Source organism: Oncorhynchus masou, chromosome 2 (assembly GCF_036934945.1).
Source record: "Oncorhynchus masou masou isolate Uvic2021 chromosome 2, UVic_Omas_1.1, whole genome shotgun sequence".
In the NCBI taxonomy this organism is placed as follows: domain Eukaryota; kingdom Metazoa; phylum Chordata; class Actinopteri; order Salmoniformes; family Salmonidae; genus Oncorhynchus; species Oncorhynchus masou.
In genome coordinates this window covers 31,820,678-31,885,993 of record NC_088213.1, presented here as the reverse complement: position 1 = coordinate 31,885,993, position 65,316 = coordinate 31,820,678, and the positions used below count along the sequence as shown (strand labels likewise).

The window sequence follows — 65,316 nt, the reverse complement described above, 5'->3', positions numbered from 1 at the left end:
AAAAATCGTCTGTTCTCGGTTGCAATACTCACTACCGAGTTCCAAACTGCCTCTGGAAGCAAAGTCAACACAATAACTGTTTGTCAGGAGCTTAATGAAATGGGTTTCCATAGCCGAACAGCCACACAAAAGCCTAAGATCACCATGTGCAATGCCAAGTGTCAGTTGGAGTGGTGTAAAGTTTGCCATCAAATGGACTCTGGAGAGGTGGAAACACGTTCTCTGGGGTGATTAATTATATTTCACCAAAGCTACCTGCTTGAATGTATAGTGCCAACTGTAAAGTTTGGTGGAGGAGTAATAATGTTCTGGGGCTGTTTTTCATGGTTCGGGCTCCTTAGTCCCAGTGAAGTTAAATCTTAACGCTACAGCATACAATTACATTCTAGACGATTCTGTGCTTCCAACTTTGTGGCAACAGTTTGGGAAAGGCTCTTTCCTGTTTCAGCATGACAATGCCCCTATGCACAAAGCGTGGTCCATACATTAATGGTTTATCGAGATCGGTGTGAAAGAACTTTACTGGCCTGCACAGAGTCCTGACCTCAACCCCATCGAACACCTTTGGGATGAATTGAAATGCCCACTGTGAGCCAGGCCTAATCGCCCAACATCCGTGCCCGACCTCACAAATGCTTTTGTGGCTGAATGGAAGCAATTTCCAATAGCAATGTTCCATCATCTAATGGAAAGTCTTCCCAGAAGAGTGGAGGCTGTTATAGCAGCGAGGGGGGGACCAACTCCATTTTAATGCCCATGACTTTGGAATGAGATGTTCAACGAGCAGGTGTCCACATACTTTTGGTCATGTAGTGTATAGTTGTATGATGGTATCAAAAGTTCCGCCCTGTTTCCAGCATTCAGCAGCAGTGTCTCTGTTCTCGTGTGTTACAGTTCCAACACACTGCTCCCTCTAACACACACACACACATACACACACAATGATAGTGACATCATGAAGAGACATTGATATCATTGACATAGACAACTGCAAACGAGGGAAACACAATAAAGTAAGAAAAATAGAAAGTGGCAGACAAATACAGTTTGAGTCGGAAGTTTTCATACACCTTAGCCAAATACATTTAAACTCAGTTTTTCCACAATCCCTGACATTTAATCGTAGTAAAAATTCCCTGTCTTAGGTCAGTTAGGATCACCACTTTATTTTAAGAATGTGAAATGTCAGAATAATAGTAGAGAATTATTTTTTTCAGCTTTAATTTCTTTCATCACATTCCCAGTGGGTCAGGAGTTTACATACACTCAATTAGTATTTGGTTGCATTGCCTTTAAATTGTTTCACTTGGGTCAAACGTTTCAGGTAGCTTTCCACAAGTTTCCCACAATAAGTTGGGTGAATTCTGCATCATTCCTCCTGACAGAGCTGGTGTAACTGAGTCAGGTTTGTAGGCCTCCTTGCTCATACACGCTTTTTCAGTTTTGCCCACAAATTTTCTATAGGATTTACGTCAGGGCTTTGTGATGGCCACTCCAATACCTTGACTTTGTTGTCCTTAAGCCATTCTGCCACAACTTTATAAGTATGCTTGGGGTCATTGTCCATTTGGAAGACCCATTTGCTGTCACGACTTCCGCCGAAGTCGGTCCCTATCCTTGTTCGGGCGGTGTTCGGCAGGCGACGTCACCGGCCTTCTAGCCATCACCGATCCACTTTTCATTTTCCATTTGTTTTGTCTTTGTTTTCTACACACCTGGTTTCAATTCCTTCCCTTTACATGTTCATTATTTAACCCTCTGGTTTCCCTCATGTTTGTGTGCGTGTTTGTTTTATTGTTAGGCTGTATCTGATGGCTGGTATTATTATTGCTGGGTTTTGTTGTTACGCACGTTTAATTTGTGGTACCAGTATCTTTCCAGCACCATAGTATTGTATTTGTACTGGTGTTTTCTTGAATTAAATACCTTGTCCACGCATCTCAGCTCTCCTGTGCCTGACTCCTTTCATCAGTTACCCACAGCCTTGACATTTGTGACCAAGCTTTAACTTCCTGACTGATGTCTTGAGATGTTGCTTCAATATATCCACAGAATTTTCCTACCTCATGATGCCATCTATTTTGTGAAGTGCCCCAGTCCCTCCAGCATCTTCACAAGGTCCTTTGCTGTTGTTCTGCGATTGATTTACACTTTTCGCACCAAAGTACATTCATCTCTAGGAGACAGAACACATCTCCTTCCTGAGCGATATGACAGCTGCGTGGTCCCATGGTATTTATACTTGTGTACTATTGTTTGTACAGATGAACGTGGTACCTTCAGGCATTTGGAAATTGCTCCCAAGGATGAACCAGACTTGTGGGGGTCTACAATTTTCCAAGGTGTTTAAAAGGCACTGTCAACTTGGTGTATGTAAACTGCTGACCCACTGGAATTGTGATACAGTGAATTATAAGTGAAATAATCTGTCTGTAAGCAATTGTTGGAAAAATTACTTGTGTCATGCACAAAGTAGATATCCTAACCGACTTGACAAAATTATAGTTCTGTTAACAAGAAATGTGTGGAGTGGTTGAAAAATGAGTTTTAATGACTCCAACCTCAGTGTATGCAAACTTCCGAATTCAACTGTAACTTGTTAGCAGGTCTACTTTGGTAATAAAATAATTTTAAACAAATACTTTTCTAAAATGGTCTGAATAGGACAATGGCATCCTCAAGTGTGGAGAAAAGGCTGAGACTTCCTCAAGCTAAAGCATGTCACAAATAAACAATATATTTTTGGTTAGTGAATAACATTTTTTAAATGTACAATAATTCCAACTCTTTCGACCCCATTCTGTCATTACTGGCATGTGTCTCTAAAGGGAGTAATTTCTAAGATGTCTAACTCTTATCACAGTTACAGCAGTAGTAATTTGGGAACATACTGTGAGACAGAGCACAGATGTACGCGCCTCAAGGCAGTATGGGTAGAGTGCACACAGTCCTTATGTTGTTCTCTCAGACTAATAAACGAACCATTATCATGTCAAATTAAGGCCATTACATCACCCGCAGCTCCACTCGACAGGCTGAGACATTGGGTGATGGGGGTGAAGTTGTGGATTGCTGGTTTCCCAATGGTTCGGTGCAGTCAGAGAAGGACTTATGTCAGACTTCACTTCATTTGTTCTGGATCAGTTCTATTTAGTGTGGGATTTCCCTAATGGCCCCATTGCCAGTGCTTGACTCGGGCCCCAGCTCACAAGAACTGTACTGGCACCTCAAATGTTCTACAGCTTGAGTTCCAACACCTTAAATATTGGCTTAAAGTTCCAGCACCTAAATACAAACAGTACCGGGACCCAAAAATAGTACCGACACCTATTTCAGAACAAGTCAAGCACTGCCCATTGCCAACCAGGCAGCTTAAGGTCGTTGTCATCCAATCTTTTCAAAATGTTATGTTGCAAACATGGATTAAAACTATGGGTTTTGTGTGGGTGTTTGTCTGGATGAGGTTCACAGACTGGATTTATTGGTTATAAAATGCACAAAATACAGATGGATCTGGTGGAAAAGCAAAAGAGTGATAAAATGTAAACTTAGATATAGCCTAATAATGGGGGGATGACTGGGACTGGGAAAGAAGAGCCCTAAAATGGGAAGTGGTCGTTTAGGAGGAAGACGGTGGAAGTGAATGCCGGGGTTGAATCGAGCAGTGCGTTGAGCAAAGTTGGTGAAGATGAATGGACAACAGTAGTGTCAAAGAATGAAACAAAAAGGAAATGATCTAAAGTGTGAATGGAGGATAGATATTTGTGTATGTGAAGGATGCATACATGGGAGACCCATTTGAGGTGTCGTAGATGGTGAAACATACTCTGGGAAAAGTGGAATCTATCAAAGTGACCAGAAGTGCTATTATTCTGATTAATTAGGTTTCTGTAGAACAGAGGAAGGTTGCAGTATGCCTCAAAAGAATCAATACAACAGAAGTATCATGCTTTGAACTTCAGAGCAGAGCGCCCCGAGTCATTTCAGGGGTGACGATGGATGTTAACATTAAATACATGAAGAGAATTCCTGGTGTAGTTGGTGTCCGGCGCCTTACCTGCTGGGTGAACGGAGAAAAATAAGAAAGTCTGTCGTCTTGTTTTATTTATTAATAAAGAGCATCTACCTACAAATGTGAAACTTAGTTATGTAAGATTCGCTGTAAGAGCTTTCTTCACCAAACCATTGCATTGTAAAAAATTACAAAGGATTTGGCCATGTTTCAAGTTTGTGCAGACGGATGGAGTATACGGAAGAACGGTGTGTAGAAGGACAACGGTGTTGCAATTGTGGTGGGGATCATGATCCCAAGTTCCTGGAGTGCCCTGCAAGGGTGAAAGAGATTGAGGTGGCAAAAGTTAGAGCGGTCAATCAAATCTCCTATGTGAAGGCAATTAAAAGAGTTGACAAAACAAGTGAAGCTAATGAAGATATGGTAGTGGATGCACCACAGCTTGTCGTAAATGTTTGCTGCCATTCAAAAGATACCCTGTTTGTTATAAGGTGGAGTTTGTGGCGTTCATCGCCACAGTTCTAAACTTTATGGCTCAAGTGTCAAAGAAGTTAAAGAAACTTGTGGCTGCAGCAGAAATGTTTTTGAGACTTCAGGTGTTTACATCAGAAGACTTGAAGGAGTACTGGCGCCGGGAGACGGCCCGCCCTCCCAGTTCACCTGGAGCCTGTGTAGGGATCAGATCTGTTTTATTTTGAACAGAAAAGATTCTGGCCCAGTGAGACTTCTAAAGAGAATGTTTCCTTGCCTTCTGGAAGATCCATATGTGGTGTCAGGTTGGGTGGAGAAAAGGTTGGAGACTGTTGTTGGTGAAAGTAACTCGAAGTGGACTCGTGATGATTTTTTACATTTCTACCACCCAGAGGAAACGGGTGCTTCTTCCCAAGCACCAAGGGACAAGTACTGGGACTTTTTTTGCTCCCTGGAGCAGGGCGCTGTTGAAAGGAGTGATAACTGGGGTGGCGTTAATGGGTATAAGGTAAGTTGGTATTGCAATTTTTCTACGAAGTGTAATGAATTCACACTCCAGAATAGTAGGTGGAAACACAGAGCAAGATAAGAGGGATTGATGAATAGGGAGGCCTTGACTCCAGTACAGTAGGTGGCGGTGTATGCACATCACGGTTTCGATCCGCCAATACACATTTAAATAATAATAAGAACAACGTTAGCGCATTCAAGCAGTTAACTGATTATGTGTCAGTGTATGCGGCCGAGTTGATGTGCTTGATAATAGGTTTAAAATTGGTTGAGGAGATGAAACATTCAGAGTGATGATCAGCTCTGATTCGGCTGCAGTGTTGAGTAGTGTTGAGTAATGGAGTGGGATGCTAGTAGTCAAGGGAGCCAATTTTCTCACATGCAATGATCAGTAAAGGAAGAGGTGGGGAGTATGGGATGTAGGTGAGAGGAAGTTGTGTGGCGTAGACTACGGTTTGGGCACATAGGTTTGAATGCCACATTGTGATAGGGAGACATGAAACAGGTCAGTGTGATGACTGTTTAGTGGAGGAAACGGTGGAGTATGTGTTGATATTTTGGGAATTATATAGCGTAGATAAGGAGAGATTGTGTAAAAGGGTTAGAGAGGCTGGACAGGGTTGGGGTTTTGGTGGTGCAGTGGGGGGGGGGGGTGGTGTTTAAGGCTCTATTTCACTTTCTTAGAGGAACAGGACTAAGGACATAATTTTATGTAGTTTGGCTGTGCCTGGCCTCACACTCCAGTACAGTAGGTGGCGGTGTATTCACCTTAAGTCAGATGCGATCCACCAACCCAATCCCAAAGAATCTTAAATCAATTAAAGGTAACCTGTCGTGGACTTGTGATATTTGTTTGTGTTACTTATGACCAGAGGGAGAAGGCACTTTGTGTCATGCAACGTGGGTAAAGATCTTTTTCTTGCTTTGCTCTTAGCTGTCTGTGGTAGCGTAAAGTGTGGAGGTGTAGCAATTGAAGTTGAACATTCCTGGTGTTTGTGATGCCTACCATTTGGTGTGACCCAGACCCAGTGGGGAGCATGGTGAAACAGAAGAGTCATCGTCAGTCTCTACCAGACAAAGTCATGTTAGGATATATCAGTTATCTGGTTAGAGCTTTTGTGCAGAATCCACTGCTCTGTTTCAGGTGCAATGTTTATGTTCATGTTGCAGCAGTGTGTAAGAGGGAGATTCTAAGATGTGGGAAGTGTGCCTGGGGGCATGTGACAGAGGATTGGGAAGTTTCGGTGGATAAAGTTGTTTGTCAATTGTAAGGGTGCTTATGTTGCTGGGGATCGGAAGTCTATGGGCCTAGAGAGGCAGGTTGAGGTGGCCAGGGTAAGAGTAGTGCAGAAGGTGTCATATGCTGAGGCAGTGAAGATAGTGGACGAGGATGGGTCAAGGGTGAGGATCCCAGTGAGTGTTAGATTTGTGCCAGTACAGAGGGATAGGCCAATCAGTGAGTTATGCTTCAGTAAGGTTGGCTTCTTAGTGTTCATAGTAATAGATGTCAACTGTATTGCAGAAATGGGAAGTAAATCACAGAAAATATATGCTGTGGTGGCAACTGCAGAGAAGTATTTAGGTATACAAGATTTAACTTCAGAAGAGTTACAGGTTGTGTTGAGCGGTGGTGCCCCATCTTCTCGGGCTGTTGGCCTAGGGTAGGATAAGAGAGGGTTAAAGTCGTGGAATAAGGTGATGGGTTTTAATGAGTATAGGGTTAGTTGATAGGGTAATAATAAATGTTTTTTCTTCTTTTTTTTCTGATTCCCATTTAGTATTTTAGGTGTAATGGATCTATACTTCAGTTGGGGGCGGTAATGCAACATATTGGATGCCAACCGCCATTAAACCTCACCGAAGAAGTCTATTTTTTTCGGGGGCGCACATCTGTCTCATTAAAAAAAAATGTCTGCTGAGAAGCTAGCTGTGCTGAGATAAAGAGGATGTTAGCTGGCCTAGCATTAGCTAGGTATGAACCTTTAAGTTAGCATTATGACCGGCGGGAAGCTTAAGTTACAAACAAAAATTAACGACCGTAAGCGTTGTAAACGTGTGTCTAATATGGAAGTGTTTGTACAGTAAACAAGCAAGGTATAGTAGATGTAATGTTATTCATTAGGATATGTTCCTTAACGCTAGAGAAACTAGCTTAGTTAGCTAACGAAATGAGTTTAGCCTTAAAAGTCGACCCCGTAGTTTCTTGTTTAGCAACACAGACGTAGCCGCTGCACCTGCAAGGAGAAGGGGACAAATGCTGTTAGCAACTCACAGAATCATTTCATAGCCCGTGTGATGTGTGGCCATTTAAACAACTAGTTAAGTTATGTATGCCTTAAATATGTATTATAGCCAGCAATAAAATGTAAATAAATGATTTCGCTTACTTGTTTCGCCTTTAGGCACATTGTATGAAATGCCTAACGTTTGGCTAGCTTTATTTAGTAGGAGGTTAGCTAGCTCGTCAGAGGTGTAGTAAGCTGTCCTGCCTGCTTGCTGTGAGTGCGTTCCTAAATTCATTCTGTCTATCTACTCCGATTTCAGAGCACTCTCGTCTGAGTATGCAAGAGCGCAGAATAACGTTATGAAGTTACGAACACTCAACACCCGTTCAATATGGCCGGAATCAGTAAACGTCTGCAAAAAAACGTGATTAACTTGTTGCCAGCACCCCATTTAGTCACCAAAGCTCTGAATTACATGAAAACAGCCTAACCTGCTCTGCTAGGGTGAGTAATGGTCAGAGTGAGGTGTTCTCTCATTTGTGTCTGGAAGTAGTTAGCCAGTTCGCTTGGGTGATTGACTGCGGTGTGAGGTCAAAACGCTCGGATCAACCCTACTCTTCTTTGGCCGGAGCGTCCAGTGTGCGCTCTGAATGCTCCAAGAGTGAAACGCTCTGAATTTACAAACGCCCAGAGCACACTGTCACTCCAGGTTGAATTTACAAACCCACCCTGTTGATTCAGATGCAGAAAATGATTAATGTACACTGCCAAATGTCCATTTAACATAAGGCAATTCCTACTATTCCATCGTAGTTAAATCACGATGGCAACAATGTAGCTGGACTTAAAGAATGATTGCTGGCATGGTTGTGTTTAGAAAGGTTTATTCAGTTAGGCCTATTTTATTAGTGTGTTCAGACTCCGAGACCATAACCTGGTAGAACTCGTTATGGTACCAGCCATATAAATCAGTAATCAACAACTGCCCATGCATAGATAGTGACGGCAGTAGCTACACAGACCTGGGACTAGGCATTAATGCATATAAACTAAAAAGTCAACAAATATGAGTGTAAATAAAATACAGTTTCCTGATATAATCTACATTATGCAGGGCATGCATTGTATAGCGTTGTGGACGTCATCAAATCACATCGGTTGTTTTTTTTTTGCTGCAGGGCGTCTGGTGGAGAGGATGAGTTGGGGCCGGGGAGAGAGAAGGAAAGCTGGCAGGCAGCAGCCCACTGATGTGGAAGCCTTTGACCCGGAAGTAGTTGCAGAGGTCAGAGAACTCTTCAATAAAGTCAGGACATACGTCAAACCGGCCAATGGGGAGTGGTGTATCCCTGACCCCAGAGAAGCACTGAGACACCCGGCCCAGGACCACGTCCTCCTGCAGACCCTGAAGACGTCACTAAATGAGGTGAAGAACCAACTTAGCGATAAGGATCTGGATGTCTGGCATCAGCATACCAATTCCACCAACCGTGCCGGGAAGGTTATTGGTACTGTGCGAGCCGCCTCCAATGCCGAAATCTGCACTCAGGCCTGGTGCAAGTTCTATGAGATACTGGGCACCTTCAACCTTCTGCCAGAGGAGGCATTGCAGAGCGGGGAGCTGAACACTGTTCACCTGTGTGAGGCTCCAGGGGCCTTCATCGCCGCTCTGAACCACTATCTCAAAACCAGCAAGCACATGTGCTACTGTGACTGGAGTTGGGCAGCCAACACACTCAACCCTTATCACGAGGCCAATGGAGGGGGAACCACCATCGCAGACGACCGCCTCATCGTCAACACTCTACCCTGGTGGTTCTTTGGCTCGGACAACACAGGAGACATCATGAGCCAGAAGCACCTGTTGGAGCTGCAGAACTTTGTGGGTAACATGCGCAGTATTGACGTGGTGACGGCAGACGGGAGCTTTGACTGTCAGGGGAACCCTGATGAGCAGGAGGCCCTGGTGTCATCGCTGCACTACTGCGAGGCTGCGGCAGCACTCCTCCTTCTGGGCCCAGGCGGCTCGTTTGTACTGAAGATGTTCACTCTGTACGAGCACTCCTCAGTCTGCCTGCTCTACCTGTTAAACTGCTGCTTCCGCTCCGTCAGCGTCTTCAAACCGGCAACCAGCAAAGCAGGGAACTCTGAGGTGTATGTCGTCTGTCTTCACTACGATGGTAAGAAGGCTGTTAGGCCCCTGCTGTCCAAGCTGATCCGTCACTTCGGGCCGGACCTGGCTACCCGTGAGGCCCTATTCCCCAGCCAGCTCCTCCCACAGTCGTTCCTGGCGCAACATGAGCAGGCGTGCTCCTACTTCCATGACCTACAGACGGGGACGATTTGTGAAAACCTGAGAATGTTTGAGGGCCTGAATGAGAAGCAGAGGCAACGACTGGAAAACATCAGGGACTGCACTGCTCAGGAGTATCTGCAGCGCTTCCAGGTAAGAGTGGCAAATATGCAAAGTTAAAGTAGATAGCGAAGCCTATAGCTCGATAAAAGTTTGCTGATGCCCTTTGACTATTAGTTAGACATTATGAAGTGCTAGGATAATAATTATCTACAATTTAAGAATAATGTTTGAGTATAATATGAGATATTCAGTGACCGATGGAAACCTCCTGAATTTATTTTTGGTGGATCTGTCATTTATTATCAGTGACTTGTTTAATACAAAGTTCTGCATAAAAATGTTCAAGCCAGGCTTGAGCTGTTCTTCCTATTCCTGTGTGTAGGTGAGTTCTCTGCCGCGGGCCCGCTGGTTGTCTCGTAACACAGTGGCCCCAGCGTGTTGCAGCGTAACGGGTCGGAGGCCCCTGGGCCAGAAGAATCAGATGGGCTCCTTTAACCAGCGGAGGGAGCTGCAGGCCCTGGGCTGGAAGGAGCGTGTTGGGAAGGGCCGCTACGCTGCCTGTGTGGAAGGCCACAGCCCCGACGGCACTGGGGCAGGCTGTGTGCTGGCAGGGCCGCTGGCAGAATGCCATATGGACACCTGGTTTGTGATAGTGGGGGCAGCCCTCACTGTAGTCAGGAACTCACCATTCTGTGATGGCGTTCTGTTGAACCACCTCAATGAAGCCTTGGAGCAGGCTGCCCTAGGCTCAGGCATGGACAGGTCAGCTGCCTGGACTCTGGTCCCTCCCTGTAGCTCCTGCCCAATAATTAGTACCACCTCCATCCTCTCAGAGGTGGCAGCCCAATGTGACATCACTCCCTGCAATGGCAAGGGAAACAGAAAGTGCCTTGTCTTTGGCAGAGCATCGTGTTGGGGGGATTGTGAGGAGCAGGCTGGGGGTTGGTGCTGGAGTTCTGTTCGGAGCCCTCGTTACCACCTACGGCCCGCTCCACTCTGCATGACGGGGAGCCACAGTATCAGAGAGACCTGCTGGACTGTGTCTTGCTCTCCCTGCGCCGCATGGGACCCGGCGATGCCCTCCTCTTGCCCATTCTCTCCGCCTTTACCCGCGTAACCGCGGCAACCGTCCTTTGCCTCCACCTGTCCTTCCGCTCTGTCACCTTCAGGTGTCCTTCTCGTCCAGGTGCTGCAGGGGCGGTGCTGGTATGTGTGGGGTACTGTCCAGAGGCTGCTGCTCGACTCCTTCCCCACCTCGGTGACCTGCAGGAGCGTATGGGCTGCCTGGCCAGTGGGGAGGAGGACGCTGATATTCTGCCTCCTGTTGGCCAGAGACAGGTACTGCAGTTTGTTCCCATGGAGGAGCTGCTCAAAGGAGAGCTGATAGAGTTCCTGTGGACCATGAACTCAGCCATCGCCCGTCAACTGCTGCACCTGCTCATGCAGGCTTAGCTGGGGTCAACAGAGCTCTGTGTGTCTCAGGTGGATTGTACCATAGCCTGGCCCGAAAACAAGCACTGACTAGATCATTTCTCTAGCCCCTACCCCATTAGTGTTGACAGATGTAAAGGAATTGGATGGGTGGAAGCTCCCCCTTAACTTAATCCCATCTGGTCCCTTCAGATCTGTATCACAGAAGTGGGATGGGGTTGTTTTTGGACCTTGCAACTTTCAATATTTAGTAAGGGCACATTTGGTCCCTGTTTTGATGAAAATTAGAGGCAAGCAATGCTGTGAAATAGATCTATTTGATATAATTTGATTGATGCTGTGGTGATAAGACATTGAAGACCAAACTGACTTTTTTTTTTTTTTAATGATTGTAAATATCAACATTTAATCTGTTTCAATTAAGACAACATTTGGTCACATTTCCCTGGGTCTCTGATCTAATGTATTTTTAGGACAGCACAATAACTCATGTACTGCTAATTAAAGTTATTTAAAGTAAAAAATACTTTTCATATTAGTTTCACTATTAAAATAAAAATATTACCATGCAGTTTGTTAGGTGTTAAAAAGCCTTTTTGTATAATTTTTCTGACTGTCTAACCAGAAGTGACTAAATACAGTAGATTGTGTGACTGTGTTTTTACCTGGGGACTGCTGTGAAGGCTAGCCGTGCATGCACTGTTTCACTCTGCAGGGGTTTGAAGAAAATGTCATCTTGCCTTTACGGCATCTATACTTAGACCCCATTTACACCTGGTGTTAAACTGCAAATGAATACCTGATTTTGTAGGATCTGATAATATCCACAGCTGGCCTTGAAATGTCTCATATCAGTCTAACCTGCATTTTTATGTTTTCTTTGGAATGATGTATCCAGTAGAACAACTCGTCTATGTGGTCAGATACTTTATTGAAAAAAATGGTTGGACTGAAATGTTGTGTTTTGGGAACATGCTGTGCAAGCCAATGTGTCCAAAATGTTTTATATATACTTTTGTATTGGTTTTGTTTGCTTTTGAAAAAACTTTTTTATATTTATGTGCTGTTGAATATTTGATTATTTCTTTTGGTGCAGGTTGTATTCCTTTAATAATAAAAAATATTGACTTCACTGAATTATTACCTCATTTTGCCTTTTAGTCTTCTTTAGTGAACAGAAACAGAGGAGAGCTTATTTATTTTCAAGATATTCACAATAAAGAGTCTGGAACACAGCCAAGAAAAAACCAAGAAAAGTCTTCATTAGCAGAAGCTGTCAGGACAATCCTGGTGTCTACTTCAGCAAGAGCCTCCACTTCAGGAAGAGGGTTTAAGGTTTACCAAAGCGAATGAGAACCCCCAGGGGTGCCCTGTAATATTCACAAGCTGCTGAAATCAGGGTAAATAAAGATACTGAGAGATGATTCTTCTTTCTCTTTGTAATGCTATAAATTTGTTTTTATAAAACCATTCAAAAGCACAAAGTAAACTTCTGAGCTACAGCCCTGAGCCTTGTTTATACAGTACCAATGTACTATCAGTACATGTTATAGGTAGATGAGGTATAAGATGAGCAAATCTTTGTCCATTTGGAGAAAGGGAGTATTTGAGAAGCTGTATTTGTCCCAGTGTACTAGCCATTCCCTAATTTGCTGATTAATCATTTTCCTGTCTGTGTGTGTTAATTAGGTAGCAGTCAGGAGGGAAACAACCAAAGGACAGTGTAATGGAGATGACAGTGAGGTTTAAAATTCCTCAACAGCCAAGGGGTCCCTGTCAGCTCAGAAGGAGTAGATTCAGATTTAATTTTTAGACATCTCATTGTTTCGCTGCTGACCTCTTCTTCCTATCCCTGTGACTGCTGTTGAACACAGTTAGTCATTTTCACATTCTTCCTCTCTCACGCTCTCTGTTCCTCTTTCTCAGCCCACTCCTCCACTACCAACTAATCTCTGATTTCCATAGCTGTGGAGGGCTTCGGTGATGGGAGTGCGATCTAATGATTAGTTTTAATGGAACCATTGAATGATTCCAAGTAGAATCCCTGCTTTTGCTTCGATTAACCAAATCCACTCACCATCTGTGAGTGAGGGTAGAGATGGGGTTTGGAGGGGGGGTGTAGCCGAGTCGGCAGCTTTATGTGATATCTGAACAACTAGCATCTCCCCTGGCAAAATTCACATGCCAGAGACTACTAATGAAGGACTGAGCAGATGTCTGGATGAACAGAAAATGATAAAAGGAGAAGGTAACAAGCCACCCCTCTGCAGGTTCATTCAGATCAGAATGTTTGTGCGAGTGAGAGAGTGTTTGAGGCAACAGCAGAACAGAGAATAGTGTGTCTTTTTCTATGTCTGGTTTATCAGAATCTTGCTGTGTGGATGAGGCTAAATGGTGAACCCTATGATGGATGGCTAATGTTCTACAGGGTCACACACACACATTCTCACACTTTAAGCACTGACCTGGTATAAGGTCATTACCCACACATTGCCTTTGCTGAATAAATCACAGTTTGAATCACACAAATGTGTACATACATGCACACAGACATGCTAACAATAGCTTTGAGAGTTTCAGAGGAATCAACTGAACATGGAAAAGCAATATCCATTTGATTACATTATGTCTGTGTGACAGTGTGAGTTTACTGATTAACTTCTGTCTGTGCAATATACTATAGATTAATTTATGTCACAGAGTGTGAAATAGAGAGTGTGTGTGGGTAAGCGAGGTAGATGACAATGAGTTATGATAGGCTTAAGTTGGTGAGAAAGATATCAATTGGTCAGGTGATTGGGTGACATTTTACTGTGAACGTAATCCCTTTTCAGTGCTCCCAATTTGTTCCTCTGTCACTGCTCTGTCCAATCCCAATCTGTACACACACACACACACACACACACACACACACACACACACACACACACACACACACACACACACACACACACACACACACACACACACACACACACATATCACAACTACTACTACCAGACTTTTAATTACTATTGTTAATAATGCACAATTTAAAAACTTGCCTCCCAATCCCCCCTTCCCTGATACGCACATGTGTACATATTGGACTATAAATTGTGCTTTACTGTATTATACTTATACTGTATTATACTGCTAAAAAGTTGATTCTATTCTACTGAGCCATTTACTTTATGTTCGTATTCTTATCTTTGTTGCATTGTCGGGAAGGAACCTGCAAGGAAGCATTTTGTTGAACGGTGTATACAATGTGCATCCTGTACATACGACTAATAAAACGCTAAACTTGAAACACACACACACACACACACACACACACACACACACACACACACACACACACACACACACACACACACACACACACACACACACACACACACACACACACACACACACACACACACACACACACACACACACACACACACTGGATGTTCTCTATGAACCCTGCCTCTTACACACTGAATGGATGAACCCATTCCCCTGCCCCCTCTTCTGTGGATGGATGGTCTACACTGGTGGCATGATTCCAGCTACATCACAATCTGAGGAAAGCTTATCCTTCCATATGTCCCTCCATCCATCCAGGAGTGAATCAAAATATAGACCAGGGATGTAACACTTAATTAACACCAGAGAGAAATGCCAAAGGTGAAGTGAATGGAGTGGAAAGGCCGTCCTCTTATAATAATAATAATTCATAATTATGGGGGGAGCGTGTTGCATTGAAGATGTAGGGGCTTGTGTGTGAAATTACACTGCAAATCCCACCCTACGTCCCAGTGATGTTGTCCACCATTGACATGTCATATTGACAGTGTCAGACATAAATGGTTTACAGTGTCAGGGTTTTCAAATGATAACAGTATCGGCATGTTTGGGTTTTTGGAATGAAACGTGTCAGAGTGTGTTTCTGTTTGGAAATGATGGATTGGTGAAGTTCTGCATTTTGGGAATGATGGAGTGTGGGGATGACAGCTCTGTTCTGTGGCTGGTATCTCCTGAGACAAACTATCACACTGAGACACATTGGGATGCAGAGATTTGATATAAACACCAAAGAGAAGCACAGTGAAAAGCTGTTTTCTGTTGCAGCAACACATCAACAGGACAGAGAGGCAGTCACCCTCCTTGTTCCTACACTTTCTCAGTTAAGAGATAGAATAGATTCTAAGGAAGCAGGTAGAAAAAGTGAGAGAGAGAAGAGTGAAGAGACATAGGAAGGGAGCGAAGACAGGAAAGAGAGAGGGAGTACAGAGAAAGAGGAAAATGAAGGATGATGAAAGTAGGGGAGATGCAGGAAGAGAGGAAGGGAGAGAGAGAGTTTAAAGAAAGGGAGACGCGTGGAGAGGTTTGTGAGACACAGTTGTTCTCCCCAGATGCTTGTTACAGGCAGAGCCTTCTGAAAGAGAACTGTGAGAGCAGCTGTGAGAGGAGCTGGGACACTGTACTGTTCGCTCCACAATAAACATGCAAATAGGAATAAATGTAGAATAGAATAAAAAATAATAGAAATCATCAATGGCAAAGACTGGTAATCAGGTCAGGCCACAAACAGCAGTAATTAAAAAGCCAATGCTCAAGGGAGGCTTTAGTCCTTAATGAGGTGCTATACGGTATGTGATTAACCAAGAGGAGCTTGTTGGGTAAATGAGAAGTAGGTTCCCCTGTCATGTCATTGATTATCGAAGGAGTCTTGTCCAGCCTCATAAAGTTGCGATGGTAATAAACATAAAGGGGGTGATTGGAAGAAGGGGGGGGGGGGTCTCCAGCCAAATCAAAGACTGAACAATCAGATGAGAAGGGGAAGGGGTGTGAGGATATGGAGGGGTCACAAATCTCTGGATGGCACGTGTTTTCCATCAATAAACAACAACAACAAATTAACCACTGACAATTAGTCTGGATTGGAATATCCATCTTTGTCGTTACTTGAAAATATTTAATTCTGCCCCCAGTTGAACGGCTGGTTTTCTGGACTGAGTATGTACATCATGCTAGACTGTCTATGTATTGCTGACTCCAGGTGGTCTATGCCTTTGTCTCTTTAAAGTGTTCTTCATCAATGCTGTCATTCTTCATGGAAAGGATGAAAGGAGGGAAACTGAAAACATTTTAATGTATTTTACAATGTTTTTGATGCAGTATATAAAACAAACTATTCTTAAACACACTACACCATACAGTACATACAAATGAACAAGTGATTTGCCCTTCAAGCTCAAATCTGCTTCAAAATAATACCAAATGTTTTAAAACTCCTTTTTTATTTGCCGTATGGAACAAATGAGGCCTGTGTGCGTTTGTGTTTCCTAAAGATTTGAATTAAGCGTTTACTGATTTAATTAACATTTCTCCCCTAATCTGTGCTGATGTGACGAGTTGACTGTGTGTGTGTGTGCGTTTGTGAGACACAGAGAGAGAGAGAGAGAGAGAGAGAGAGAGAGAGAGAGAGAGAGAGAGAGTGTGCAACTGTGTGTGTATATGTGTGACTGTGTATGTGCATGCAAGCATGCTGGTACACAGAGCAGTCCCATAACACACACAGTGCCTTAGGTGAACTTCTGTCCTGGTTGTATTTGGGAACAGAGCCAAATATTTGGGGAATGAAATTCAAACACTCTTAACAACCCAGTGGAGCCTGCATAGTCTGACACTCTAATAGTCTACTGCAATCATCCCTCTTAAGCTCTCACCCATCAACATAATGGAGATGCTTCAGTGTTTGTGTATATGATTAGATGAGAAATGGTACTGGTGGGACTGGTCTGAGGTCAATCTTCTGTATTTATGATTTCTGTGCTGTGAGCTGGAGAAACTGACACAAACACCCCTCTCAGTTTTATTGCAGTCTCGCTCCTCCTTCTCACATGACAATTTACTGTCATAACTCAGTGTCAGTGTGTGATAAATGGATGAATGTGCAGCTTTGATAATGTGTCTGTAAATTCCAATTCTTCCTTTCCCCAACCTGTGTTGTGTGTGTTCATTGTGTTGTTGTATGGCTGGATTGTATTTCCATTTCTCTTTGTATTTCCATTTCTCCTTGCAGTAAAGGGAGTGATGATTGTATAGGCCCCAGCCCAGCTCAGAGTGAGGGTGTGTGGGTCGGGGCCACTATGTGGCTTTTCTCTTCCTGTCACTGTAAAGTGTAAACTAATGCCATGAAGCCTCTCTCATGTATTACAGTATGGCCATTAGTGCGCTCACTGACCCCATGCGAGGGGTCTTTTATTCATGCTTTTAATGCTTTTAAGAGCTCAAATTGGGCTCCATTAATTGACACTACTTCAGTTTCCATGGAGCCACAACACTTTTCAATTTCCTTGCATTTATACACCCACTCCTTTACTTCTCCCCCTTTGCTATAAGCGCACGTGACAATGAGAAATCGTTATCATTTATGCAGAGACACCTATTTATAGAGAGGGTATTTTCTGATCCAAAAATGGTTTGGGTTGAGTAATCCCCTTTGATGTGAGGCCTTGCTCACACAGATCAATGCGCTCAATAGGCCTATGTGTAAAGTTCCCTATAGCTTATGCTTTATGGCCTACTAAGCACATCACTTGTCCTAAATTCTTGAATATACACTCTGAAACATGGTTGGTTATTTCATGACAGGAATATGACTAATCTAATGGCACAGGCCATATGACCAATATACAGTGCACTCGGAAAGTATTCAGACCCCTTGACTTTATCCGCATTTTGTTACGTTACAGCCTTATTCTAAAATGGATTAAATTACACACAATACCCCATAATGACAAAGTGAAAACAGAAATGTTTGCAAATGTATTCAAAATAAAAAACAGAAATACCAACACAGTGAAAATTGTACAATTAATATCCATTATGGCCGCCATAATTCAATAAAGGGGAGGAGGGTATAGTGGTCAGCCTTGAGAGCAACGTAGGTTATTAAATCATGCAACAACTATAAAAACAGACATTAACACGTGTATTTGTTTATTTCTAATGGACCCAGTTGAAAATTCAAGATGGCAGATTTTTCAAGATGGCCGCCATTGAAACTTTAAAAGAGAGTAAATGAAGTCACCCTTGCAGTGGACGTTTCAGTGAGGAGGCATACAAGTGGATCCAGTGCAGCGCACGTGATGAGGGCTTTTATAAGTGAAATCACGGAATCAAAGACTGTACACTATGTACATGTATGTACAACAAAATAACAAACAGGACATAGACTGGACAGATAACATAAACTGGGGAAAAACTGAAAGTACATTTAAACATAGTAGAGCTCATGCCTGTAGACTGCCAGCATGGCACCTTATCTCTGTCTGGCAAGACACAAATGACAAGGTTTAAATACATTTCAAACATGGCATTCACCTGGACCATACAATTCTCAGCCAATCAGAAATCACTTGTAGAATTAACTTTAAAAAAGGCATGAAATGCACAATCAACCTATTCCAGCATTAAATCAACCATTCTTAAATACATATACACTTCATCATAGTGTTTTAACAAGCATGAAGCATACATCAATAAATACATGTGTATTTCATTCAGATAGGTCCGGCCGACCAGATAAGTAGGCCAGATAGGTCCTTTCGGATAGGTAGGTCTAGCCAGATAGGTCAGGCCAGAAGGGTCCGGTTGGCCGGCTGGCCGGACGGCCAGATAGGTCGGGTCAGTCAGATAGGTAGGTCCGGCCAGATAGGTCAGGCTGGCCAGGTAGGTCAGTCCGGCCTGCCGGCCAGATAGGTAGGCCAAGTTGGCCGGCAGGCCAGAGAGGTATGTTCGGTCGACTGGCCACCCAGATAGATAGATCCGGACGGCCAGATAGGTAGGTTCGTATAGGTCCGGTGAACAACCCTTCAAATTATGTGGACATCTGTTCAACTTAGTGGATTCGGCTATTTCAGCACCCGTTGCTGAGAGGCGTATAAAATCGAGCACACAGCCATGCAATGTACATAGACAAACAATGGTAGTAGAATGACTTTCAATGTGGCACCATCATAGGAAGTCGGTTCATCAAATTACTACCCTACAAGAGCTTCCCCGGTCAACTGTAATTGCTGTTAGTGTGAAGTGGAAACATCTAGGAGCGACAACGGCTCAGCTGCGAGGTGGTAGGCCACACAACCTCACAGAATGGGACCGCCCGAGTGCTGAAGCACGTAACGCGTAAAAGTAATCTGTCCTCGGTTGCAACACTCACTACCGAGTTCCAAACTGCCTCTGGAAGCAACATCAGCACAAATCTGTTCGTCAGGAGTTTCATGAGTTTCAAAATGTAAATTTTGGTGGAGGAGGGACAATGGTCTGGGGCTGGGAAAAAGGGACAAAGGTTCGGGCTAGGCTCCTTAATTTCAGTGAAGAGAAATCTTAACACTAATGCATTTAATGGCATTCTAGATTATTCTGTACTTCCAACTTTGTGGCAACACTTTGGGGAATAACCTTTCCTGTTCCAGCATGACAATGCCACCAGCCACAAAACGCGGTACATACAGAAATGGTTTGTTGAGATCGGTGTGAACTAACTTTCTTTTTTATTTAACCTTTATATAACTAGACAAGTCAGTTAAGAACAAATTCTTATTTACAATGACGGCCTAAACTTGCATGGCCTGCACAGAGCCCTGACCTAAACCCCATCGAACACCTTTGGGATGAATTGGAACGCTGACTGCGAGCAAGGCCTATTTGACTAACATGAGTGCTCGACCTCACTAGTGCTCTTGTGGCTGAATGGAAGCAAGTTACCACAGCAATGTTCAACATGCAGTGGAAAGCCTTCCCAGAAGAGTGGAGGCTGTTGTATCAGTAAAGGGGGTGAGAAACTCCATGTTATTGCCCATGATTTTGGAATGAGATGTTTGACGAGCAGGTGTCCACATCCTTTTGGCCACGTAGTGTATGACATGCAGGGGCAGCAAGTAGAGCTTAATTGCAAATCACATGTTCATCATCATAAAGGTTGGAGTGAACTGTATGGAATGGTGGGATGGGATGGGAAAATAAATAATACAAAAATACATAATAATTTATGTCCATGAGACATACATTTGAAGTTGGAAGTTTACATACACTTAGGTTGGAGTCATTAAAACTTGTTTTTCAACAACTCCCCAAATTTCTCGATAACAAACTATAGTTTTGGCAAGTCGGTTAGGACATCTACTTTATGCATCACACAAGTAATTTTTCCAACAATTGTTTACAGACAGATTATTTCAGTTATAATTCACTGTATCACAATTCCAGTGGGTCAGAAGTTTACATACACTAAGTTGACTGTGCCTTTAAACAGCTTAGAAAATTCCAGGACATTATGTCATGGCTTTAGAAGCTTCTGATAGGCTAATTGACATAATTTGAGTCAATTGGAGGTGTACCGGTGGATGTATCTCAAGGCCTACCTTCAAACTCAGTGCCTCTTTGCTTAACATCCTTGGAAAATCAAAAGAAATCAGCCAAGACATCAGAAAACAATTGTAGACCTCCACAAGTCTGGTTCATCCTTGGGAGCAATTTCCAAATGCCTGAAGGTACCACGTACATCTGTACAAACAATAGTACGCAAGTATAAACACCATGGGACCACGCAGCCGTCATACCGCTCAGGAAGGAGATGCGTTCTGTCTCCTAGAGATGAATGTACTTTGGTGCGAAAAGTGCAAATCAATCCCAGAACAACAGCATAGGACCATGTGAAGATTCTGGAGGAAACAGGTACAAAAGTATCTATATTTCTTCAGTAAAACGAGTCCTATATCGACATAACCTGAAAGGCCGCTCAGCATGAAAGAAACCACTGCTCAAAAACCGCCATAAAAAAGCCAGACTAAGGTTTGCAACTGCACATGGGGACATAGATTGTACTTTTTGGAGAAATGTCCTCTGTTCTGATGAAACAAAAATAGAACTGTTTGGCAATAATGACCATCGCTATGTTTGGAGAAAAAAGGGGGAAGCTTGCAAGCCGAAGAACACCATCCCAACCGTGAAGCACGGGGGTGGCAGCATCATGTTGTGGGGGTGCTTTGCTGTGGAAGGAACTGGTATACATCACAAAATAGATGGCATCATGAGGAAAGACAATTATGTGGATATATTGAAGCAACATCTCAAGACATCAGTCAGGAAGTTAAAGCTTGGTTGCAAATGGGTCTTCCAAATGGACAATGACCCCAAGCATACTTCCAAAGTTGTGGCAAAATGGCTTAAGGACAACAATGTCAAGGTATTGGAATGGCCATCACAAAGCCCTGACCTCAATAGTGTAGAAAATTTGTGGGCAGAACTGAAAAAGCGTGTGCGAGCAAGTAGGCCTACAAACCTGACTCAGTTACACCAGCTCTGTCAGGAGGAATGGCCAAAATTCACCCAACTTATTGTGGGAAGCTTGTGGAAAGCTACCTGAAACATTTGACCCAAGTTAAACAGTTTTAAGGCAGTGCTACCAAATACTAATTGAGTGTATGTAAACTTCTGGGAATGGGAACGTTATGAATGTGATGAAAGAAATAAAAGCTGAAATAAATCATTCTCTCTACTATTATTCTGACATTTCACATTCTAAAAATAAAGTGGTGATCCTAACTGACCTAAGACAGGGAATTTTTTACTCGCCGGCTTTGCATTCATGTTACCTGATGAAATTGCTGTACAATATGATCTTGTTGCCATCTGATGCACATTCAGATGTCATAAATCAGCACTGCAGAGCTCTTTCTCCCTGTACTATGCCTTGATTGTATTACTGTTGATGATATCTGGAAATGTGCATGTACCCCCTGGCCCATCTACAGTTGCTAGCCCCAAATTTGACTTGTGCTCTGATATCTTCTTCACTGATTTCTGTCAGGAATTGTGAAAACTGAGTTTAAATGTATTTGGCTAAGGTGTAAGTAAACTTCCGACTTCAACTGTATTAATATGTGAATAGTATTTATTGTCTTAGTGCCTTCAGAAACTATTCACACCCCTTGACTTTTTACAGATTTGATTGCGTTACAGCCTGCATTTAAAATTGATTTAATAGAGATGTTGTGTCACTGGCCTACACACAGTACCCCATAATGTCAAAGTGAATTTTCTTTTACATAATGAAAAGCTGAAATAAGTATTCAACCCCTTTGTTATGGCAAGCCTAAATAAGTTCTGGAATAAAAACAAGCCACATAATAAATTGCATTGACTCAGTCTGTATGCAATAAAATTGTTTAACATGGTTTCTGAATGACAACCTCGTCTCTGTAACCCACACACACACAATTATCTGTAAAGTCCCACAGATTTTTGCCTCCCATCCCATTTTGACCACCTCTCGCCGGCTTTGCATTCATGTTACCTGATGAAATTGCTGTACAATATGATCTTGTTGCCATCTGATGCACATTCAGATGTCATAAATCAGCACTGCAGAGCTCTTTCTCCCTGTACTATGCCTTGATTGTATTACTGTTGATGATATCTGGAAATGTGCATGTACCCCCTGGCCCATCTACAGTTGCTAGCCCCAAATTTGACTTGTGCTCTGATATCTTCTTCACTGATTTCTGCTCTCGTAAAATCCAGGGTTTTCTGCACGTTAACACTAGAAGCTTACACATAAAATAGATCAATTGAAAGTGTGGGTTCCCCGCTCCAATCCAGATGTGTTGGTCATTACTGAGACGTGGTTAAGGAAGAGTGTTTTGAGTACTGATGTTAACCTTTCTGGTTATAACCTTTTTCGGCATGACAGATCTTCCAAAGGTGGGGGAGTGGCAATCTTTACCAAGGATCACCTTCAGTGCTCAGTCTGTCCCCAAACAATTTGATTTGCTGGTTTTAAGTATTAAACTTTCAAATAGCTCTTTGTTGACTGTTGCTGGGTGCTATTGTCCTCCATCAGCTCCGGCCTGTACCCTACCTGCCCTGAGCTCTCTCCTGGCCCCTTACACTAAGTCTGAATTTGTCCTGCTAGGTGACCTAAACTGGGAAATGTTTAAACCACCTGACAAAGACCTAAAGCAATGGGACTCCCTAAATCTTTCTCAGATTATTACCGATCCTACAAGGTATTACTCCAAACACCCAGAAAAGGCTACTCCTCACAAATTATCCTGATAGGTATCAGTCTGGTGTTTTCTGTAATGACCTGTGTTCGTAATGGCTGCTCAGTGAAACGACCTGTCCTGATTTGTCATAGACGGTTGCTAAAAAACTTTAATGAGCAAGCTTTCCTTCATGAACTGGCCTCTGTAAAATGGTATAGAATCAGCTTGATCCCTTCTGTCAAAGACACTTGGACCTTCTTTTTTTCAATATTTTCAGTGGTATTGTTAGCAAACACACCCCATAAAGAAAACGAGAATTAAAAATAGGTTCAGCCCCTGGTTCGACGGTGATCTTGCAAAGTTACTCCACCTCAAGAATTGCATTTGGCAAAATGCTCGGCATACGCACACTCATGCTGACTGGCTCTCGTTCAGGCAAATGAGAAGTAAGTGCACTCAGGCAATCTGTAAGTTACTTTAAGGAGCAGTTTTCTCTCTGTGGGTCTAACCCCAAGAAGTTCTGGAAAACGGTTAAAGACCTGGAGAATAAACCCTCCTCCTCACAGCTGCCCATGTCCCTTAAAGTTTATGATGTGGATGTTACTGACAAGAAGCACATGGCTGAACTCTTTAGTCACCACTTCATTAAGTCAGGATTCATATTAGACTCAGCCATGCCTCCTTGCCCGTCCAACATTTCCTCATCTCCCACCCATTTACATTACATTTACATTACATTTAAGTCATTTGGCAGACGCTCTTATCCAGAGCGACTTACAAATTGGTGAATTCACCTTATGACATCCAGTGGAACAGCCACTTTACAATAGTGCATCTAAATCATTTAAGGGGGGGTGAGAAGGATTACTTTATCCTATCCTAGGTATTCCTTAAAGAGGTGGGGTTTCAGGTGTCTCCGGAAGGTGGTGATTGACTCCGCTGTCCTGGCGTCGTGAGGGAGTTTGTTCCACCATTGGGGGCCAGAGCAGCGAACAGTTTTGACTGGGCTGAGCGGGAACTGTACTTCCTCAGTGGTAGGGAGGCGAGCAGGCCAGAGGTGGATGAACGCAGTGCCCTTGTTTGGGTGTAGGGCCTGATCAGAGCCTGGAGGTACTGCGGTGCCGTTCCCCTCACAGCTCCGTAGGCAAGCACCATGGTCTTGTAGCGGATGCGAGCTTCAACTGGAAGCCAGTGGAGAGAGCGGAGGAGCGGGGTGACGTGAGAGAACTTGGGAAGGTTGAACACCAGACGGGCTGCGGCGTTCTGGATGAGTTGTAGGGGTTTAATGGCACAGGCAGGGAGCCCAGCCAACAGCGAGTTGCAGTAATCCAGACGGGAGATGACAAGTGCCTGGATTAGGACCTGCGCCGCTTCCTGTGTGAGGCAGGGTCGTACTCTGCGGATGTTGTAGAGCATGAACCTACAGGAACGGGCCACCGCCTTGATGTTAGTTGAGAACGACAGGGTGTTGTCCAGGATCACGCCAAGGTTCTTAGCGCTCTGGGAGGAGGACACAATGGAGTTGTCAACCGTGATGGCGAGATCATGGAACGGGCAGTCCTTCCCCAGGAGGAAGAGCAGCTCCGTCTTGCCGAGGTTCAGCTTGAGGTGGTGATCCGTCATCCACACTGATATGTCTGCCAGACATGCAGAGATGCGATTCGCCACCTGGTCATCAGAAGGGGGAAAGGAGAAGATTAATTGTGTGTCGTCTGCATAGCAATGATAGGAGAGACCATGTGCGGTTATGACAGAGCCAAGTGACTTGGTGTATAGCGAGAATAGGAGAGGGCCTAGAACAGAGCCCTGGGGACACCAGTGGTGAGAGCGCGTGGTGAGGAGACAGATTCTCGCCACGCCACCTGGTAGGAGCGACCTGTCAGGTAGGACGCAATCCAAGCGTGGGCCGCGCCGGAGATGCCCAACTCGGAGAGGGTGGAGAGGAGGATCTGATGGTTCACAGTATCGAAGGCAGCCGATAGGTCTAGAAGGATGAGAGCAGAGGAGAGAGAGTTAGCTTTAGCAGTGCGGAGCGCCTCCGTGATACAGAGAAGAGCAGTCTCAGTTGAATGACTAGTCTTGAAACCTGACTGACTTGGATCAAGAAGGTCATTCTGAGAGAGATAGCGGGAGAGCTGGCCAAGGACGGCACGTTCAAGAGTTTTGGAGAGAAAAGAAAGAAGGGATACTGGTCTGTAGTTGTTGACATCGGAGGGATCGAGTGTAGGTTTTTTCAGAAGGGGTGCAACTCTCGCTCTCTTGAAGACGGAAGGGACGTAGCCAGCGGTCAGGGATGAGTTGATGAGCGAGGTGAGGTAAGGGAGAAGGTCTCCGGAAATGGTCTGGAGAAGAGAGGAGGGGATAGGGTCGAGCGGGCAGGTTGTTGGGCGGCCGGCCGTCACAAGAAGCGAGATTTCATCTGGAGAGAGAGGGGAGAAAGAGGTCAGAGCACAGGGTAGGGCAGTGTGAGCAGAGCCAGCGGTGTCGTTTGACTTAGCAAACGAGGATCGGATGTCGTCGACCTTCTTTTCAAAATGGTTGACGAAGTCATCTGCAGAGAGGGAGGAGGGGGGGGAGGGGGAGGAGGATTCAGGAGGGAGGAGAAGGTGGCAAAGAGCTTCCTAGGGTTAGAGGCAGATGCTTGGAATTTAGAGTGGTAGAAAGTGGCTTTAGCAGCAGAGACAGAGGAGGAAAATGTAGAGAGGAGGGAGTGAAAGGATGCCAGGTCCGCAGGGAGGCGAGTTTTCCTCCATTTCAGGTCGGCTGCCCGGAGCCCTGTTCTGTGAGCTCGCAATGAGTCGTCGAGCCACGGAGCGGGAGGGGAGGACCGAGCCGGCCTGGAGGATAGGGGACATAGAGAGTCAAAGGATGCAGAAAGGGAAGAGAGGAGGGTTGAGGAGGCAGAATCAGGAGATAGGTTGGAGAAGGTTTGAGCAGAGGGAAGAGATGATAGGATGGAAGAGGAGAGAGTAGCGGGGAGAGAGAGCGAAGGTTGGGACGGCGCGATACCATCCGAGTAGGGGCAGTGTGGGAAGTGTTGGATGAGAGCGAGAGGGAAAAGGATACAAGGTAGTGGTCGGAGACTTGGAGGGGAGTTGCAATGAGGTTAGTGGAAGAACAGCATCTAGTAAAGATGAGGTCGAGCGTATTGCCTGCCTTGTGAGTAGGGGGGGAAGGTGAGAGGGTGAGGTCAAAAAAGGAGAGGAGTGGAAAGAAGGAGGCAGAGAGGAATGAGTCAAAGGTAGACGTGGGGAGGTTAAAGTCGCCCAGGACTGTGAGAGGTGAGCCGTCCTCATGAAAGGAGCTTATCAAGGCATCAAGCTCATTGATGAACTCTCCGAGGGAACCTGGAGGGCGATAAATGATAAGGATGTTAAGCTTGAAAGGGCTGGTAACTGTGACAGCATGGAATTCAAAGGAGGCGATAGACAGATGGGTAAGGGGAGAAAGAGAGAATGACCACTTGGGAGAGATGAGGATCCCGGTGCCACCACCCCGCTGACCAGAAGCTCTCGGGGTGTGCGAGAACACGTGGGCGGACGAAGAGAGAGCAGTAGGAGTAGCAGTGTTATCTGTGGTGATCCATGTTTCCGTCAGTGCCAAGAAGTCGAGGGACTGGAGGGAGGCATAGGCTGAGATGAACTCTGCCTTGTTGGCCGCAGATCGGCAGTTCCAGAGGCTACCGGAGACCTGGAACTCCACGTGGGTCGTGCGCGCTGGGACCACCAGATTAGGGTGGCCGCGGCCACGCGGTGTGGAGCGTTTGTATGGTCTGTGCAGACAGGAGAGAACAGGGATAGATAGACACATAGTTGACAGGCTACAGAAGAGGCTACGCTAATGCAAAGGAGATTGGAATGACAAGTGGACTACACGTCTCGAATGTTCAGAAAGTTAAGCTTACGTAGCAAGAATCTTATTGACTAAAATGATTGAAATGATACAGTACTGCTGGAGTAGGCTAGCTGGCAGTGGCTGCGTTGACTTTGTAGGCTAGCTGGCAGTGGCTGCGTTGTTGACACTACACTAATCAAGTTGTTCCGTTGAATGTAATAGTTTCTACAGTGCTGCTATTCGGGGGCTAGCTGGCTAGCTAGCAGTGTAGATTACGTTACGTTACGTTAAAAGAACGACAATAGCTGGCTAGCTAACCTAGAAAATCGCTCTAGACTACACAATTGTCTTTGATACAAAGACGGCTATGTAGCTAGCTAGCTACGATCAAACAAATCAAACCGTTGTACTGTAATGAAGTGAAATGAAAATGTGATACTACCTGTGGAGCGAAGCGGAATGTTGACCGGGTTGTAGAAGTTCTATTCGGTAGACGTTGGCTAGCTGTTGGCTAGCTAGCTAGCAGTATCTCCTACGTTAAGGACGACAAATAGCTGGCTAGCTAACCTCGGTAAATTAAGATAATCACTCTAAGTCTACACACTCTAAACTACACAATTATCTTGGATACGAAGACAGCAAAGACAACTATGTAGCTAGCTAACACTACACTAATCAAGTCGTTCAGTTGAGTGTAATAGTTTCTACAGTGCTGGTATTCGGAAGACGGTGGACGTTAGCTAGCTGCTGGGCAGATAGCAGTGTAGACTACGTTAGGACGACGAAATACGATAATTACGCAATTATCTTTGATACAAAGACGGCTATGTAGCTAGCTAAGAAGAAATTGCTAAGATTAGACAAATCAAACCGTTGTACTATAATGAAATGTAATGAAAAGTTATACTACCTGCGGACCGAAGTGTAGATGCGACCACCCCGTCTAATGAGACTATCTCCAATGCTTCTCCCTCTTTTTCCCCTGCCCCGCAACAAAGTTTCTCCCTGTAAGCAGTCACTGAGTCCGGGGTGCTACAGGAGCTCCTGAAACTTGACCCCAAAAAAACATCTGGGTTTAAACACTTTCTTCTTTACGGTTGCTGCCTTTATCATTACCAATCCTATCTCCGACCGTTTTAACCTGTCTCTCCTTTCTTGGGAGGTTCCCATTGCTTGGAAGGCAGCCACGGTTCGTCCTTTATTTAAAGGGGAAAATCAAGCGGATCCTAACTGTTATAGGCTTATTTCTATTTTGCCCTGTTTATCAAAAGTGTTCGAAAAACTTGTCAATAATCAACTGACTGGCTTTCTTTCAAAGAGTGCCGTGTATAAAGTCAGAAAAGCTGCTGTCTCAGCCACTGCCTGTCACCAAGGGAGTACCCCAAGACTCAATCCTAGGCCCTATGCTCTTCTCAATTACATCAACAACATAGCTCAGGAAGTAGGAAGCTCTCTCCTCCATTTGTGTGCAGATGATACAGTCTGTATATTGTGTTAAATGTTCTACAACAAAGCATTCTTAGTGTCCAACAAGCTTTCTCTACCCTTAACCTTGTTCTGAACACCTCCAAAACAAAGGTTATGTGGTTTGGTAAGAAGAATGCCCCTCTTCCCACAGGTGTGATTACTACCTCTGAGGGTTTAGAGCTTGAGGTAGTCACCTCATACAAGTACTTGTGAGTATGGCTAGACTGTTCTTCTCTCAGCACATATCAAAGCTGCAGGCTAAAGTTAAATCTAGACTTGATCGCTCCTCTTTCACCCAGTTGCCAAACTAAACCTGATTCAGAAGACCATCCTACCCATGCTAGATTACAGAGACATCATTTATAGATCGGCAGGTAAGGGTGCGCTCGAGCGGCTAGATGTTCTTTACCATTCGGCCGTCAGATTTGCCACCAATGCTCCTTATAGGACACATCACTGCACTATACTCCTCTGTAAACTGGTCATCTCTGTATACCTGTCACAAGACCCACTGGTTGATGCTTATTTATAAAACCCGCTTAGGCGTCACTCCCCCCTATCTGAGGTATCTACCGCAGCCCTCATCCTCCACATATAACACCCGTTCTGCCAGTCACATTCTGTTAAAAGTCCCCAAAGCACACACATCCCTGGGTTGCTCGTCTTTTCAGTTCCCTGCAGCTAGCGACTGGAACGAGCTGCAACAACCATTCAAACTGGACAGTTTTATCTCAATCTCTTCATTCAAAGACTCAATCATAGACACTCTTACTGACAGTTGTAGTTGCTTTGCGTGATGCATTGTTGTCTCTATCTTCTTGCCCTTTGTGCTGTTGTCTGTGCCCAATAATGTTTGTATCATGTTTTGTGCTGCTACCATGTTGTGTTGCAACCATGTTGTTGTCATGTCGTGTTGCTACCATGCTGTGTTGTCATATGTTGCTTCCTTGCTATGTTGTTGTCTTAGGTCTCTCTTTATGAAGAGAGTGTTGTCTCTCTTGTCGTGATGTGTGTTTTGTCTATATTCATATTTTATCATTTTTGCATTTTTAATCTCCGTCCCTGTGGGAGGCCTTTTGACTTTTGGTAGGCCGTCATTGTAAATAGGAATTTGTTCTTAACTGACTTGCCTAGTTAAATAAAGGTTAAATACAAATGTATTTAAAAAAATACACCCAGTCACTACAAAGATACAGGTATCCTTCCTATCTCAGTTGCCGAAGAGGAAGGAAATCGCTCAGGGATTTCATCATGGGGCCAATGGTGACATCAAAACTGTTATAGAGTTTAATGGCTGGGATAGGAGAAAACAAAGGATGGATCAACTGTCACACCCTTATCTGTTTCACTTGTCTTTGTGCTTGTCTCCACCCCCCTCCAGGTGTTACCCATCTTCCCCATGTGTTCTCTGTTTGTCTGTTGCCAGTTCGTTTTGTTTTGTCAAGCCTACCAGCGGCTTTCCCGTGCTCCGGTTTTTCTCTAGTTCCTGTTTCTAGTTTTCCCAGTTTTGACCATTCTGCCTGCCCTGACCCTGAGCCTGCCTGCTGTTCTGTACCTTGCCACACCACCCTGGATTACTGACCCCTGCCTGCCATGAGCCTGTCATTCTGTACCTTTTGTACTCTGCTCTGGATTACTGACCTCTGCTTGCCCTTGACCTATCGTTTGCAAGAATGTTGGTGGCTGCATCATGTTATGGGTATGCTTGTAATCGTCAAGGACTATGGAGTTTTATTCGGATAAAAACAAAGGGAATAGAACTAACCACAGGCAAAATCCTAGAGGAAAACCTGGTTTAGTCTGCTTTCCAGCAGACACTGGGAGACAAATTCACCTTTCAGCAGGACAATAACCTAAAACACAGGGGCCAAATATACACTGGAGGGACTGGCCTAGTTACAGTTTCGACTTAGTTCATCTTGAAAATCTATGGCAAAACTTTAAAATGGCCGTTTAGCAATGACCAACAACCCATTTGACAGAGCTTGAAGAATTAAAAAAAATAATAATGTGTAAATATTGTACAATCCAGGTGTACAAAGCTCTTAGAGACTTACTCAGAAAGACTCAAAGCTGTAATCGCTGTCAAAGGTGATTCTAACATGTATTGACTCAGGCGTATGAATACTTATGTAAATTAGATATTTATGTTTTTAATTTTCAATAAATGTCATTATGGGTTACTGTGTGTTGACATTTTTTTTTTAATTCAGGCTGTAACAACAACATGTGGAACAAGTCAAGGGCTATGAATACTTTCTGAAGGAGCAAAACTGAAATAGCCCATCATTTATTTTTAAAAATGGGTCAAAGAATGGGAAAAATTTCAGAAAGTTGATTGTCAAAAAACAGTGCAAGAAGACAGTACTCTTTAAACACACGCATCCAATTCGCTGTCTATCAATGCAGCGATCAACACAGGACTGTATGTGATATGAGGGTGTGAGCCGAATCGAGGGGCGGAAACGAGGGGCGGGAAATCAGAACAGGGGAAGCTCTCCTGATGGATGAGACACCTGAAAGTTGTCTTTCTTCATATTTGACCGTCGGGACAAAGTTTTCTAAATAACATAACTACTACATATTCACCATCTGCAACAATGTAAAAAACACTTCACTAATCACTAAAAGCGAAAACTGGGCAGCATCCTCGAATGCTGCACCTCTGGAATTTAATTAGTTAGCTAAGCTGTTAGCTCTGAGTTTCAGGGCAGCAGTTTAATGGGCACAGTACATTTTCTATCTGAAATCTGCAGAATATTAAACATGACTGTGGGTGAATATATATGTACATACAAGGTAAACAATCTACAATTCAAGAATAACTCACACGACGATCAGGTACTTCAAATTCCGTTGTGTATTTTCGACTTCTTCTCTTTAAATTGCCACAGAAAAATGTCCTGAAAAGATTGGCGAATCGGGGTGATAGGAATAGAAAGCTGGACTTCCATAGATTCAAATAACATATCGATCATGTTGATAAGGAATTGTCTAAACCGCAGAAAAAAAACTAGAAACGCATCTCCAAGTTGTAAAATTAGCAAAGATTGGAGGAGAACAGCTCTGCTGAAAGCGACATGTACTAGCTCCAGTTACAATTAAATAATGTATTTCCAGTAACAACATAGTCAAATACAAGTTAACAAAGGTAATACCAACACACTGATGAACTGTTAGGTATGCGTAACTGGCTGTAAGGGAGTCAGGTTCAGGAGAGCAGAAGTTGGGTAGCCAAAGGAGCCTTTTATTTCCGCGAACAAAACACACGGCACTAAGAACACTAAACACAATATGGGTTGACATAACCCAGCGCAACCAGCCTAGCGTGCACATACACAAAACAACAAACAATTCCACACACAGACATGGGGGGAACAGAGGGTTCTGTACACGTCTAATACTGAGGGAATAGAAACCAGGTGTGTAGGAAAACAAGACGAGACAAATGGAAAAATAAAAGGTGGATCGGCGATGACTAGAAAGCCAGTGACGTCGACTGACGAACATCGCCCGAACAAGGAGAGGAACCGACTTTGGCAGAAGTCATGACAGTACCCCTCCCTTGACGCGCGGCTCCAGCAGCGCGCCGACACCGGCCTCGGGGACGACCCGGAGGGCAAGGTGCAGGGCGGTCCGGACGGAGACGGTGGAACTCCTGCATTGAAGGGTCCAACACGTCCTCCACCGGAACCCAGCATCTCTCCTCCGGACCGTACCCCTCAATAAGACCTCGGAAACCTACCCACATTAACTCTCTCCACCTGCCCGTTACTCTCAGGGTGAAAACCCGAGGTAAGGCTGATCGAGACCCCCAATCGTTTCATGAACGCCCTCCAGACCCTCGAAGTGAACTGGGGACCCCGATCAGACACTATATCCTCAGGACCCCGTAGTGCCGGAAGACGTGCGTAAACAAGGCCTCCGCAGTCTGTAGGGCCGTAGGGAGACTGGGCAGAGGAAGGAGATGGCAGGACTTAAAGAAATGATCCACAACAACCAGGATCGTGGTGTTTCCCTGTGATGGGGGGAGATCGGTCAGGAAATCGATCGACAGGTGCGACCATGGCCACTGTGGAACAGGAAAGGGTTGTAACTTCCCTCTGGGCAGGTGCCTTGGAGCCTTACACTCTGCGCACACCGAGCAAGAGGAAACATAAACCCTCACGTCTGTAGCCAAAGTGGGTCACCAGTACTTCCCACTCAGACAGCGCACCGTCCGACCGATGCCTGGATGACCAGAGGAAGGTGACGTGTGGACCCAATAGATCAGCCGGTCACGGACAGCAGACGGAATGTACAGACGCCCAGCGGGACACTGGAGGGGAGGGGAGCGGGCTCTGCACGTAACACCTGCTCAATGTCCATGTCCAGCTCCCACACTACCGGTGCCACCAGGCAGGAGGCCGGGAGTATGGGGGTGGGATCCATGGGCCGCTCCTCTGTGTCATACAGCCGGGACAGTGCGTCTGCCTTCACGTTCTGGGAACCTGGTCTGTACGAAAGGGTGAAAACAAAACGGGTGAAAAACATGGCCCACCTTGCCTGGCGAGGGTTCAGTCTCCTCGCTGCCTGGATGTACTCCAGATGGCGGTGGTCAGTCCAAATGAGAAAAGGGTGTTTAGCCCCCTCAAGCCAATTTCTCCACACCTTCAGAGCCTTGACGACAGCCAACAGCTCCCTGTCCCCCACGTCATAGTTTCACTCCGCAGGGCTGAGCTTCCTCGAGAAGAAGGCACAGGGGCGGAGCTTCGGTGGCGTACCCGAGTGCTGAGAGAGCACGGCTCCTATCCCAGCCTCAGACGCGTCCACCTCCACTATGAACGCCAAAGAGGGATCTGGATGGGCCAGCATGGAAGCCCAGGTAAACAGAGGTGACCAAAAGGTGACCAAAAGCCCTGTCCGCCTCAGCCAACCACTGGAAACGTACCGGTCCCCCCTTCAGCAGTGAGGTAATGGGAGAAGCTACCTAACCAAAACCCCGGATAAACCTCCGGTAATAATTGGCAAACCCTAGAAACCATTGCACCTTCTTTACCGTGGTGGGAGTCGGCCAGTTACGCACGGCTGAAATGCGATCACTCTCCATCTCCATCTCCACCCCCAAGGTGGAAATGTGGTACCCTAGGAAGGAGACGGACTGTTGGAAGAACAGGCATTTCTCAGCCTTGACGTACAGGTCATGCTCCAACAGTCGACCAAGCACCCTGCGCACCAGGGACACATGCTCGGCGTGTGTAGCGGAGTATATCAGAACGTCATCCATATACACCACTACACCTTGTCCGTGCAAGTTCCTGAAAATCTCATCTACAAAGGCTTGGAAGACTGATGGAGCATTCATCAACCCGTACGGCATAATGAGGTACTCATAATGCCCTGAGGTTGTACTGAACGCCGTCTTCCACTCATCTCCCTTCCGGATATGCACCAGGTTGTAAGCGCTCCTGAGATCTAGTTTGGTGAAGAAGCGCTCCCCGTGCATTGACTCAATCGCAGTGGCGATAAGAGGTAGCAGGTAACTGTACCTCACAGTGATCTGATTTAGGCCTCGGTAGTCAATAAACGGGCGTAGACCTCCCTCCCTCCTTCTTCTTCACAAGAAAGAAACTCGAGGAGGCGGGTGAAGTGGAGGACCGAATGTACCCCTGACGCAGCATTTCGGAGACAAATGTTTCCATAGCCGCCGTCTCCACCTGTGACAGGGGATATACGTGCCTCCTGGGAAGTGCGGCGTCTACCAGGAGATTTATTGCACAATGCCCCCGTCAATGGGGTGGCAACTGAGGCCTTCTTTTTTGGAGAAGGTGAGAGCCAAATCGACATATTCGGGGGGAATGCGCACGGTGGAGACCTGGTCTGAACTTTCCACCGTAGTAGCACCAACTGAAACCCCTAAACACCTCCCTAAGCACTCTCGCGATCACCCTGTGAGAGCCCTCTCTTGCCATGAAATGGTGGGGTCATGACGAGCTAACCAGGGAAGGCCTAGTTCCATTGGAAATGCAGGAGAGTCAATAAGGAAGAGACTGATTCTCTCCTTGTGACCTCCCTGCGTCACCATGCCCAGGGGAATGGTAGCCTCCCTAATCGACGCTGACCCTAATGGTCGACTGTCCAGAGCGTGAACTGGGAAAGGCCTAACCACTGGAACAATAGGGATCCCTAACCTATGGGCAAATGCTCTGTCAATAAAATTCCCAGCTGCACCTGAATCGACGAGAACCTTATGCTGGGAATGCGGGGAAAACTCAGGAAAGTAAACATGCACAAACAGGTGTACAACAGAGGGCTCTGGATTAGAGTGGTGCAGGCACACCTGGGGCAACACCAGAGTGCCCTGCCTGCTGCTTCGACCCCTAGAGGAACCAACCCCGGCACCGACCAGCAGTGTGACCTCTGCGGCCACAGATGGTACACGGGAAAGCCCCTCTTCCGGCCTCCCAGATGGTACATGTGAAAGCCCCTCCTCCGGCCTCCCTGAGCGCAGCACCTCCCAGCTCCATGGGCACCGGGGTGGTGGTGCTGGGAGGGGGAATCGACAGAGCACTCTCTGGACATCCACGGGTGACCAGCAGGTTATCCAAACAAATGGACAGGTCCACCAGCTGGTCGAAGGTGAGGGTGGTATCCCTGTAGGCCAACTCCCGACGGACATCCTTGTGCAGGCTGCTGTGGTAGTGGTCGATAAGGGCCCTGTCGGTCCTACCCGCTCCTGTGGCCAGGGTCCGAAATTCCAGGGTGAACTCCTGGGCGCTCCTTGTCCCCTGCCTCAGGTGGAAGAGACATTCACCCGCCGCTCTACACTCGGGCGGGTGGTCAAAGACTGCCCAGAAGTGGCAGTTGAACTCCTCGAAGTCGTCCAACGCTGCATCTCCTTCTCCCCACACGGCGTTAGCCCACTCCAGAGCCCTCCCCGAGAGGCATGAGACGAGAGCGGACACCCTCTCCCTTCCCGAGGGAGCAGGGTAAACGGTGCCCAGGTATAAGTCCAGCTTTAGCAGGAAACCCTGGCACCGTGCCGCCGTCCCATCATACTCCCTGGGAAGGGCGAGACGCATCCCACTGGGACCGGGTACAGGAGGGACGAGTTGTGGTAACCCCTGTTGTGCTGGTGGAGGCGCTGGAGGGACTCTCTTTCTCTCCCAGTGGTCCATGGTCTGAACGACGCAGTCCATCGCGACACCGAGTTGTTGTAGCATCGCCACGTGTTCTCTGATGCGCTCCTCGACTCCTATACCCGGGGTACCTGCTCCTGCTGACTCCATGGTGTGGTGTGGAATTCTGTTAGGTATGCATAACTGGCTGTAAGGGAGTCGGGTGCAGGAGAGCAGAAATTGGGTAGCCAATGGAGCCTTTTATTTCGGCAAATAAAACACACAGCACTAAGAACACTAAACACAATTTGGGTTGACATAACACAATATGGGTTGGCATAACCCGGCGCAACCAGTCTAGCGTGCACATACATGAAACAACAAACAATTCCACATACAGACATGGGGGAGGAACAGAGGGTTATATACATGTCTAATACTGAGGGAATTGAAACCAGGTGTGTAGGAAAACAAGACAAATGGAAAAATGAAAGGTGGATCGGCGATGGCTAGAAAGCCGGTGACGTCGACCGCCAAATGCCGCCCGAACAAGGAGAGGAACCGACTTCGGCGGAAGTCGTGACATGAACACTGTCATGTATTTTAATGTCACGATGGCGAGAAAAGGGTGTTTTTAATATTGATTAAGTAGTATCTTCTTGAGTGAAGTCATATTCCTGCATTCTGAGAGCAGTGTATGAACCATATATATATTTTATATTTTATTTCACCTTTATTTATTAACCAGGTAGGCTAGTTGAGAACAAGTTGTCATTTGCAACTGTGACCTGGCCAAGATAAAGCAAAGCAGTTCGACACATACATATATATATACTTATTTTATTTATATTTTTTGTGGCCTCTTGGGCCCCCCAAAGGCCTGGGCCAATGGGCTTCAGCCCCGGTAAACCCTTGCATTAAACCGGCCCTGGCCCTCAAACCAGTCCACGTGCTGCAATATTGTCAATCCACCCCGTGAGCAAATCATTCCACCCCCATCTTTCAAGCGGAAAACTGTATCGCTTCGCATCAAGAAAGCGAGAGAAATAAATCTAACAATTTCCTCAACTGCCGCCGACATGTCATCCACCAGCGAGAGCAGGTACGATAAATAAACGACTACATGATATTAGGCTGGGTCAGAAGGAATAAACCTTAATCTATCACCTCATAAACATGTTTCGCCTATTCGAATTAACCATTAACTCGGGCACAACCAGATCATTGCCATAGCAACGGTGATCATTCCTGGTAGAGAATTTGAGATTTCAGTGAGAAAGTGCAAGAATTATGTGGCGGCAGAAGCTCTCGTTTCTGATAACGCCCCCGGTCAAAGTGACAGGAAGATAGCCAAAACGTCCTTCCCATATGATACAAGGTGGATGGAAGGAAATAGACTACAGATAGCCCGTTTGAATTCGATGAGAGCTTGTCTATATTGCATACAATAAAACCACGCTGCAGCCAAAACACTGCAGGCTATGCAGGCACAATATTAGGCTATAAACCTATTCTCTTAGAAAAAGGGTTTCAAACGTGTTCTTCGGGGGACCCAATAGGCAGTTGTGTAAAGTACTTAAGTAAAAATACTTAAATGTACTACTTCAAATGGTCCAGTTCACACACTTATCAAGAGAACACCCTGATCATCCCTACTGCTTCTGATCTGGCAGACTCACTAAACACAAATGCTTCGGTTGTGAATGGCGTCTGAGTGTTAGAGTGTACCCCTGGCTATCCATAAATTAAAATCAACAAGAAAATTACGCCATCGGGTTTGCTTAATATAAGGAATGTGAAATTATTTATACTTTTTATATTTTTATTTTTATATTTTTTAATTAAATTCACTTTTGACACTTAAGTATACATAAAACCAAATACATGTAGACTTTCACTCAAGTAGTATTTTACTGGGTCATTTTCTATTAAGGTATATTTACTTTTACTCAAGTATGACAATTGGGTACTTTTTCCACCACTGTCCCTTGCCGGTTCCAAGTAAAACCCTTTTGGTTCCAGGTAGAACCATTTTGGGTTCCATGTAGAACCCTCTGTAGAAAGGGTTCTACAAGGAAGCCAAAACAGTTCTACTTGGAACCCTTACCTAGCCTAACCATAATCCTTACTAGTGTGCAATCTTTTTGTAAATACCTTATAAATAGTTGAATATGGACCGTATTAAAGTGTAACTGTCTATTTAGCATACAAACTACAGAGGCTGCTCACCCTACAAAAAAACAATGCTAAAACATGCAGAATTCCGCTGCATAATTTCAAGATGCCAGCTACAGGAGGGACTAGGCTAAGGAGAGGTTAGAATTCAGAGTACATGCCTCTCTAGGCTGCTCCTGAGAGGAAATACTGTATATCAGGGCTTTTCGTTGTAGCCTACATTAGGCTAGGCCTGTTTGGTATTCAAATGCTCTGAACGAGGCTGCTGTGTTGTGGTCGGTCCTTCTTCTGTATTCATAGCGCAAGGGACAGGGACTTTGCCAGAGCGACCGTCAGGACCTTCGACAGCTCTGTGTAGGAGGGAAGGCATGGGGCGATCTTGGGCAATCTAGTTTCCCCTTTTGCGCACTCTGTGCTCATTGTTTGTTTTCTAGTTTCTTAGTACTTTTCTGGTTTCTCAGACATGAGCAGTCGTGCAAGTTGAGCCTGTGGATGCCCCATGTTGCAGGTGATTTTTTTTTACTGATAACTAGATGCAAAGAATGCAAAGTCTAGTCTTTCAGGTTCAACACACATGTGAGTGGTGATGTGTGTGAGTGTATGTGTGTTTGTGTGTGTGCATCCCCTGTGTGTAGTGGAAAATAGCTATTTTACATTTTCTGCAAGTCATCATAATCTTTGGGCAACAAAAATATATTACTGACTTGCTCAATGGGTAAATGTCTTTGAGGCCTGAATGTCAATTCCTGCATTCTATAGGATGAACTATACTAGAATATACTACATGCTTCTTTTGCTTGTTTAGTTCGCCTTAACCTAGTAGGCCATTGTTCCCTTTCCTATAGCCCTTCCTCTAGCTACCTTTTCTTGCAACCTCTCACTCATTACTGCCTTTAAGAGCTCTATACACTGAGAGAGAGGGAGAGCATTAACCACACTGACCCATTACTGCCTTTAAGAGCTCTATACACTGAGAGAGAGGGAGAGCATTAACCACACTGACCCATTACTGCCTTTAAGAGCTCTATACACTGAGAGAGAGGGAGAGCATTAACCACACTGACCCATTACTGCCTTTAAGAGCTCTGTACACGGAGAGAGAGGGAGAGCATTAACCACACTGACCCATTACTGCCTTTAAGAGCTCTGTACACCGAGATAGAGGGAGAGCATTAACCACACTGACTCATTACTGCCTTTAAGAGCTCTATACACTGAGAGAGAGGGAGAGCATTATTAACCACACTGACTCATTACTGCCTTTAAGAGCTCTATACACCGAGAGAGAGGGAGAGCATTAACCACACTGACCCATTACTGCCTTTAAGAGCTCTATACACCGAGAGAGAGGGAGAGCATTAACCACACTGACCCATTACTGCCTTTAAGAGCTCTATACACCGGGAGAGCATTAACAACACTGATTGCTCTCTTCAATGGCTTCTCATTTCAGAGAACTCTAGTCAACTCCATCCCGACAGACCATCTCTGTCTGTCTGTCTGTCTGTCTGTCTGTCTGTCTGTCTGTCTGTCTGTCTGTCTGTCTGTCTGTCTGTCTGTCTGTCTGTCTGTCTGTCTGTCTGTCTGTCTGTCTGTCTGTGTGTGTGTGTGTCTCTCTCTCTCTCTCTCTCTCTCTTGCCTTGCCTTCAGGACAGAGTGAGAGATGTCTACTCACCCAGTGAATTGAATTGATCGAATTTGATGAATTTCTCAAGCCATTCCACCCCCCATGACCAAGGCTATCACAAGCGTGTTTATCCCTGCTGGCTGACGGGGCCAGAGGGATGGGGGTTTATTTACACATTCTAACCCTCCGATCAGGCTTCAGGGCCCACTTGTTGGAAGTGCATGTGTGTGTATGCACACACACTCATACATCACCACCCACGCGTGTGTGTTGAGTATCGCATTTTGATGTGTGTGTAAGGGACGGCTTGCTTGCTGTGCTTCAGTGGATTTGCTTATGGAGGCCTCTCAGACTGTGATTCATCACCATCCTGCCAAGTTACCCTGCCCAGGGCCTGAGCTAAACGCTCCACTGCAGGAGTGGGACAAAACTGCATTTACACCCCCCAAATCCTTCCCTTTGCCCCTAACCCTTCATTGTTGGCCCTTTCTTTCTTATCCCTCACGCTCTCTCTTTTTCTCACTATCTCTCTCCACTTCGCAGGTACACCTATGAGCAGTACAAGGAGACAGCTGATTGGCTGCTGGAGCGTACGCAGCACATGCCCAAGGTGGCCATCATCTGTGGTTCTGGACTGGGAGGGCTGGCAGACTTACTGGAGGATAGTGTAGCCTTCCCTTATAAAGACATCCCTCACTTCCCTCAGAGCACAGGTACAGTATACACACACAACCTTGAGGACTTCTTATCTCTGACACTGTGTTGTGAGTCTGCAGCTTAACATCTTCTTCACCTCACATGACTACATTGCATAATACAGTTCAATAGCCATGTCGTCAACATTGGTCCCAGGTGACATCATTAATGAGGGAACATGGTGAATAGTTGGGGGGGGGGGGTAGCTGGGTTGTTTTCCTACTCAGACGTAAGCTCTGGGGTACAGGGCTTAATCACCCCTTAGGGGGTAGGGGAACTGGCCCTGCCACTGAGACACACAGGGAGAGGCCCACCTACTAAACACACACACCAAACTCCACCATACTGCACACCAGGTAGGCTGGTCTGTTAGTGCTTTGACCTGCAACTTGACCCCCTTTCCTCATCTGTCTGCCTGAATCCCATCCCATGTAGGGTAACATACGTGTGTATGTATGTGTGTGTGTGTTTGCGTGTGTGTGTGTGCAACACCTCGTTGGACCCAAATCTGGCAAGGAAGTTGGTGCATTTTAGTGTGAATGTGCCAGTGCACCACAAGCACCTTAATTGTGGAGGACAGACTCCTAGTAATGGCTGGAACGGAATTATGGAATGGTATCAAACACATGGTTTCCATGTTGTTGATACCATTCCATTCACTCCATTCCAGCCATTATTGTTAGCCGTCCTCCCCTCAGCAGCCTCCTGTGCCGTGCACGTATTTGTGTATCGCTCTCTTTTTCTCTCCCTCTTTCTATCAGTGCCAGGCCATGCTGGGAATCTGGTCTTTGGGGAGCTGCAAGGGAAGGCCTGTGTTTGTATGCAGGGCAGGTTCCATTACTATGAGGGCTACAGCATCGCCATGGTTAGACTGCCTCTTCCTCTCTGAAACACAAGGCAACACACATACAGTACATACCATGCTGTGTATGCTATGCTTCCCATAAAAAAGTATTTTGAAGACAAATTGCTGTAAAATAAAGACATGCAGTAAACATAGGTCCTGCTTTGACAGTATCAGTTACATGAGCTTGTTACATAGTACTGTATTGGATTCTGCTGTGTCGCTGTCCAACATGAAGCTCCTAGACTATGACCACAGGGCTGGCAGATGACATTATAGTTGGGACAGCAGTGGGGCTGCTGAGTCCTAAGTAAAGACAGCTGATTAATGTGATGACGCTCTCTGTCACTCCAAGACATTGTAATGGTGTAGGTCCACTCTGACTGCTGAAGTACTGTATATTCTGTGTGTTGTGCAGGTGACGTACCCGGTGCGTGTGTCTACTCTGCTTGGGGTGGAGACGTTGATAGTGACCAACGCTGCAGGAGGACTGAACCCTAAGTACAATGTTGGTGACATCATGTTGATCAGAGACCACATCAATATGCCTGGCCTGGCCGGCATCAACCCTCTGAGGGGACACAACGATGAAAGGTGAGACACCTAAACTATGAAACAGTCAAGCAGGTCCCTTTGATCATCAGTGAGCCGCCCAAACACTGATGCCAAATGACCATAAATGACACCCTATTCTATGGGGTTCTGTCCTATGCACTTTGGACTATATTGAGAATAGAGTGTAATTTGAGATTTGTCATGTTTGAGTCTGAACTAGCAATTCAAGTGCCTCTAAGCAGTCATCACTAAGCCACTGATAATGAGATGTCGATAACCTAAATGGAGTTATGGCGGTAATGAGTCATTTTGCTGTGCTCTTATTACCATCATTAGGTGCTTTGATTGTTGAAGGTATGTGTGGACTTTAAAAAAGTACACTTTGGCATGTGAGGTTTTGGGGTGTATGTTTGAGAGGGTTCAGTGTGTGTGTTCAGTCTACTGCTCTGTGTGTGTGTGTGTGTGTGTGTGTGTGTGTGTGTGTGTGTGTGTGTGTGTGTGTGTGTGTGTGTGTGTGTGTGTGTGTGTGTGTGTGTGTGTGTGTGTGTGTGTGTGTGTAGGTTTGGTGTGCGGTTCCCCTGCATGTCGGATGCGTATGATGCAGACCTGGGCCGTTTGGCTCGAGAGGTGGCGGAGGAGCAGGGCTGTTCCTCTTTCCTCCAACAGGGGGTGTACTGCAATGTGGGCGGCCCCGCCTTCGAGACAGTGGCAGAGAGCAAGATACTGCTGAGCCTGGGGGCAGACGCTGTGGGTGAGTACAAAACACTGATTTATGGTCAGCTTTCAGATCTGTGCTAAAGGGAAACTTGTACCTTCAGGGAGCACATCAGGCCTCTGATGTGTATACTGTCTTCTGACTGAGGAAATGGAGAAGGCTCTCCCCAAGAGCACTCCATCTGAAAGAGAGCGACCCGGCTCTACATATTTTACTGGTTTGTGACTCACTGACACCGCCCCCCGGGTAGAGGGGAATAAAGCAGCCAAAGAACGAACACACAGGAACTTTATTTAAACACACTGAGGAAGATGAATATGGGGATGCATATGGGGGATGTACATGGGGATGAAAAGTGGGAGAGGTTGTGGAATGGTAGTGGATTTTGGGCATGCGCACCATCCCACAAATCCAGAGATATTATTGAGTCCAGTTGTTGATGGGCAGAGACCTGCTTAAGGGAGACTGCAAGTATTGTGTGACCTGTATCATAAAGAGGATGGGCAAATGTCCGGCCACCTACTAACCTCCCTAGCAACCAACCAGGGCACATCTCACACAGGTCAGGGAGAGTTTGAAAGGCAGGTTTATGGGGACTAAGGCTCCAGTTGTGGGTGATGGGGAGTGGAGTGTGAAGCTCAGGGTTGTGAGGTGCTAATACCAGTCACTGGATTTTGTAATACTATCTAACCAATGACACCATCAATAAAACACAGACACACACACACATGAAGAGGTGCATGCAGCTAGAAACAGTATTAGGAACAAACAAACGGATGTTAACAGAAAACGTCAGGTGCTCCTCTCTCTCTAACACACAACATCAGGTGACATCCCACTGGGCACACACAATCAACATCGTTTCCACGTAACTTCAATGAAACCAACGTGGAATAGACATTGAATTGACGTCTGTGTCCAGTGTGATATCTATGCCAATGGGGTCAGCTTCAGGGGTCACAGTTCAATTGATCTGAATCCTGAGTGGTGTCAGTTAGAGGGTAACAGGTTGACAGGGAGGAAGCTGTACATGTTATCCTTTGACATATCTAATTTTCTAGGTCTCCCCCTCCCCCTATCTTTCCCTTCCCCTCTTTATCCCCTGTCTTTACATACCCACACCCTCATATCACTTTCTTTCTCTCCCTCTGTCTCCCTCTGACCTCTCCCTTTTAACTCTGTCTTGCTCCCTGTCTCTTGCTCCCTCTCACTCAGGTATGAGTACAGTGCCAGAAGTGATTGTGGCTCGTCACTGTGGTCTGCGTGTGTTTGGCCTGTCTCTCATCACCAACCGCGTGGTGTCAGAGTATGGCAGCCAGGACCGCGCTAACCATGAGGAGGTGCTGGAAATCACCCAGCGGCGCACACAGGACCTGCAGAAACTCATCATCAACCTCCTGGCCCGAATATAGATACACACACTATCTGATAGTGATGTTCAATTTCTTTTTGATTTATTTCACCTTTATTTAACCAGGTAGGTTAGTTGAGAACAAGTTCTAATTTACAACTGCAACCTGGCCAAGATAAAGCAGTTCGACACATGCAACAACACAGAGTTACACATGGAATAAACAAACATACAGTCAATAATACAGTAGAAAAAGTCTATATACAGTGGTGGCAAATGAGGTAGGATACGGGAGGTAAGGCAATAAATAGGCCATGGTGGCGAAGTAATTACAATATAGCAATTAAACACTGGAATGGTAGATGTGCAGAAGATGAATGTGCAGGTAGAGATACTGGGGTGCAAAGGAGAAAGATAAATAAATACATACAGTATGGGGAGGAGGTAGTTGGATGGGCTATTTACAGATGGGCCATGTACAGGTACAGTGATCTGTGAGCTGCTCTGACAGCTGGCGCTTAAAGCTAGTGAGGGAGAAATGAGTCTCCAGTTTCAGTGATTTTTGCAGTTCGTTCCTGTCATTGGCAGCAGAGAACTGGAAGGAAAGGCAGATGAAGGAGGAATTGGCTTGGGGGGTGACCAATGAAATATACTTGCTGGAGCGTGTGCTACGGGTGGGTGCTGCTATGGTGACCAGTGAGCTGAGATAAGGTGGGGCATTACCTAGCAAAGACTTATAGATGACCTGGAGCCAGTGGGTTTGGCGATGAATATTAAGCGAGGGCCAGCCAACGAGAGCATACAGGTCGCAGTGGTGGGTAGTGTATGGGGCTTTGGTGACAAAACGGATGGCGCTGTGATAGACTGCATCCAATTTGCTGAGTAGAGTGTTGGAGGCTATTTTGTAAATGACATCACCGAAGTTGAGGATCGGCAGGATGGTCAGTTTTACGAGGGTATGTTGGGCAGCATGAGTGAAGGATGCTTTGTTGCGAAATAGGAAGCCGATTTTAGATGTAATTTTGGATTGGAGATGCTTAATGTGAGTCTGGAAGGAGAGTTTACAGTCTAACCAGACACCTAGGTATTTGTAGTTGTCCACATATTCTAAGTCAGAACCATCCAATACTGTCAGTATAATAAAAACTAAGGACAGCTTGAATCAGAGAGATACGAGTGTATCTGATTCCACACCCTGTTTTCCAAATCAGTATTTGTGAGTTATTAATATGTGCCTGAGATTGAGAGGACTTGGAACTCAACTCCACCTTATTATTGTCCACAACTGATTCTTTCTTAAGTAATATATTTTCTTGAAACAGCTGACACTGATATTCCATTCAGTCGAAAGTCCTTTTTGTAACTATCTTTCTAAAAATAAATGAATATATTATATTATAGTACTGTTATCTGTTATTGTACTGACAGTATTGACAGTTTTAATTTATTCATATAAAAGTTTTTTTTCTATGAACATAATGCCTATTTCTGCTGTTGTTTCCTTGCTTATAACCCTGCATCTCTTCTGAAACACTCTTGTGAAATAAAAGGCACCATTCCAATCATGTGTGTCTACCTCTATGTTCAACTGCTTTTAAGTTCATCAATCTATTAATCAAATGGTTTGGTAAGTTAAACCAGTATTGCTTCTCTGATCATGCTACATCGAAAGAGAAGGAAGAGAGGAAGAGTGGGAATGGGGAGATGGAAAGATGCTAGAGTAAGTCTCGTTGATCCAAGCAGGAGATGTTCTGGTGAAACTACAGAAGACAAGAAAGTTATTGTCATCAATAACATGGATCAATAACCAAATGGAGAGGGGAGGGAGTTATAAGGATAGTGAGGGACTAGAGAGAAATGATGAAGGGAGAAAAGGAGAGTATTGCAGTTGCATAGAGGGGATGACGGGCAGGATCTACTGTAAGCCAAATGACCTCTTGATTGAGGATGAACTCCCTGAACACCCACCCTAAACACACACATGCCTAGTGGACACACACACATGTCATGCATACTCGCATCCCACGTAGCTCTAGCCCAGGTATGGAGTTTAAAAAAAATGAAATTAAAATGGTCTGAAAAGCCTGTTATACACCTGCCCACCTCCTTTATGCCCCCTCCCCCATGTCCCCTATTGCGTTAAAATATGCACATCATTTTTTATTAATATCTATCACATTCTAGCCATTTCATCCTCACTCTAATTTACATTTAAATGCTAAATATGCAGGTGACGTTTTTTTTTAAGGATGTTACCCTGATTGAAAATGTACTTTCACATGATCCATGGGGGGTGCAGTGAGAGTGGCATGCTAAAATAATACCCTCACCGTATCAGCAGATTAAATGTAATGGCCTTTCTGATGACCGGATGGTTAAATAAAGGGAGTAGGTCTGAGGATCACTGTACAGTATGTGTGTTAGTGCATGCATACATGCGTGTGTGGGGATATTTTTGTGTTCAAGTAAACCTTGCGTGAGGATTTAATGGACATATTCACGTGAGAGCTGATCAGTGGTCCATCTACTCTAACTACTACACCCTACTCTCTCTTCCAATCTCTCTATCGCTCCCTCTCCCCCTCTCTCTCTCTCCTCTCCTCTCCCCCTCTCTCTCTCCTCTCCCCTCTATCTCTCCTCTCCCCCTCTCTCTCTCCTCTCCCCAGAGAGATCAGAGCAGAGGGAAACACTCCTATATACACGGTCTGTAATTATTATTCATACAGTATAGATTTCACAACAGGGGTCCACACACACACTCTCTCTCTCTATCTCTCTTAATTTCACTCTAATCAATACACAACACTGCTATGTAGAGATAAAATGCTTTTCTCTCTCCATTTCCCCCTTGAAATCTCTCTCTCTCTCTCTCTCGCTCTCTCACACGAACCTTCAGGCTTTATCGAAGCTGCTGGAGCCTCAAATAGAAAGAATGGGAGAAAAGTGAGAAGAAAATAGATAAAGGAGGAGTGGGGATATCCCCCATACCAGAGCCTAAAGACACTTTATTATACTTTAGTGGCAGTACAATATAGTCGCAAAAACTGGGTGATATGATTTGTGCCAGCTATGAGGTTGAAAGGCCAAAGAGTCTGAGGAGAAACTTAAATCTAAACAGACCCGATAGAAGAGCGCAGGAGATGAGGCAGTGAGAGACTGATGCATTGATGGATGGGGGGATAAAATGGGAGTAAATTAGGAATGGTGAGAGAGGGGATAGTACAGTCTTTTTTCAAAGTGATACTTGATAAGTACAGTAAGATCAATGGTGAGGAATTTGGTAGAGCAGAGAGATAAATACTCGTTACCAGAGCATGTACACACACACACACACACACACACACACACACACACACACACACACACACACACACACACACACACACACACACACACACACACACACACACACACACACACACACACACACACACACACACACACACTCACTCACTTAGTTGGATTCCCACTGTCTTCCTGAGGTGTTGGCCTGTTTGATGGGACAGACTATTTGATGGAATGCTTTGATGTATATGGGGCCTTTCTCTGTGTGATTATATTTCCATAATTCCAATCAACAGAGAGAACTGCCCGTGTTATTCTGTATGGACAGAGCCTGCATGGACAGTGCCATTGAGTATCTCTCATCCCTCTGGGGGGAGTGACAGATCAGTACAGCTCCTGCAGGCTCTCACACTCCTTGGCTCAGAGTACATGCGGGTTCAGAGCCGCTGCGCCCCCGTTCTGTCAGCATGAAAATTGCATGCGCCGCGGGGGGGTTTAAAAGCCCCGGCTGAGTGCGAGCCGCTGACAGTTTGGAGAGGCTCTAGATCAGACTGGGAACAAGTTAACTCTGGAAGAAGAAGAAAAAAGCAGCAGCGACTGAACGATGGCGAGTCAAGCACAGCAGCCCCCTCATCTCCACCTGGCAGAGCTCACCGCGGCGCAGTTTCTCGACATCTGGAAACATTTCGACGCAGACGGTCAGTACTGCTACGGCCAGGGGGTTCAACTTGGGCAAGACTGGACTATGGGCATATCAGAGGAGTAGGCTGGATGTAAATTCAGAATGGTTGGATAGTTATTCAATTGATAGGCTAGTGCTTGGTGGGACAGAGAAAGTGAGCAGATGTGATAGATGAGGGTAGGAAGTCTTGTGTGTTGTACTGCTGGACAGAGGAGCATATGGGTTGTTATTTAAACAGCGTCTTGGGAATCTTGGCTGTGATTGTCAGTCAGAGGTCCCTGTGCCTTGTACCCTGTTCCGTGATCATGCACTAATGGAAAGATTTTTAACTTGACACTCCTTTTTAACTTTAATTGCACAATTAGCATATTGAAGTTGTATAAAGGGGCATTTGTGGGGTTTGTAGATATTTGTTGCAGAACTGTCAGGTAAGGAAACATATTTTGAAGTAGCAAAGTAGAAAAGCATTTTCAAATAGTTCAGTTTGTGCATTTTTTCCTACACGAGCTTTATATGAGATTTCAGTCGACACGTAGGCTACATATAATCCCCTATAACCATATTTGCTATTCATAATTTTATTTGAGTTCCTCAGTTACGCATCAAACCGCGCCAAGATGTGGAACAGAAGGGCGCTGCTTTGGACCACATTTGTGGCACTATTTTCTGTGCGTAAAACACGAAAGTCTAATACAGCACTACATTATTTTAGAGTAAACATGCGTTGTTCTTGCTAGATCATTTATTATATAGAGTGGTGACGTGTGTGCAAAACGGAGCGGATGTTTTTAGCGCTGTTTGATTGCTGTGAATTATATATGTGCCTGGCTTGTAGCGACCCCAACGAGGCAACCGGATCCGCGCGTCTCCTATGAATGAATCTACAGTAGCCTATGTCATCACCGGGGCTTCTGCCAGGCGCGGTGTATTGACAGGCAGCTTGCCGTGTCCGGTCTGGGAATGGGAAGAAGTGGAGCGGGAGAGAGGGTAAGGGTGGGGGTGGGGTGGGGGGGGGGGTAGTGCACGCACTAGATACTGGGCGGTTATGGGTGTGACTGACTGCAAATCGATGGCCTAGTCGCGGGTATGGTGTGCGTCACTGTGCGCTAGAGCTGGTCTCCGTCATACAGCACTCAAAGGTGATCATGAAGGGTTATAAACAGTGATTATAACAGCAGCTATACGAGTTGCTAAATCCCATGACCCTCAGTAGCTCTCATTTACGTTTTTGGATTTGAATATATTGCATGGTAAAGCACTGCGTTTTCTTTCTTTAATCCATCCATGCATTCATTTCTGCACTGCGCAAAGCATGTTGAATCCTTCTCCCCCATCCCATGGTGGTCCCTTAGGGCCGTTGGAGACTTTCTGCTTGGCAACAAAACGCTGGGCTAGGCCCGTTTAGACTTACTGAGGGCTCTACTAAACAAGCGCCTGTTGAAGTGTGTCAAAAAGTCTGTGACATTGTGCAGGCTTGACATGTTTCCGCCCCATAGCGCTCACTCTGAGCTCTGCAGCCTCTCACCTACAGCATGTAAACAGTCACACCTGAGCAAGCGCATGGATTCTCCGAGCCGCTCAAACACTCCACTGCCCCAGCCGAGGGTTAAATCCGCCCACCGGGTCAACTAAGCCATACACATCCCTGGCATGCACTGGGCTGGAATGGACCTAGAATTAGTAGAGCCAGGGATGAGGAATGAGTGCAATTACACACACACACACACACACACACACACACACACACACACACACACACACACACACACACACACACACACACACACACACACACACACACACACACACACACACACACACACACAAGACAAAACACATACACTTTAATTCCACAAATTATAGTTTGTGGAATGTAAAAATAGGTCTCACTGTTCGCTGTGAATACACAATCCATCTGTGGGAGGCAGAGGTGGTTAACAGAAACATATTGCGGCCAAGCAGGTTTGTGTCAGTCTGTCAAGCCAATCTGTGTCCATAGTCTCATACATGATCAAGTGGGACTAGAACTGGGGTAGTGGAGCATGCTTTTCAAGAATCCTAGATTAAACTTTTCGGTCACTGTCAATAACGCATTTCAGATTTAAAACTTCAGATGATTCACTCTTAGGACAGGCCTTGTATGGTGTGTGCGTGTGTGTTATGGTTTGTGCAGAATGTGTCTGTGTGTGGACTAGAGAATAGGCCTATGATATTTGGGAAGCGCATGCATTATTCCACTCTTCACACCAAATATTATTACATGCAAGGAAACAAGATCTTTGTCTAACATAACTGAAAAATGTATGAACAGGTTCAAGCCTTTTTGGGCCCTATACGAGATTTGGTTGGGGGGCCTACCACCTCGCTGGTCAAATATTTTAGTGGCTCCCCACTTGACCACGGAAATATTTATACATTTTTTAAGTTAATTTCCTGTAATTCCACACATTTTGCCATAAGGCATAGGCATTATGCAATTTTAAAGCAAGTTTTCTGCAATTGTACACATTTTGCCATAGGGCGAAAAATAAACTATAGCAAATGTCTAACTAATTTCATGCAATTTTATTCGCGAGTGAGAGTGGCAAACAAAATCAATGGGGGCCCCCTAAAGGGCAGGACCCCTATGCACATGCCCTTTGTTCCCATGCGGTAATTTATTTATTATTACCACAAATTCAGATAGCAGGGTAGACCTATTTACCAATCTAAAAATGCGTAGCTTCTCAGGCTAATTGAGTGCTGTCAGTGACTGACATAACAAGAGGAAAATTGATGATGCACAACCACATTTTGAAAATGCGCTTTGTGTATTCTGCTGTTCAAATTCTCAACAGTAAGAATTAGTTCCTTTTTGGGTCAGGGGCCCCCTACGTCCCATAGACAAACCGCCTATGCCCAAGTCCGGCCCTGTGTAAAGACATGGGCATAATATCCAAGTCTCTGGTGAAACTTCTTTACACAGTTAACCAGCCAACTCATTCACTTCCCTCCCACACAGTACAGGAATATGTTTAGTTGTGCTTCTGTGGAGTGATGACATGTTGATATAGAGAGGAGACAGCCCTCAGTCCCTCCATCTGATGGGCTGATTTATTTACATACACAAAGCTTTGTGTTTCTGCAGTGATTTGCTTACATCTCAAAGACCAGGCGAGCCGATGCACAGATGGTGATTTACCTATCAAATACAAAACACAAAGTTAAAAGTTTTACGTTGAAAGTTTTATTAGTTGTACGGGATACGTTTTGTATACATCGTCCAACGAAATGCTTACTTGCAGGTTCCTTTTCTACAATGCAACAACAATAAAAAAAACAGTAAAAAAATAAGAATAAAAACAAAAAAGTGAGCCTGTTGGTATTAGACCACATGCTTAGAAACAGTCTGCCTGAAGGTAAGGGAGAGAACAGCTCGTGGCTGGGGTGTGTGGGGTCCTTGATGATGCTGAGTGCCTTCCTCAGACACAGTTTCAAGTAGATGTCCTGTATGGGTGGAAGCATCGTCCCAGTGATGCACTCGGCCGTCTTCACCACCCGCTGGAGGGCTTTGCGGTTGTGGATGGCGCAATTCCCATACCAGGCCGTGAATCAACCGTTCAGGACACTCTTGATGGTTCAGCGGTAGTATTTGGAGCAACATGCCAAATTTCTTCAGCTGCCTTAGGAAGTAGAGGTGCTGTTGCACCCTTTTGACAAGAGTGGTGGTGTTGTTGGTCCAAGAAAAGTCCTCTGTGATGTGGATGCTGAGGTACATAAAACTAGTAACTCTCTCTACTGCAGTCCCGTTGATGTGGATCAGGGCATGTTCCCTCCTCTGCTTCCTGAAGTCAACAGTCAACTCTTTTGTTTTGCTGACATTGAGGGAAAGGTTGTTGTCGTGATGTCACCACAATGCCAGTTCACTTACCGCCTCCCTATAGGTGAACTAGTCATTGTTGGTTATCAGGCCTACAACTATCGTGTTGTCAGCAAACTTGCTGTATACCATGCGTAGCCAGTCACATGCCTGTCATGTTTGTGAATGTTGATACAGAATATCTAGTGCCCCAATAAACATCTACCTGACCCCCCACTGTCAATTCTGTTTTTAAATATCATTCTGTGGCAACATTACCAGAGAATTTCCACACTTCCCATTCGTAAATGCCACCCTGATCTGCCTAAAGTTTCCAGATGCGAGCAGTGCTTTGGTCATGTGACTAATGCAGAACCCCTACCTTCTCCCAACATTGAGCTAACTACAATAATGTAGTTCCCTCTCTTTACCCCCCCTCTCTCTATTGCTGCATCTCCTACCTATCTCTTCACATTCTCTCTCTCTGTTTCTCCTTTTCTATCTGCCTGTAGGGTGGTGTGTGATGTGTTTTTCTCCCGTGTGTGTTTGATGGCCTCTGAGTGTTTCTCTCATCTCCCCGATGGGGGAATTCACAGAGCACAGACCTGGGGGAACTCACAGAGAACAGATCTGGGAGAACTCACAGAGCACAGACCTGGGGGAACTCACAGAGCACAGACCTGGGGGAACTCACAGAGCACAGACCTGGGGGAACTCACAGAGCACAGACCTGGGGGAACTCACAGAGTACAAACCGTTAGAGATCTGATCGGCCAAGACAATTAGGAGCTTGCTATATTCTCAATCAGCCTTAAGTATCTACAGCATGTGGGTTGCCCCTACAGTGTGCACACACACACGCACACACACACACACACACACACACACACACACACACACACACACACACACACACACACACACACACACACACACACACACACACACACACACACACACACACACACACACACACACACACACACTTATCAAGTATCACATTTCTTTCCCCTCTCCATCATTTTCTTCCCCCCTCTTCATTTTATTCCTATGGTGCTATGACACAATAAGTCACATTAAGCCCCTGCCTTTTCAGATCCCTCCCTCCGACCTACCCTCCATTTCTCTCCTCCTCCCACAATCTCATCCTCCCATCAGACACTGGGCCTGATGGTTTTGCTGGGATATCAGATTAATCCCAGTAAGGACCTGGGAGCTCAGCAGGGTGTGTGTGTGTGTTGGATATAAATATGTGACTCAATGTTATGCTACTGTACTCCTGTGGGAGTCGTGTTGGCCAGATGGACAATATCGTGTGACTGTAGCATTAGGCTAGATAATGAGAGTGTTTTTGTCAAAATGTATGCAAACAGTCATGGTGGTGCTATACAACACTTGAATCTCTGGACTCCTTGTGGACTCGTTGTTCGTGACTTTCATTGAGCTACTTGTTGAATAAATGGCTTAAAAAATGCCTCCATATTGAACCCTGTTTTTGTTTACAGTAATGAACCACACTACATACCAGGGTTCTATCTCAATTCACATCAGCTGTATTGGAGAAGAAGGTCCAAGGTCCCTCCCCTTACTTTTTTCTCCAATAGGATTTGCGAAGGAGGTGAGGAGAGAGGATGCGAGGAATCAAGAAAGATAAATTGAGAAAGTGCCATGTAACTATTATGTTTTCCACAGGTTCAAAAGTCAATGTAATCCCCATCTCACTGATCCCAGGAATTACCTTTAACCCTTGGGTATGTTCTACAGGAAATGGCTACATCGAGGGAAAGGAGCTGGAGAACTTCTTCCGGCAGCTAGAGACTGCGCGGAGAGGAACTGGCGTGGTGAGTGGGTTTGAATACTTTGAAATGCACCCTTCCTTCCTTCCTGCCTTAAAGTGAGTGACTGACTCCATCCTAGTCGAGGCAACCTTAAACATTGTATTTAAATGAGAAAATGGTCCACTTTACTTGACTGTCATCATCCATGGTATATTCAGGCTTCTAGATAGGCTAATAGACTAGACAATTTGATATAATATGCTATAACAACTCATCATCATAGAGAGTCGTTCGGTAGGAAGTCTCTGTTTTAGTCGTTTTTGATTTATTCTGTGTGTTTGTGTGTGTGTTTGCCTATTCAAGGATCCCACACATGCTGCCTTTAGAGAGAAAATGAAGGAATTCATGATGAAATTTGACAAGAATGCAGACGGAAGAATCGAGATGTCAGAAGTAAGACTCATACTGTACACAAGCACATTCAAACTCCTCTGTTGAAATGTCTGCTTACTTTTTATGTTTACCTCTGATGCTATATCTGCATATATGTTATTTGTTTTGTACACAGTGTTGTTGTTGAAATCCGCTTTAATATTGAGTTGCTAGCCAAGTGTACTAATCCTCTCTCTCTATATTTTCTCTCTCTCTTTTTCTCCAGTTAGCTCAGATTCTGCCCACAGAGGAGAATTTCCTGCTTTGTTTCAGAACATTTGTGGGATCCAGTGCAGAATTCATGGCGGTAAGTTGTGTTTGTGTGTGTGTGTGTGTGTGTGTGTGTGTGTGTGTGTGTGTGTGTGTGTGTGTGTGTGTGTGTGTGTGTGTGTGTGTGTGTGTGTGTGTGTGTGTGTGTGTGTGTGTGTGTGTGTGGGTGTAAGCCCACTGCACTGTACAGTATATCTATCACTAAAGATGACTCCTGCTATCATTGCTCTCCGATACAGATAACTTTTTGGTGTATTGCTAAGTCTGATCACTTCGTCCCATACACAAAAACCAACACACATCCATCCACACACACACAGAATCAATTCCAAGAGAGCTTAGAAATATCAGGGAAACAGGCATTTCCTTGTCTAAAGTGTTTTATATCTAGAAATAACTAGAGAGAGAAAGAGAGAGAGGGAGGGGGGCTCCTTTTAACTGTTCTCTGTTGGTGGAGACACGCAAAGTAAGGAGAAGAGAGGATAGACAGAAGGAAGGGGTTTTGCAGTGGTCCAGTGTGCTGGCTACCCTGTGTTAAAAGTGGAGGGGGGAGGGGAACACAGAAGCTATTCTCAGACTGCCATACATTATGGATTGGTTGCAGGCTTACTGCAGGAGAGTGGGGGTGTGGGGGGTGGGGGAGGGGTGATGTAGTTTGGGCATCCATCTTTGATAAGGTTTCACTCTAGACACGGGTCAGCTGGTAGATTATAACACAAATTATATACTTTTCTGTCTAACTCTCATCCTCTTCTATCTCCGTCTGGCTACATTCTCTCTACCGATTATAGCATCATGACTTTTCCACTTGTTGTTAAAGTAAAGCGGGTTTTAAGGCTTTAGAGTTCTTTATCTCTGTGTTTAAATGCATGTGTACTGTGTTGTAATGAAATGTTAAAAATCCTCTGTCGACAGGCATGGAGAAGGTATGACACTGATCGCAGTGGATACATCGAAGCCAATGAACTGAAGGTAAACAAATGTGTCAAGCTTTTAAACATTCATAACCTTCATTAGTCAATTTCCAAGGACTTGTGCTTGTTGTCAGAGGAGGACCCCTGAGCACTCATCCTTAAACTTTAATGTTGGGTCATTGAGCCAGTTACCAGTGGGGTAACGAGGATCTGTCTTCCTCAGGGTTTCCTGTCAGATCTTCTGAAGAAGGCCAACAGACACTACGATGACAAGAAACTCAACGAGTACACACAGACAATCGTGAGTGTGACACACATACTGTACATGTGTACACAAACACACAGGTTTAACACCGTGTAGTAATGTTACGCCACTCACTGTTGCATTTCACTCTCCAGCTAAAGATGTTTGATCTGAATGGTGATGGGAAACTGGGCCTGTCTGAAATGGCCAGGTGAGTGTATGTGTGTCTTGTTCACTGAGAGACTCTGTGTGTTATACTTAAATCCATTTTGAAGTAAAGAATGTGAATGTGAATGATTTTCTTTTATCTCATTTAAGGCTGCTGCCGGTTCAGGAAAATTTCTTGCTCAAGTTCGAGGTGAGACCACACCCACACCCACACACCCCACCCCCCACCCCCACACCCCACCCCACACACAAAATCCTTTAGGAATTGGGGCAATGTAGTCATTTGTGAAAGAGTCGGTCACAATGTGAATTAAAGCAGTCTTGACTATAACCCTAAGGTAAAGGTCATACAATATGTATGTCGGCAGATCTATGGTACAATTCAGCTTTATTGCATTCACTGTAAGAGGATTAAACTGTTTATCATAGGAGACGTTTACTGAGTCCGCACCTGGCTAGACTATCACATCGACACCCTTAAAAGTCCTTGCAACACTTTTCACACGCACTCAAGCATGCATGTTCACACACACACACACACACACACACACACACACACACACACACACACACACACACACACACACACGCACACGCACACGCACACGCACACACACACACACACACACACACACACACACACACACACACACACACACACACACACACCTAATGTTTGGTGAACTCAGTGAATATATATCATATACAATATATATTAGTTTTTTCCTTTCCTTTCACTGTTTTTTCCGTCTCTCCAGGGATGCAAGCTTTCAGCAGAGCAGTTCAACATAATTTTCACCTTCTATGACAAGGTAAATGAGCACAGTAGACATATTTACAGGGAGGGTGTGTGGGTGGGAGAGTGTGTGAGAGAGATTGTTTGTATCCCTGTCACTCAAGCTACAAGCTCCATGCAAATGGTCACTTGCACAGGTAAATACTCCAGACACACCTGCGTCTGTATAATTTATTTTGTTAGTGTTACCTTGGTAACCTTCCCAGTAGCGGTGCATGGGTTAAATGAAGGGGGAAGCCAATCCAGGAAAAAGCCATATTACAACCTATGTGTTGTGATAACTGCGTTGTTTGCTCTATAACCTGTTAGTTCATATGTCTTGACATCATGATATATAGGCCTAAATGCCGAGACAATAATAAGACACAGTGGCAGAATAAATTCAACCACACATTTGTTTCATTACAAAACCGGAGAGCAACATCTGTCCACAGAACATATTGCATGTAACAGTTACATGACCTACAGCATGGTCAAGCAAGGTATTGTTTCCCACATTTTTGGACTACTAAACAACTATTGATTTAGAGCCACAGAGAGTTATTGCAAGATACAAAGAAAACAGGAGCTGCCTGTCAATGTTACTGATTTATGTGTGTGTGTGTGTGCCTAAACGGTTTATGACTCTGTCATACAGTACACACTTTTAGTTTTTGTTGTCCTAGGCTATCTTGCTAAAATACTTGCTCGCTAGCTTCCTTTCATAGACAACAATACACCAGGCCAGCTAGTTAACGTTAGCATACTACACTCTTTGGAACAAATATGCTATCTAGAACCTGAAAGGGGTCTTCGGCTATCTCCATAGGAGAACCCTTTGAAGAAACATTTTTGGTTCCAGGTAGAACCCTTTTGGGTTTCATGTAGAACCCTTTCCACAGTTCTCTTGTGGGGGCAGCCGAAGAACCCTTCTGGAACCCTTTTTTCTAAGAGTGTACATCTAGCTACATGTTGAACTTCCATCATGTCAGGTCAGTTGCACAATGTATGAATTTATGGATGGATCAGAATCCCCATTATAATCATTGGCCAGTACAGAGAATTAAGTAAAACCACAAGTCCAAATCCCTAATTTAGGAAAGGGCCGAACACAACGAGATGCAACAATTCAAGTTTGTTTCTTTCATTAATGACATTTGACTTTGGCTTGTGATGTGATTGGTCTAAAGCCAAATCCAAACTGGCTTCCCTTGACACTTTTTTTATGGTGAGCTCGCACCATTCACAGCGGAGCTCACTCAGTTTAGCTCAAAGCTGATTGACAATTATTTAATGTATTTTTTATCAAGGGAGGCCAAATGCTCGCTGGCTTCCCTTGAATTCAATGCTATTGGTGGCATCAATGTCATACTCTTTCTGACCAGAGAGCATCAGATAGATACTCTACACATACTGAGACAGAGGGGAGCTGTTTGGTTTGCTCAGATGCTTTCTCCGGTGAGATATATTCATTTCAGCCTCTTGTGAATTGAAGGAAATTTATGAAACACAGAGTGACGAAATATGTATTTTTTCTTGGTCAACTTTTTGGGGAAGCCTGGCTTCCCTTGGCATCCATGAATACAAGAACCTTCCACAAAGAAAACAGTACAGTAGGGAAGATGTGTACAGTACAGGAGTCTCATACTAATGCCTTTGTAATGACTGAATTGGCAGTTGGTGTAACGGCTTTCTTCTACCTCCTTCTCTGACGAAGAGGTGGAATAAGGATCGGACCAAAATGCAACGTGGTTCGTTCGATACATCTTTAATAATGAAGAACACGAACAATACAAAACAACAAATGTCGAAAACCGAAACAGCCCTGACTGGTGCAACAAACACAGAGACAGGAACAATCACCCACAAACACACAGTGAAACCCAGGCTACCTAAATATGGTTCCCAATCAGAGACAACGATAATCACCTGACTCTGATTGAGAACCGCCTCAGGCAGCCATAGACTAATCTATAAACCCACACAACCCCAAGACGAAACACACTACAAATAAACCCATGTCACACCCTGGCCTGACTCAATAAATGAATATAACATAATAAATATAGACCAGGGCGTGACAGAACCCCCCCCTAAGGTGCGGACTCCCGGACGCACATCAAAACAATAGGGAGGGTCCGGGTGGGCGCCTGTCCATGGCGGCGGCTCCGGCTCGGGACGTGGAACCCACTCTATGAATGTCTTAGTCCCCCCTCCTCGCGTCCTAGGATTGTCCACCCTCGCCGCCGACCATGGCCTAGTAGTCCTCACCCTGAACCCCACTGGACTGAGGGGCAGCTCGGGACAGAGGGGCAGCTCGGAACAGAAGGGCAGCTCGGGACAGAGGGGCAGCTCGGGACAGAGGGGCAGCTCGGGACAGAGGGGCAGCTCGGGACAGAGAGGCAGCTCGGGACAGAGGGCCAGCTCGGGACAGAGGAAGCCCAGCACTGAGAGGAAGCCCAGCACTGAGAGGAAGCCCAGCCAGGCAGTTGAATCCGGCAGATCCTGGCTGGCTGGCAGTTCTGGCAGATCCTGGCTGACTGGCGGATCTGGAAGAGTCTGGTTGACTAGCGGATCTGGAAGAGTCTGGTTGACTAGCAGATCTGGAAGAGTCTGGTTGACTAGGAGATCTGGAAGAGTCTGGTTGACTAGCAGATCTGGACGATTCTGGTTGACTGGCAGATCTGGAAGAGTCTGGCTGACTGGCAGATCTGGAAGAGTCTGGTTGACTAGCAGATCTGGAAGAGTTTGGTTGACTGGCAGATCTGGAAGAGTCTGGCTGACTGGCAGATCTGGAAGAGTCTGGCTGACTGGCAGATCTGGAAGAGTCTGGCTGACTGGGAGATCTGGAAGAGTCTGGCTGACTGGCAGATCTGGAAGAGTCTGGCTGACTGGCAGATCTGGAAGAGTCTGGCTGACTGGCAGATCTGGAAGAGTCTGGCTGACTGGCAGATCTGGAAGAGTCTGGCAGACTGGCAGATCTGGAAGAGTCTGGCTGACTGGCAGATCTGGAAGAGTCTGGCTGACTGGCAGATCTGGAAGAGTCTGGCTGACTGGTGGATCCTGGCAGACTGACGGCTCTGGCTGCTTCATGCTGACTGACGGCGCTGGCTGCTCCATGCTGACTGGCGGCTCTGGCTGCTCCATGCAGATTGACAGCTCTGGCGGCTTCTTGCAGACTGACAGCTCTGGCTGCTCCATGCAGACTAACAGCTCTGGCAGCTCTTTGCAGACTGGCAGCTCCTTGCAGACTGGCAGCTCCTTGCAGACTGGCAGCTCCTTGCAGACTGGCAGCTCCACGCAGACTGGCAGCTCTGGCTGCTCCAAGCAGACTGACAGCTCTGGCTGCTCCATGCAGACTGGCAGCTCTGGCTTCTCCATGCAGACTGGCAGCTCTGGCAGCTCTTTGCAGACTGGCAGCTCCTTGCAGACTGGCAGCTCCTTGCAGACTGGCAGCTCCTTGCAGACTGGCAGCTCCATGCAGACTGGCAGCTCTGGCTGCTCTAAGCAGACTGACAGCTCTGGCTGCTCCATGCAGACTGGCAGCTCTGGCTTCTCCATGCAGACTGGCAGCTCTGGCTGCTCCATGCAGACTGGCTGCTCCATGCAGACTGGCAGCTCTGGCTGCTCCATGCAGACTGATGCGTGGTACTGGCACTGATGGTACTGCGCCGAGGACACGCACAGGAAGCCTGGTGCGGGGAGCTGCCACCGGAGGGCTGGTGTGTGGAGGTGGCACAGGATGGGCTAGACTGTGAAGGCGTACTGGAGATCTTGAGAGCAGTGTTGGCACAGGATGTGCAAGGCTAGGGATGTGCACAGGAGGCCTGGTGCGTGAGGCTGGCACCAACTTCACCAGCCGACTAACACGCTCCTCAGGACGAGTATGGAGCGCTGACCCAGGTGCCATTAAATCCCTGACACGTTCCGTCGGGCGAATTCCATGCAAAAAGCACCAACACAGCAACTCCCTCATTTCTCTCTCCTCCAATTTCCCCATTAACTCCTTCACAGTCTCTGCTTCGCTCACCTCCAACACCGGTTCTGGTCTCCTCCTTGGCTCCTCACGATAAACAGGGAGCATGAGCTCAGGTCTGACTCCTGACTCTGCCACACTCTCCCTGAGCCCCCCCCCCAAGAAATTTTTGGGGCTGACTCTCGGGCTTCCATCCACGTCGCCGCTCTCAGCTCTCGCCGCCTCCAGTTCTTCTTTGGGGCGGCAATATTCTCCAGGCTGATCCCAGGGTCCTTCTCCGAACAATTTCTCCTCCCAAGTCCAGAAGTCTTGTGATCGCTGTTGCTGCCTTTGTTGCTTCTCCTGTGGCTCCTGCCCGTTGACACGTTGCTTGGTCCGTTTGTGGTGGGTGATTCTGTAACGGCTTTCTTCTACCTCCTTCTCTGACGAAGAGGTGGAATAAGGAACGGACCAAAATGCAACGTGGTTCGTTCGATACATCTTTAATATTGACGAACACGAACAATACAAAACAACAAATGTCGAAAACCGAAACAGCCCTGACTGGTGCAACAAACACAGAGACAGGAACAATCACCCACAAACACACAGTGAAACCCAGGCTACCTAAATATGGTTCCCAATCAGAGACAACGATAATCACCTGACTCTGATTGAGAACCGCCTCAGGCAGCCATAGACTAATCTATAAACCCACACAACCCCAAGACAAAACACACTACAAATAAACCCATGTCACACCCTGGCCTGACTCAATAAATGAATATAACATAATAAATATAACCAGGGCGTGACAGAACCCCCCTAAGGTGCGGACTCCCGGACGCACATCAAAACAATAGGGAGGGTCCGGGTGGGCGCCTGTCCATGGCGGCGGCTCCGGCTCGGGACGTGGAACCCACTCTATGAATGTCTTAGTCCCCCCTCCTCGCGTCCTAGGATTGTCCACCCTCGCCGCCGACCATGGCCTAGTAGTCCTCACCCTGAACCCCACTGGACTGAGGGGCAGCTCGGGACAGAGGGGCAGCTCGGAACAGAAGGGCAGCTCGGGACAGAGGGGCAGCTCGGGACAGAGGGGCAGCTCGGGACAGAGGGGCAGCTCGGGACAGAGAGGCAGCTCGGGACAGAGGGCCAGCTCGGGACAGAGGAAGCCCAGCACTGAGAGGAAGCCCAGCACTGAGAGGAAGCCCAGCCAGGCAGTTGAATCCGGCAGATCCTGGCTGGCTGGCAGTTCTGGCAGATCCTGGCTGACTGGCGGATCTGGAAGAGTCTGGTTGACTAGCGGATCTGGAAGAGTCTGGTTGACTAGCAGATCTGGAAGAGTCTGGTTGACTAGGAGATCTGGAAGAGTCTGGTTGACTAGCAGATCTGGACGATTCTGGTTGACTGGCAGATCTGGAAGAGTCTGGCTGACTGGCAGATCTGGAAGAGTCTGGTTGACTAGCAGATCTGGAAGAGTTTGGTTGACTGGCAGATCTGGAAGAGTCTGGCTGACTGGCAGATCTGGAAGAGTCTGGCTGACTGGCAGATCTGGAAGAGTCTGGCTGACTGGGAGATCTGGAAGAGTCTGGCTGACTGGCAGATCTGGAAGAGTCTGGCTGACTGGCAGATCTGGAAGAGTCTGGCTGACTGGCAGATCTGGAAGAGTCTGGCAGACTGGCAGATCTGGAAGAGTCTGGCTGACTGGCAGATCTGGAAGAGTCTGGCTGACTGGCAGATCTGGAAGAGTCTGGCTGACTGGTGGATCCTGGCAGACTGACGGCTCTGGCTGCTTCATGCTGACTGACGGCGCTGGCTGCTCCATGCTGACTGGCGGCTCTGGCTGCTCCATGCAGATTGACAGCTCTGGCGGCTTCTTGCAGACTGACAGCTCTGGCTGCTCCATGCAGACTAACAGCTCTGGCAGCTCTTTGCAGACTGGCAGCTCCTTGCAGACTGGCAGCTCCTTGCAGACTGGCAGCTCCTTGCAGACTGGCAGCTCCACGCAGACTGGCAGCTCTGGCTGCTCCAAGCAGACTGACAGCTCTGGCTGCTCCATGCAGACTGGCAGCTCTGGCGTCTCCATGCAGACTGGCAGCTCTGGCAGCTCTTTGCAGACTGGCAGCTCCTTGCAGACTGGCAGCTCCTTGCAGACTGGCAGCTCCTTGCAGACTGGCAGCTCCATGCAGACTGGCAGCTCTGGCTGCTCTAAGCAGACTGACAGCTCTGGCTGCTCCATGCAGACTGGCAGCTCTGGCTTCTCCATGCAGACTGGCAGCTCTGGCTGCTCCATGCAGACTGGCTGCTCCATGCAGACTGGCAGCTCTGGCTGCTCCATGCAGACTGATGCGTGGTACTGGCACTGATGGTACTGCGCCGAGGACACGCACAGGAAGCCTGGTGCGGGGAGCTGCCACCGGAGGGCTGGTGTGTGGAGGTGGCACAGGATGGGCTAGACTGTGAAGGCGTACTGGAGATCTTGAGAGCAGTGTTGGCACAGGATGTGCAAGGCTAGGGATGTGCACAGGAGGCCTGGTGCGTGAGGCTGGCACCAACTTCACCAGCCGACTAACACGCTCCTCAGGACGAGTATGGAGCGCTGACCCAGGTGCCATTAAATCCCTGACACGTTCCGTCGGGCGAATTCCATGCAAAAAGCACCAACACAGCAACTCCCTCATTTCTCTCTCCTCCAATTTCCCCATTAACTCCTTCACAGTCTCTGCTTCGCTCACCTCCAACACCGGTTCTGGTCTCCTCCTTGGCTCCTCACGATAAACAGGGAGCATGAGCTCAGGTCTGACTCCTGACTCTGCCACACTCTCCCTGAGCCCCCCCCAAGAAATTTTTGGGGCTGACTCTCGGGCTTCCATCCACGTCGCCGCTCTCAGCTCTCGCCGCCTCCAGTTCTTCTTTGGGGCGGCAATATTCTCCAGGCTGATCCCAGGGTCCTTCTCCGAACAATTTCTCCTCCCAAGTCCAGAAGTCTTGTGATCGCTGTTGCTGCCTTTGTTGCTTCTCCTGTGGCTCCTGCCCGTTGACACGTTGCTTGGTCCGTTTGTGGTGGGTGATTCTGTAACGGCTTTCTTCTACCTCCTTCTCTGACGAAGAGGTGGAATAAGGAACGGACCAAAATGCAACGTGGTTCGTTCGATACATCTTTAATAATGAAGAACACGAACAATACAAAACAACAAACGTCGAAAACCGAAACAGCCCTGACTGGTGCAACAAACACAGAGACAGGAACAATCACCCACAAACACACAGTGAAACCCAGGCTACCTAAATATGGTTCCCAATCAGAGACAACGATAATCACCTGACTCTGATTGAGAACCGCCTCAGGCAGCCATAGACTAATCTATAACCCCACACAACCCCAAGACAAAACACACTACAAATAAACCCATGTCACACCCTGGCCTGACTCAATAAATGAATATAACATAATAAATATAGACCAGGGTGTGACAGTTGGTCTGTGAATGATTGATCTTACCTGTGTATACTCTGAGTGGGAGGATATCTGAGTGTTTGATTGTTCTTTTAATGAGAATATGATATAAGATGCCCAGCCCCTTTCTGTTGTTTCACTGTTTTTCACTGTTTCACTAGGATGGAAACGGTTACATTGATGAGCAGGAGCTGGACGCACTGCTGAAGGACCTACATGACAAGAACAAAATGGTGAAGAACAAGAGACTTCACTTATTTACTGACTCATCTTTTGATTAGTTGATTGGTTGATTATGTCATACTGCACCTGGAGTGTTTACAAGATCAGAATGATTGCCAGAACGTTGTGGTCTGGTACAGGTTATGGTCTTCTGAGTTTTTGTTGGATCAGGATGTGGTGTTGCATTGACTGTTATGGCCATACCCAGCAAACACGGGACGTCCTGAGGATATTTTCCGACTTTCCCATTAGGTCCCTTAAAGGTTTAGACACAACGTTATCCCACTGACATTCTGAGAATGTTCTAGTTCCCAGGATGTCACTGAGGACCATGTCAGGACCTTTTCAGTCCATTCTCAGGACTTTAATTTTACTAGTCCTTAGGACGTCGAATGATGGGCCCAAGGGAACATTCTCTGTGGGACCGTTTTATAGTTCCCGGCTTGACCTGGGAATGTTTTTAGGATGTTCTTGGTCCCGTGAAGAACACCTGAACATTCTAGTTCCCGGACGTTTTTAGCACGTTCTTGGGACGTTGTGTCATGGCCCCCTGGAGGTTTTGTCTAGTTCCCAGTTTGTCCCAGGGATGTCCCCAAGGACGTTTTTAGGACATTCTTGGACGTTGTGTCATGAAATAAGTAAATCCCTTGCATTGCCAAAATACAAACAGCTGTGACTGGATCAGTGGTTCACCAATCAGGGCCTTGATAGGCTTGACAACAGTAACAAAAGATGATGTGCAATGAAACTAGGGTGTGCGTGTGCCCTGGGTAGATTTCTGTGTGTGTGTGGTCATTGGGACGTTCCTGGGACCAACCGGGAACAAGACAAAACCTCCAAGGGACCATGAGACAATGTCCTGACGACTTCAGCCGACCATTTTGTGAAGTCCTGGGGACGTCCTAATGGCTCATTATTGTTTACAGGGTAGACACCATAGTTAATGATATCATTGGTTGAGGCACTAGCACTCACGTCTGTTTTTCTCCCTGTTTGCTGTAGGAGTTGGACTCGACCGGTCTGGTGGGCTATAAGAAGAGCATCATGGCTCTGTCCGACGCAGGGAAGCTCTACCGCACCGAGCTGGAGATCGTCCTCTGCCGCGACTCCACACTGTGATCTTTCACCTCTGAACCCTGACAACCCCCCACTGTCCCCATCCTGGCATTACTAGGTGCATGTATGCCCCCCTCCTCCACTCCAACATCTGTAGAGTGAAAGTGAATGTCCACTTGAAGGCATAAGCAAGACCCTCAGCCCAACTGCCCCACTCTGTTTAACTACCTGTCCCTTACTATGCCCCACCTCACCTCCCCCCTTATCGCTGCGTGGCGCTACCTGATGATGTCATCAGCGTCTGCAGCTTTTTTGTTCTTTTTTTTACATGCAATTCCATAGTGAGTTAACCAATACAAATGGAAATAATAGAAGGAATATACGATACGACTATTTATTTGAATGCATATACATTTTGCCTGAATGTCCTTTATACTGTACTCCCTAAGCCTGCTCTTTGTTTTTTTACAGTTCGCCTGTAAATCTCTCTTTCTCTCTCTTTTTCTATTTACCTCCAATCTCAATGCCCCCTCCCGCACTATTTGTTTCAGTCTGTTGCCTTGTTTTTGAATTGGGTTTAGGCTCGTACTGTTTTAGTGGAGAAATTATTGAGAGCATCAATAAATATAGCTGATGATCACTTATGTCTCTGCCTTACTCACAACCACAGGCCAAACTGTCTCTATCCAAACCATGGGATCTTAGTCTGCTAAACTTCTATATCAGCCTATACATCTCTATAAATGCCTAGTTAAATCTATTTCTATGAAGATTTAATCTTGGCCAGGCAAAGGAGAGCTATTTTTCTTTGCCAGCATAATGTGTTTCCTGTGAAGATAAAAGTTCCAATA

The 65,316-nt window shown here is 45.9% G+C and overlaps 3 protein-coding genes across 3 annotated transcripts; all 3 read left to right on the top strand.

Moving 5' to 3' along the window:
• Positions 1-6,905: 6,905 nt before the first annotated feature.
• cmtr2 (cap methyltransferase 2) lies at positions 6,906-12,139 on the top strand. Its single transcript, XM_064992734.1, is given in 5 exon segments — positions 6,906-6,965; positions 7,538-7,722; positions 8,397-9,661; positions 9,954-10,509; positions 10,512-12,139. Coding segments are annotated over 3 exon segments (2,316 nt in total). The 5' UTR covers positions 6,906-6,965; positions 7,538-7,722; positions 8,397-8,413; the 3' UTR covers positions 11,024-12,139.
• A 24,255-nt stretch (positions 12,140-36,394) lies between these two features.
• LOC135553991 (purine nucleoside phosphorylase-like) lies at positions 36,395-44,951 on the top strand. The gene is made up of 6 exons (XM_064985979.1): positions 36,395-36,528; positions 39,772-39,941; positions 40,686-40,789; positions 41,187-41,362; positions 41,884-42,074; positions 43,254-44,951. The coding sequence occupies exons 1-6, from the start codon at positions 36,506-36,508 to the stop codon at positions 43,448-43,450; spliced, it is 861 nt and encodes a 286-aa protein (XP_064842051.1). The 5' UTR covers positions 36,395-36,505; the 3' UTR covers positions 43,451-44,951.
• A 2,243-nt stretch (positions 44,952-47,194) lies between these two features.
• Positions 47,195-65,099, top strand: LOC135553983 (calretinin-like). The gene is made up of 11 exons (XM_064985965.1): positions 47,195-47,372; positions 52,959-53,035; positions 53,336-53,425; positions 53,631-53,711; positions 54,590-54,646; positions 54,812-54,889; positions 54,988-55,043; positions 55,151-55,190; positions 55,759-55,812; positions 63,349-63,420; positions 64,412-65,099. Exons 1-11 carry the CDS (start codon positions 47,279-47,281, stop codon positions 64,526-64,528), a joined length of 816 nt encoding a protein of 271 aa, XP_064842037.1. The 5' UTR covers positions 47,195-47,278; the 3' UTR covers positions 64,529-65,099.
• Positions 65,100-65,316: the final 217 nt, after the last annotated feature.

What these genes read in the sequence shown, in the direction of transcription:
- LOC135553983 (XM_064985965.1), top strand. Translation starts at nt 47,279, where the DNA reads ATGGCGAGTCAAGCACAGCAGCCCCCTCATCTCCACCTGGCAGAGCTC. An exon ending in CGCGGAGAGGAACTGGCGTG is followed by an intron (nt 53,036 to 53,335) that starts GTGAGTGGGTTT and finishes TGCCTATTCAAG; the next exon opens with GATCCCACACATGCTGCCTT. An exon ending in GAAGAATCGAGATGTCAGAA is followed by an intron (nt 53,426 to 53,630) that starts GTAAGACTCATA and finishes CTTTTTCTCCAG; the next exon opens with TTAGCTCAGATTCTGCCCAC.
- LOC135553991 (XM_064985979.1), top strand. Translation starts at nt 36,506, where the DNA reads ATGTCATCCACCAGCGAGAGCAG. An exon ending in TCACTTCCCTCAGAGCACAG is followed by an intron (nt 39,942 to 40,685) that starts GTACAGTATACA and finishes TCTTTCTATCAG; the next exon opens with TGCCAGGCCATGCTGGGAAT. An exon ending in AGGGCTACAGCATCGCCATG is followed by an intron (nt 40,790 to 41,186) that starts GTTAGACTGCCT and finishes TGTGTTGTGCAG; the next exon opens with GTGACGTACCCGGTGCGTGT.